This window comes from Lissotriton vulgaris, chromosome 7, assembly GCF_964263255.1.
Source record: "Lissotriton vulgaris chromosome 7, aLisVul1.2, whole genome shotgun sequence".
Taxonomy (NCBI): Eukaryota; Metazoa; Chordata; class Amphibia; order Caudata; family Salamandridae; genus Lissotriton; species Lissotriton vulgaris.
The window spans coordinates 1,010,560,292-1,010,632,380 of NC_141695.1; the positions used below are offsets into that span (position 1 = coordinate 1,010,560,292).

At 45.8% G+C, this 72,089-nt stretch overlaps 1 pseudogene; it reads left to right on the plus strand.

Moving 5' to 3' along the window:
- The first annotated feature begins 29,875 nt into the window (after positions 1-29,875).
- On the plus strand, positions 29,876-57,112 carry LOC147702846 (uncharacterized; annotated as a pseudogene).
- The last annotated feature ends 14,977 nt before the right edge of the window (positions 57,113-72,089 follow it).

Sequence of the window (72,089 nt, forward strand, 5' to 3'; positions counted from 1 at the left end):
TGCACTTACTTTAAAGTAGTGCCTATAATAAATAAATCATTTGACATTTATAAAGCGCTTAGTTAAACCAGCTGGTGTGTCCCCGCGTTAAGGCTGTTAACAGACAAAAACCATGGGTAACGGCGAGCAAAGAGGGTTAAGCGAAACCAGAAATAATGGCCAAGAAATAGCCAAGCTTATAGTTGAAACAGCCAAGTTTTTAGTTTTTTCTGGAAGACGTTCTCTGACTGTTCCGCAAGGAGAGCCAAAGGAAGCGTATTCCAATTTTTACCTGCCAGGAAGCTAAAAGATTGTGCGCCCATCTGGGCATTTCTAATCTTGGGAACTGTAACCAGGTGAGTCCTGGTGGATTTGAGATGTTGGCTGGGGCTATAAGGAGTGAGGAGGTCCTGCAGGAAGAATGTGCCTTGCTTCTGTAGGGTGCGGTGGCAGACACACAGTGCCTTAAAGAGAATCCTCTTAGCTATAGGTAGCCAGTGTAAGGACTCAAGTGATTTCTTAGAGGAATTCTCCTGGGTAGGTTCAGAACTAGGTGTGCTGCTGCATTCTTTATGCACTGCAGCCTATGTAGACATATACTTGTTGCAACTAGGTAAAGCTAATTCCCATAATCCAGTTGAGAAGTCACTAGGGCATGGACCAGGGTTTTCCTAGCGGAATGAGTCAAAATGTTCAAGGTTTTCCTCAGCAGTTTCAGGGTTCCAAAACATTTGCCTGCAACTTTCCTGGTCTGAGTTTCAAAGGAGAGAGTTGGATCCAGCCACACTCCTAAGTTTTTCACTTCTGTTTTAGGGCTGGGTATGGTACTTAGAATTGTTGGCCACTAGGCTGAAGACAAGATCAATGGGGATTTCCCTACTACCAAGATCTCGGTTTTGTTGCTATTCAGTTTCAGGCAATTGCTTGTCATCCAAGACGCCAGGCCTTTTAGGCAGTGTGCAAAATTGTTAGCTGCCTTTGCTGAGTTAGGAGAGAGGGTGACCACTAGTTGCTGCCCTATAGGTAGGAGGTCATCAACTTTAGTGCAGAACCGCCCAGACCTCCTAGTTTGAGACAGTGTAGGAGGATTGTGTAGGACACCATGTAAAACGCTGCACTAAGGTCTAATAAGACCAGTGCAGCCGTCAGGCCTTCATCCGCCCTCATCCATACTGTCTATGTGGCAAAGAGTAAGGCAGACTCTGTCGAGTGGGATGCTCTAAAACCTGACTGTGACGGGTGAAAAAGGTTGTATTGATTGATGTGTGACATCAGTTGTGTGTTAGTCACCTTTTCTGCTATTTTTGAAAAATACGGGAGCAGTGAAACAGATCTCAGGTTCTGCTGTGAGCTCATGTCTGCTGAGGGTTTATTTTTCAGGGGGAGAACAATAGCTTGCTCCCACATGTGGGGTACCTTCCCAGTTTGAAAGGAGGTTTCTAAAAGCTGCTGCACACAGGGAATTATGCTCTCTAACCCTACACTGATGACTTTAGGCGTGGTTGGGTCAGACGGGAGCCTAATTTAATGCTTAGAGCTATCTTTCCCAGATATTCTAGGTAGGGGACGGACTTTAATTGTGAGTGAGGGGGGTGCAAGAGGAAAGTCCTAGTGAGGAGCCACTGGAGGTGGTTTTGAATCTTGGAATGTGGCCCTTAGGTGGTAATATGGCTACTGGAGATCCTTAAACTGTATCGGTCCAAATAAATACCAAGTCCTTGTGGTGAAGGAACCTGGGAAGGTAGATGCTGGCATTAAGGCAATAACAAGTTTTGATGGCAACAGGAGAATCTCCCCTGGGGGGGGGGTGGAGACCCCCCTCAGTGGAAACTTTGTGCCAATTCAAATACATAGCCCACTGAAGGCTTAGCTTTTACTCAAATAATCAGAGCAGAGGCAGAGACATTCCATTCAGTTGGGTCTTTGATCCAGGCCCTTACTTTGGAGATTAGGGGTAGATTTGAAATCTCTGACTTAACTAAAATGAGATTTGTGTAGCATGTGATAACTTAGGAATTAATATAGATGACCTAGCAAATAAAAACTGCCATTTTAGAGGGTATGGTCAAGGATCTAAAATCTATTGTAGAGACTAATAAAGATGAAATCCATTTTCTGGAAGCAAAAGAGGAAGGATGCCAAGAGGAAATAGAGTATGTGGAAAATAATCAGAGGAGAATTAATCTGCAAATTCTAAATGTTCCAGGGGGGCAGAGGGAGATAACCTATAAATATTTGTGGCAAAATTGATTCAAGTAAGGATCCAAATTGAGGACTCAGAACAGGACATCCTTAAGGATATTCAAAGGGCACATTGGGACCCCTTCAGAATGAACCCCAATAGAAGTAAGCCTAGAAATATTCTTGTTAAATTCCGCACTTACATCACAAAAGATTGTATTTTCTAAGTGGCTTGAAAAAGAAGTCTTTGAAAGTTAATGGTAGACCTTTTGAAATAAGATCAGATGTTTCACAGATTAATTCAAATAAACAGTGAGAATTGAAGAAAATGATCAATCCATTAAATGTGAGGGATACAGTCCAGTGAAATTTACTGCCACTCTTAGATTGATGCATAATATTACGATGCTCAACTTCAGGTGCTACAAATAAGTAATTTTTTTATAAAAAGCATTACAAGAGATTGATTCTGGACTTTGGTCAAGTAGCTGGGTGTTCCATCAACAATCTTAAGAAAGAAATCATGGCCTGGAATATGAGGGGGGAAAGTAACTTGGTCAAGAAAGAAATTAGGCATAGAGAGGTACAATTTACACAAGATATCTGGAAACTTCCTGAGGTGAACTTCCTAAGAGTAATGAAAGAGACATTTAACTTGATGACGAGCTGAGTTCATCTACCATTATCCAGATATGAGAGAGTAAATCTGGTCAAAATGTTTATTCTGAGAAAATTCACCTTCTTAGTCGATACAATCCCCTTCCCTCTCAAAACTGAAGGCTAGATAGAGACAAAACAGTTGTATCTGGGCCTCAAAGCAGGCAAGGGCAGCCTTAAAGAAACTACAGAGGCAAAAAGATAAAGGTGTCTTGACTCTCCGGAATTGGTGATATTATGCCAGGGCATTCATGTTAAATAATGGAAGGATGCTGTTAGATAGCCCAGATAGCTCGGAAATAGGTATGATGCTTAAAGCTATGTTGTAGGACACTCTGGGTGGAGATTCCTGTTTTGCATATAAGTTTGGAGACCCCAAGTACTTTAAAAAGGTCAGACTTAAGGTACTACAAGGCATGGCTGAATTATGGTATTGCATTAAGAAGGCTAATAAACTCAGTTCGTATAGTAATTTTGCACCCATTTGGGATTCTCCAGGATCCACTGAGTGACCCAATGTGAAACTGGCACTACCTTTAAAAGAGTCAGGCTTTCAAAGGTGGGGTCATTTGGTTGAGGGGGGTAGGTTTATATCATGAGACACGTCCTGTGAACTAGCGGTTAGTGCAATCTCAAAGTTTAAATACCTCTAACTAAAAACCTGGTTTCAGACGTCAAATGTAGAGATAGGAGGTTCAAATGAGCTGGAGGAGACATTAAATCAGGTGGCACCAAAGGACAGGGAAGTCTCAAGTTGTCACTGGCTGGTGATCAACCTGGCAGACGTTGACTTCATGTTGCCAGAGGAGCTGTGGAAAAACACCTGCTGGAGCTCCAGTTAGATAATTTACGGAGAGTATCTTTGAATCTTATTTAGATCATTGCCAAGGGTGCCAATCTAATGAGGAGCCATCTTTTCTCCCTTCAGAGTGCAAATTGGACCCCACTCAGGCTATCGAAGTTGAGGAAACGATGAGTGGTGAGTTGTGCAAAGTGTGGACTAGAAAAAGCAGACAACATCCCTATGTTTGTGGAATGCCCAGGAGTCCAGAAATTCTGGGAGGATGTGAAATAGGCTTTAACTGACATTCTGGACATAACAGTTCAGGTAAGCCTATCGCTTGTCATTTTTGGTCTACTGGAAAAGCAGGCAAAGTATAAAGATGGAGCAAAACTGCTGTTTTATATGATCCTTCTGGCTCTAAGGTAGATTTGTAGGAAATGGCTAAGCAATCTTCCACCGATGTCCATGTATTTTTTAATGGAAGCTTGTGCTGCAGGCATTTTTCGCCATCTAAGGTCAGGCGGTTCCTTTCCGTAAAAGGGATTTCGTCCACCCGACACTGTAATAAGGCAAACAATAGTATATCTCCAACCATTGTTATGAACAAGTACATAGCAAGAAAGTCCTAATAATATATACTATTAAGAAACCATGTTGGAACAGGTTGTATACTACATGTCCTAGCATTGAGCAAAATATATGAAATACATGAAAAAATGATCAAAATGAATAATTGTTAAATATCCCTGTTACTAAAGAATCAAATAAGCTCATTTTGTCTAGATCCTTAAATATCTTGGCCCTATCTGTTATGTTATGTTATATTATTATCATTTATTTTGCGCACAGATGCTCCAGCTAAGGAGCGTCCTGGCGCAAAATGCATATTTGACTAGACTGCATCCCCTAAGGTAACTATAACTTGTGCCTTCCTCATTTAACAAACCATTAAAGTCACAAAGAAAATAATACAAAACATTACATGAAAAACATAAGAGTGGAGACAATCACCTCATCAAACTTAGGCTACATGAAAATACATCAAGTCCATCCGGGTCAAGTCATTTAAAATGAATTTTCCTTATTCAGATGCAATACAACGATAATCATTCAGTTACATCTAAATACATAGATGTAAAAAATGTACAACATTTATCGAGTGCGAAGCAATACCATAAGAAATAAACAACTTTTTAAAGTGGACAGTACCTTTAGGAGAAGCCAAAAAGATACAAAAAGAAAAAGATAATCGTTCAAATAATTCCAGGATACTGGAATGCAAGACTTAACTAAATAACAAATGTGTTCAGTGGCAACACAGAGCCCTATAAGTGGGATATTCATGAAGTGCATTGTGCCATCTGATACGGCCAAACAGAATTAGATCAAATGGGCTCTATTGTCTTAGTTAAGAAGGAATAAGTTCACTCAAGTATTTCTAAACTTTCTGGAATGCAGGGCTGAATAAATTATCAGCCATGTTTTACAACCTTAGAGGCAAAAAAAAAAAAACATTAAAACCTCAACGGGTTGCAGGTGATCTGTATAGACAAATTAAAAAAGTCACAATCAATACAAAAACTTAAAAAAGAAAGCCATCAGTTCCCAACTAACCTACGTAAATGAATTGCAGCAGAAATAAATCTATATATCATTTCACAAATAAATTATTTTTGAAGTAGCCGATAGTAGTATAGAGCCGGCCTGCATTTTCTAATTTTCAACACCCTCAAAAGTGGTAAAATGAATGCCCCGCGTTGTTTAGCATATAGCTGACAGAAACAGAGAAAATGCAGCATGTTTTGACTTGGTTTACAGCCACAGGGACAGGGATCCAGACGGGCATTGTAATATGTTTTACTGGAATATAGATCTAAATCTTATCAGATAAAAAAAATTAAAATGGATAAAAAGGTACTGAAGATATGGCTCGATTCCTAAAGTGGCAACCAAAGGTAAATAGTCGGCTACATACTTTTTACTAAGCTCCACATGTTCTCTACGCTCCATTAAAATGTTAAAAAATTCTCTTTTTAATTGGAGTTTCGCGACGGAGGTAATAAGGATTTGTAAAACAGTTCTGCCTCCCCATGAGGGTCAATTGGGTTGTAACTTGGCCAAGCCCCTGTATTTTATGTGCATGGTCACACTTTAAACAATCCTGATTTATTGCTTGGTTGTATATATATATATCTATATCATAACACACAAGATTGGCGCAGATTCATCATGTTACATTGTAACATTGATATATACATGGATTTATCCAGCTAGAAATGTTTTGTATTTTTAAATAATTCGACTTTGCAAAAAACGCTATAATTTATAAAATTAATGTATGTGCAATACACGAACATTTAGAAATATTTTATAAATTATTTGAATAGCGACTAAAGTATGTATTGATGTCAGGTACAGAAGAAGTACTAGGCACAATATGAGAACATAGTCTTTTTCAATGCCTTTCAATCTTGTGAATGTCACTGTAATGCAACTCAGGTGTGCACTATCACTAATTGTATATAAAGAAAAAAATGGCGCAGTTTTAGCTGAATGTGATCAAGGGCTGCATAGCCCGAAACGCGCCGTCGTGAGGGGTGACAAATAAAGTACTTCTTGCCTGAAAAAACTTGCTGCTGAGGCCTGAGTTTCCTTCTTCGCCAGGTGCTTGTCTGGAAGTGGTGGGAATATATATATATATATATATATATATATATATATATATATATATATATATATATATATATATATATATATATATATATATATATATATATATATATATATATATATATATATATATATATATATATATATATATATATATATATATATATATATATATATACTTCGAGAACATTGGGCCTGATTATGATGGTGGTCAGACTTTTCATCTGAACACCATCCTGGTGGCCAATGGGGCCGTCTGACTAGCTGTCAGCGGTCCCGCCATAGAAATTATGATATGACTACATTCAAGGGGGACGCAATGTGAATGTTTTGTATTGCAGTGTGTGCTGCGAACTGCAGGCCCACACCGCTGGTCAAAAATTAAAAATGTTGCATATCCCTGCACTATATGATAGGCATCATGATGTGCCTGTCACAAGGTGCAGGAATATGTGCCCCCCAGAACCCAAGGCTTTGGGCAAGGGGGGAAGAAGGGCCCGCTACGGGTACCCAAAGTCCCTTTCCGCCTGCCTTTTCCGAGTTAACCGCCATGCAAGGTTGGTAGAAAGGGACATTGTAATCCCTATGGTGGTGCCTGAGCAGGCACCATCACTGTTGTAGGGGTTCAAGTCCCTCCGATGCACCGAAGGGCTCCTTGAGCCCATCCGATGCGTGACAGTTGGCCTTTCCGACCGCCAACTGTCCGCCTGCCATTGTAATGTAAAAACAACAGTTGATGAACGGAATGTTGCACAATGGCAGAACATTCACCCCCAGTCACAGTTATGTGTTTGATCCATTATTATTTTGCTCACCACACCACCCCAGTTCAGACATGGCCATATGCAAATCAGTCTTGACCCTGTGCCTCATGGGAACAGTCCAGCCCAAATTGCCAAGCCATGTCTTTTCAGGACCGGAATCAAGCATCCAAGGACCAGTTCCTTGCTAGGAATTTCGTTAGGCCTCGGTGCACCATCCTTCCTTCCTTTGGAGATTAGTTTCCTGAGTGTAACAGCATTGATTTCGATTTTAACTAACTTTTTCATATAATTTTATTGTTTGTGGGAGATGGCCCTCCTGGGCAACCTGGGGTGTGTTTCTTACAGCAGCCTGTTGGTTGAAATGAGTGTCTAAGACGGATTCCCGGGAGCTTTTGGTTATCTACGATGTTATTCCACCATGTTTTGGATTTAAAAATGTGTTTAGTGTGGACCAAAATCGGGTGCTGTTGTTTCCCTTAGAGTCATAGTGAAATTTAGCCCAGAAATTGTCTTCATTAGATCTTTTGAGCTCCCATTTAAGTTTTTTGAGGTCCACCCTGTGCTTGCGAAGCTGTTTGAGAAGATCCCTTTCGCCCGGGCTGGTTCTCAATAATCTTAGGGATTTGTTGATTGCTTTTTTGTGGTTTTCTAAGGCTAGTTTCTTGATGCTTGAAATCTTCCCTGTGAACGTGGAGCCAAAAGATGGGATGTGCCGTACTGTTGTTGAATATGTGCTTGCAAATTCGGCCGTAAAGGTTTCCCATACGGTTACTGGATTACCCATAGGATAGTTTAAACTGTTTAATTGTAGTTTTGCTACTTGAAGTACCTCCATCGTGTTTGCGACCGAGGTTTTAATTTTTTAAGATTGTTGGTATGACAAGCATGCGGTCCTGTTGGATTGGGGAGAATTGAGTCCGGAAAGGCAAGAAAAGAGACTTGCTGGGGCGGTGGTCGCTATCTCCCTCGTCTCCTAGGATAAAACCCAGTATATGATAAAAAAGTTGGAGGGAGACTAGTGTGTAGTCTATTATAGAGGTTGCATTGCCACAGTTTGGGAGTCCTCATTGAATCTTCCGTTTAGAACCCTCAGGCCGATGTGCTCCAGGTCTTCCAGCAACTCCTTCGCTGGCTTGGAGGTTTTACCTTGACTGCTAAAGGATTGAATTGGAATATTCCAGTAGTAGGACTGGGCCTGAATGTCATTATTTGAGGATGAGCCTAAAATTTATTGGTTGAAGTCTCCAGAAAGAATTAAATTGGGAGAGTGTGCAAAGTCATTACGTGGTGTAAGTAGTCCATTAGAAGTTTCGACTCTTGTTTCTTCTTTTTTGGATTGATGTAGGTGTTGATCAGCAGCACCTCTTCTTTTTTCCCCCTAAGATTTAATTTAATCCGAACTGTGTTTATGGCAGGAGAGTTGGTGGTAAATTCCTGCGCACTGCCAACGTTTGAGATTTTGATGTAGGCTGCTAAGCCGCCCGCCAGCCGACCGAATTTACTTTTTCTTATGGCTGGGGAGTGATAAGAGGTGTTTGGATATCCATCACATTTGTGACTGAGTGTCCCATCCGCCAAACTAGTAATCAGGACCTTAGTTTGAGTTCATTTTGTTGGTAGAATGGAGTTTCTATAAGAAAGTTTGCACTCATTATCTACCACAGTTGCAGGGGCATAGGCTAGTACAATAATTTTTATTTCAAAGTCAAATTTCTTGTTTGTTGCATATTGTTAGAAATTGGGGTCCCTAGTTGTCAATGGTATACACCTTTGTCCAAATAGGGACCCTTGCTTCTAGTCAGGGAAAGGGGGATACACTCCTGAATAACCCCTGCTCACCCCCCTGGTAGCTTGGCACTAGCTGACAGGTTTATCTCAGAAGCAGTGTGTAAAGCATTTGTGAACAAATACATAATACATACATACAGTGAAAATACTACAAATGGACACCACACCTGTTTAGAAAAATAAGTAATCTTTACTAGACTTAAATCAAGACCAAACACCAAAAATCCACAATACTGTAATAAAAATACGACTTAAAAATGGCAGAAATAGCTTAGTTCAATGTAGATGGTAACAGCAACACGTTGCTCTCAAAGTACCTTGGATGTGTCACGCAAAACAAACAAAAGGGTCACAGGGAAGGTGATGCGTCGGTTCCTTGCTTCGGGGGAGGTGAGGCATTGGTTCCTTACTGCAGCGCAGGGGAGGTGATGCATTGGTTTCTTGCCTGAGAGGAGGTGATGCGTCAGTTTCTTACGGTGATCCGGTGTGATGCGACAAGATGGCGTCTCAATGCGATGCAACGATCTGGTGCGATGCGACAAAATGGCGTCTTTGAATGCGCCAATGTGGATGCCATGCGTGAACGCCCAACGGCCTTGCGGAAAAATCAATGATCGGTGATGCGACATGCTTTGTCTGCGATGCGACAGCAACTGCTGCAGCGGCGACACGCTTTTCCTCGCTGCGTCGCGCTTCCAGCTCCCAGCAACAAACAGTCTCTAGAGGTCCTAAACAGCTGCAGGCACCTCTCTATTGGTTATAATGCCCAGCAAGGAAATTCAGGGGGAGCTGGTGGTGACGACTTTGTGTGCCTGAGACTTCAGGCAGGAGGCAAGCTCAGTTCAAGTCCTCAGAGATCTTCCTCAAGATGACAAAGCAAAGTCTCGTGCAGAGGAATATTTACAGACTTTGGGGCTTTAAAGGCTCGCTATATTCCATGATTGCAGAAACCACTCTGGTTTCATACATTATCGATGTTCCTTTAATGTGATCTCATATTTACAGTATATACTGTTCAAGTACCCACCTAGACATTCTGATGACTATTGTTTATACAAACGGAAAAGACACGCTAGTCCTTGGTGTTCCGTTTTCTTTTATGCCAAGGATATGGTGAAGTATTAACATACCTGGGCATATTTCTTTTGGGCACTGTGTCAGACTATGATTGTAACTTGGCCCACCATTTTCACTTTACGATTGGTTGTTCTTTTTTTTCTTGTTCCCCAGAAGAGAGAGTACACAAAGGGGGTGCAGTTCTCAGTTGTTGTTCATATATGGCCAAAACCTCATGGTGTCATTGGAGGTGTTACATGGGTTTCCTTAGCATGCTTAAATAAGGTATCAATTGATACAGTAATTGTTTACAATGTATGCTTTCTTTTCCCAATAGGTCGAGGAACTTGCAACCACCCTGCTCTCTTCTGGCATTGCTCACTCACTTCTTTAATATTTCAGGTAGGGTGTGTGAGACTTAACAGAATTGGAGTGTGGGAATGTATCTTTTACTACTGTGTAGGAGAATTTGAGTATACTTCCTTATCGTGTTCCTGTGTAATCCTCAGATCTCCCTCCCTGCGGTTCCTACCGTTTCCTTCCCTCGCTTGATGATCCCAACAGTCTGTGGGTATCACATTCCACACTTGGGATTATCAATAGGTGGTCCCCCATAGAACATCAACACCACTCTGAGGATTCTGGAAGGAGGAGCCTGACATTTTCAAACACGGAATGTGAAAATCACCTTCACTCACTGAAGAGACAACTAGAGGGGGGAAGATGGCGGCCAGCTAGGAGCCGGTCGTGGGTGTAGCTTGCACTAACCTTCCCAAGGTGCTGTGCTACAGGTGCTGCGATGCTGCAGGGTGGCGGTGTTGGTCGGCTCTCTTTCATTCACTTCTCCAGGCCTTTTGGTTTGCCACTGACGAGCCCATGTCTCTTCTGACCCCCTCCGAGCTGCTTTTTGTTGCACTCCTGTCCTGCCTGGAAGGCCTGGAAGGCCTTGATGGTGTCTTCGGTGAGCGGGTTGCGGTGACGGTCGGGAGCAGCGGGTAAGTCCCTTTGGGCAGTTTCTGTTCTGTACGCCTTCTGTGCCTGCCGTGTCTGCTGCTGCTCGGGGGCTCTGGTTCATTCCTTTCCTCCGGTTTTGGTCGGATTGGATGTGGAGCTTTCCGGAGGACCCCAGCAGAATCGAGGTCAGGAGCTGGAGGCTGGACACAGGGGGTGAGGAGGTGGCGCGGTGGAGGTTAATTTTTTTTTTCTCGTTGGAATTGGAGGTGCTAATCTGAGACACAAACCAGGAGTGTACCGGAGCAACTGCTGTAGCCAGGACCCTTTTGTTGTAGCCAGGATTTCTTTTTTTTTGCTAAGGGAAAAAAAGGAAGAAACTTAAAGGAACCTGGTATAATCTTGGTATTAATCTGGAATAAATTGGTGTAGGTTAGAGCCCTAGCAGAGCACGGTCATCTGTCACTGTCACCATTACATAGTCATTGTTTGTTGTTACCGTAACACTATTGCCTCTGTTTTGTATCAGAGCAGGGCTGCTTGAAAATTGGAGGCTTGATGCTGGAGGGCGCTGTTACATATATACAGTGCAGTGGTACAGTGCGAGAGAAAGTCGAGCTTAATGTCTAAAGTCTAAGGCTTAAAATTCGCTATTAAGGACTCACAATTCCTTACCTTGATGAATCTGCCCGATAATATCTCCCGGGCACAGATCTTGGTTAACGGTAATCTTTCCGCCGCGGTGTCGATTCAGCGTGGTACAAAACAAGGGTGCCCATTATCACTGATCCTTTTCGATTTATACATTGAGCCTTTGGCTCAGAGTTTAAGACAGAATGACAACATCTTCCCTTTTAAAATCAATGGATTCACCAGGAAGATTGCTCTGTATGCAGATGACCTTATTTTATTTTCCTCCAACGTTAAGCCGACCCTATCTGAGCTAATGGCTGAAGTACAGTCTTTTGGGAAGTGTCAGGTTATCAAGTTAATAGTGACAAAACAGAGATCATGGCTTGGAATACCTCTGCACAGGGGGTTAGGCTTTCTAAAGAACAAAAATATTTGGGAGTGATAGTAACCCAAGATATAGGAAAGATCCTCAAAATAAACTTGGATAAAGTCTCTAAGGAGGTGGAGCTTTTATTGAAGAGATGGCAGATTCTACCGTTATCTTATTATGGGAGAGTAAACTTGATCAAAATGTGTTTGTTCCCCAAATTTGCCTATCTTTTTAATAATATCCCTCTGGAATTTGACAAAACCGCTCTTTTGAGAATACATGGTAAGATCTCCTAGTTTATATGGGCAAGTAAAGGGATCAGATTATCCTGGCAGAAGCTTAGGCGAAAGATGGTTAAGGGAGGCTTGGGTCTGCCAGATCTTCAGTTGTACTGTTGGGCATATCAACTAAAAAAAACAGATAGCTCTTTGATTGGTAATATGTTTAAAGCCATGCTCTCAGAGATGGATAAGGTGGGTTTTATGTACAAATTTGGAGCCCCTAAATACTTTAAAAAGATCAGGCTTAAGACTTTATATATGGTGGCTAAACTTTGAACTGAGAGTCGAGCTGTTCTAGCCCTGCAGTATTATAGTGATTGGGCTCCAGTGTGGGACTCTCCAGGAACCCCGGTATGCCTTATAGACGCTCTATCTCAACCATTAAAAGAGGCCGTAGTCCTATTCTGGAAAGATATAATGGGTGGGAACATTTGTTATCCTTGGGAATTATGGCTGAACCTTACCAGTGGAACCCTTTCTAGATTTAAATATTACCAAATCTCCTCCTGGTGTAGAAGTCTAATCAGGATAATGCCCGAAGATACCTCCATGGAAGAGGAGCTGCAAGACCCTAAGGCTAAAAAAGAGGAAGTAGGCTGTTGGTACCAGCATCTTCTTGTAGCAGCAGATAAGAAAATGGAACGCCTGTATCTGGTCTGGGAGAAGTGCTTGCCGAGTGAAGATCTGGAAATGTTATGGCAAGTATCTTTGTAAACTTTATACCCACTAATTAAATCTGCTGCACTCAGGAAAAATCATTTCTTCACACTGCATAGGATATACTGGTCACCCTTGACGCTTGCGAAAATAAGGGGAGGTGGAGAAGCTAATTGTACGAGATGTGGAGCCCTAAACGCAGATGATGTTCACATCTTCGCGGCTTGCCCCCCGGATCCAAGAGTTTTGGGGCAGCTTTGGTAAGACCTTGTCTGATCTATTGGGCATGGAGGTTGAGGTAAGCCCCTCTCTTATTATTTTTGGCATTATATTGAAGTATGATGGTCTGTTGGGGTTCTTGGGCTTTGAGGGCAAATTGGTATTCTACCTCGACCTGTTGGCAAGAAGGGAGATTTGTAAGCTGTGGCGCCAGGTCCTCCCTCCTACTTGGAGAGCCTGGTGAAATGCGGTATGATATTTCAGAGATTTGGATCAAAAGTTTAACCAGAATAGGGGTAGGGCAGATTTGGGGCTGTTCTGGAACCTATTAGATGGTACTGTCAGGGTTTAATCTACCTGTGTTATCCAATGATTAGACCTCTTGGTCAACTCCCGATGAGTGGTGTGGTTGAGTGCCACTTAAACACCATCAGCTAAGTTCATATTCCTTAGATGAAAATGACAAGGGCGGTATAGGTTGAGAGGTTGTTATATCTATGTAGGTCATATGAGGAAAAAAAAAATAATCACCATCACTAAAAGATGTATTTTAACATTCTGAGTTCAGGCATACTAAAATCGAATTTCTTTCTTGTTCCCCGGGTCAGTTAGGATTATATAATGTTATAATCATTTCCCTTGCTGGGGAAAGATCCAATATTCTTACTCTGGAGTCTCAGTGACCCTCTGAGAGAGTCCACAGTGTCAAGGGAACCACGCACAGCTGAGGCATGAAGCACCCCTCTCCCCTTGTTGGGGAAGGATCCAGTAGGCAAGGCCTTGGAGTCCCAGAGACCCCTCTGAGAGAGTCAACTTCACAAAGGGAGTCTCATGCAGCGGAGATGTGGGAATGATACCACTTCCCCTGGGATCACACCTTATCAGACCTTGGACAAGGTTTTTACCTGTTTAACGGTTTGTGCCCCCTTCACCCTCCCCCTTTTCCATGCTCTCTTTCACCTTCCCCTACCGCTTTCCCTCTTCCATTCTTTGTCTACTTCCTCTGCTCCTAACCCCTCTCCCCTTGGCGGCTACGCCACCTAGCCCCCTGTCCCTTGTGCCCTTTAACTAAGCACTCCTTCTCCCCTTGTTGGGAAAAGATCCAATAACTTATACCCTGGAGTCTCAGTGATCCCTCTGAGAGAGTCCACAGCACCAAGGGAGCCACTCACAATTGAGGTATAGTATGGCGCCCCTTGCCAAAGCTCTTCCTCTCCCCTTTTTGGGGAAGGATCCAATAGGAGTTACAGACTCCTCTGAGAGAGTCCACTGCATAAAGGGAGTCTCTCGCAATGGAGTTGGGGGAATGATACCACTTCCCCTGGGATCCCTGCTTACTGGACTTTGGATGCAGCTATTACTCGTCTACCGGTTTGCACCCCCATCACCCTTCCCCTCTTTGTTCATGCTGTGTCTCTCACCCTCCCCCTCCCCCTCCTCTTTCCCTCCTTCATTCGCTGTCTACTGCCCCTGCTCCTACCCCCTCTCCCCTGAACCTCTCCCCTTGCCTGCTTTTTCCCTTACACATATGTCCTTATTGTTTGTCTCAACCTAACATGTTACTATGTAGCTATGCTCTAATAACTGTGTAACCTTTGTAACGATGTAACCTGCAACTACTATCTGATACTCATTTAAAGCGCTCTGATACCTCCGGGTCTAGCCAGCGTTACATAACAACTTTCATATACATACATACATACATACATACATAAATAAATAAATAAATAAATAAATAAATAAATAAATAAATAAATAAATAAATAAATAAATAAACAAACTGCCTATTCTGGCCTATGGGAACAGGTAGCCTTTCGATAGTGAGAAACAAATGTGGCTCTAATTCACTATCAGGATACGCCACACACATCAGGACATGTCCTGTTATTATTATTAATTTTAATTTATAAGGTGCAACAGCTACCCAAGAAGGGTTTCCCGGCGCTGACCAGGCCAAGGAGCAGAAATTTGCTACCGATTATTGATTAAAAAGCCAGGTGTTTAAGGATTTGCGAAATTAGGTGTACACCTTCACATAGGTGTGGGTAGGGAGTTCCATAAGGAGGGGCCAAAATATGCGAATAATCGGCCGCCCATCCGGGATAGTCAGACCCTAGGCCTAGAAAATATGCCTTGGGTGGACGAGCGAAGACAGCGCGAAGGCGCGTAGGGCTGAAATAAGGACTGCAGATACTGGGGGGCTACACCTGTTTTAATTTTGAACATGTAGCTCAGGGCTTTGAAATACCTTTTACATACAATGCACCCTGCCCATGGGGGTACCTTGGGCCTACCTTAGGGGTGACTAACATGTAGAAAAGGGAAGGTTTAGGGACTGGCAAGTAGGTGGACTTGCCAAGTCGATATGGCAGTCCCAGACTGCACACAGGCTCTGCATTGGCAGGCCTGAGCCATATTTTACAAGCAGCTTCTGTGGGTGGCGCAACCAGTGCTGCAAGCCCACCAGCAACATTTGATTTGCAGGCCCTGGGCACACATGGTGCACTGTACTAGGGTCTGACAAGTAAATCAAATATCCAATCATGGAGTCATTAATCCATTACAACAATTTACAATAGAGATCTGTGACGGGGTGGGACTCTTGTCCGGAAAATGCAGTCCCGATAACCTAAAAGACTGGTGGTCAGCTGTTCCCCTTTCAATTTCTGACAAACAGCCAGACTCAGCCTGGTTGGACGAGTGGACTCGCGCAGGCGCAGGCTGATATAAAAACACCGAGCGCCCTGGTACTACTGGATCTCTCCGCGGCCTTTGATACCGTGTGTCATGAACAACTATTGTCGCGGTTGAGGTCTTTTGGTATCAGGGGTACAGAACATGCATGGCTTACTTCATTCCTGCAGGGCAGGACACAAAGAGTACAGTTGGGAGACTTCCTTTCCACCTCTGCTCCCATCACTTGTGGAGTTCCACAGGGTTCTGCCCTGTCACCCCTACTCTTTAATATTTACTTGCAGCCATTAATTGCACTCCTGAATAGGATGGACTGCCTAGTATACAACTACGCCGATGACACCCAGATAATCATCCGGCTGGATGATGGCCCGGGAGCGTCTACCAGGTTGCAGGACATACTCAAAGCCACGGTTAATTGGATGTCCGAGAACTCCTTAAAAATCAACCCAGACAAGGCGGAAGTGTTGCCTATCTCCATCACGGGCAACCCCTGGAGTGAGAAACTCTGGCCTGTGGAGCTGGGTGTGCCACCGGAACCGGCGGCTGCAGTCAAAAGTCTGGGCCTGTACGTGGATGATAAACTATCCATGAAAAAACAAGTCACCACGGTAGTGGGTACCTGTATAGGCCTGATGCGACAATTGAGGAAGATCTCTGCACTACTCTCATTTTCCACCTTGAGACACGTGGTCTCAGCCACAATCCTGGCTAGGCTGGACTACGGAAACTCCCTGTATATCGGTCTACCCCAGCGGCTGCTGGATAAGCTACAGGGGGTTATGAATGACGCAGCCCGGCTGATTTACAAGAAACCTAGGACTGCCCACTCTTCCCCTCTGATGCAGGAGCTACATTGGCTCCCGATTCGGCAGAGGGTTGTATTCAAAGGATTGTGTATCGTACACAAGGCGCTGTATGGTAAAGCACCAAGATACCTGAAATCCCGCCTATCCCCATATACACCGAGCAAGACTTTGCGCTCGTCGGACGCTACCCTCTTGTCCCAATCCCGTTTTAAACTGGCCACAGTGGGGGGACGTGCTTTCTCCAACACACTCCCAGCTTTGTGGAACAAACTGGCCCCAGAACTAAGGAAGGAATGCAATCTGTTATCTTTTAGAAAAAAGTTAAAAACTGTACTGTTCAAGCAAGCATGGAGCAGCCTCTAGGCGTTGGGTTAAGATCAAGTAAATACCGAACCCCACTACGTAATCTGGACAAACAGCGCTTAGAGACCCCAGTGGTTATAACGCGCTATACAAATTAAATAAATAAATAAATAAATAAATAAATAAATAAATAAATAAATAAATAAATAAACCTGGGGACACGAAGCTGGAATCGAATACGGCCCCTTTAACTCTACCAACGAAGCTCCACCCACCTGCGACATCACACGCTCAAAAGAAGGCAGAATCGTAGAAGCGGCGGACAGCGTTCTCCCAGGAGAAGACGGACGAGGCTGGAGACGAAGTACGAAACCGGAGCCCTGCAGAGAAGAAGCTGTGACGAGCCCAGCAGTGGACAACAAGCTAGGAGGCCAACGTTCCTGCGAATCGCCCCGCCACACTCCCGCGGGAGGAGTGTGGCTTGCTAAGGTACGGGGCAAAGTGGCGGGCTGGGTGAATCGTAGTAGTATAGTAAACGAGTGAAAACTGCTAAAAGCGTAGCCTCATTGTCCCTCTCCCTTCACGAGCACTAATAGGCACTAGAGCTTATGTTTACTTGCACTCCTTCACTCGGTGTCCCCCACCCCCTGGTCCCCTATAATCCTGCGAGGACGTCAGCCTGATTCCTTGTTGTTTCTTTTCTTCCGTTGCATGGTTGGAGTTGAGGACCTTGGCCCCGACGTCCCCTAATCACTTCCGGTCTGGAGAACTATCGGCACCTGCGTGGAAGAAACACCCTAGAACTCTCAACGTTTCCTAAAGGAGTCAGGACGGATCCCGACGAGTTTGCTCATGTTAAAAAAACTAGTAGAAGGAGAAGAGCATACTTAAAAATAAAACCCTCTTTGAAAACTTTATTCAACGTGTCAGAGTCGCTCCCTTTCACCTCTCCTGCTCCCGATCCCATACAAGTGGTGTCAGAAGTGGGATCTTCATCACAGTCCGTCTGCAACCCCGAGATGGACGCCCTCATCCAACATCTAGTGAAGGGACAGGAGAAATTAGAATGGGCGGTAGAACAGCAAATAACTTCAGCTCAAGCGGACCGAGACTTGTTCAGAAACACTATATCTGCCCAGTTGGACAGTCTTCCGAAAAACATCGTAACACCCACAAGTACAGTGGCGGTAGAAATCCGAGTACATGTACCCAACCCGTCAGTAATAGCCCTACAAAAATATGTACACTGGGAAGATCCTGACGCTTTTCTCATGAACTTTGAACGCGCCGCAAGAGCACTTGGATGGCCGGAAGAGAAGTGGCCATTTTTTCTTGCCCCCTTGCTAACAGGTGAGGCCCAGTTTGCGTATCAGGTGGCCAACCCTGTAGGCAATGCCCCATATCCTCTGATCAAAAATGTGATATTAGACCACTTGGGGTTAGACTCTGAGGTGTATAGACTGCGTTTCAGAAAAGAAAAAGGGATACCTGGTGAAAACCCAAAGACTCTTTTCTTTCGATTGAAAATGATGGCAGATAAATGGTTGAACCCTGAAAATAGTACTAAGGAAGATATTCTTGCTAAGATATATCTTGAACGAATGTCTGACAAAATATCGACAGACAGAATATCTACATACAAAAATATCGACACAAAAATATCGAAATCAAAAATATCGGAGTCATATCTTCATAAAGGTAAGTACAAAAATATCGAAAAATTAATATCGTAGTACAAAAATATCGAAATTAAAAATATCGTTTTTTAAAATGTATTAATAATAATGTAAAAATAATTTTAAAATAGATATAATTTTACAAATATTAAATAAAAATATTAAAACATAATTAAAAAATTAAAACTAATACATATACATTTAAAATAAATTAAAAACTTAATTTAATGTAATTTTATTTTTTTTAATTTCATTTAATTGATTTAATTTAAAATTATTTTATTTTTACCCTGTACGACTGTACCCCAAAAACCCAAAACTGACCCTGAACCCTAAAAATACCCCTTTACCCAAAAACCCCAAACTGACCCTGAACCCTAAAAATACCCCTTTACCCAAAAACTGAAAACTGACCCTGAACCCTAAAAATACCCCTTTACCCAAAAACCCAAAACTGACCCTGAACCCTAAAAATACCCCTTTACCCAAAAACTGAAAACTGACCCTGAACCCTAAAAATACCCCTTTACCCAAAAACTGAAAACTGACCCTGAACCCAAAAAATACCCCTTTACCCAAAAACTGAAAACTGACCCTGAACCCTAAAAATACCCCTTTACCCAAAAACTGAAAACTGACCCTGAACCCTAAAAATACCCCTTTACCCAAAAACTGAAAACTGACCCTGAACCCTAAAAATACTCCTTTACCCAAAATTAATTAATATTATTTAATTACCAATTAATTATTAATTAACAACAATAAAGTAAATATATTAGCACATTAGCTGTAATTAATTAAATTTAATAATTAATATTATTTTTTCCCAATAAATTAATTAACAATAACAAAAAATTATATATATATATATAAAAAATTACTCTAATTAATATAATTAACTAATTAATATTAATTAATTACCAATTAATTATTAATTAAAAATATGTACAAAATTATATTAATTAATTAATTAAGTAATTAATATTAATTAATTACCAATTAATTATTAATTAAACATATTTACAAACATATATTAATTAATTAATTATTATTAAATTACTTCCCACCCTATTCCCCTATAAACCCACAACCCGCTCTGATACTAAAACGCAAAATGTAAACAAATTTACAAATTTTCAAACATACATTACAAAACATATTTAACAAACATGTAAACAACATAATAAAATACATAACACTAAAAAAAATGTCGATATTAGTAAAATTCGATATTAGTAACATACATACCTTAAAAAAACGATATTCTGTCTGTCGATATTTTGGACATCGATATTCTGTACTGTCGAAATTAAAACATCGATATTATTGTATATCGATATTTTAATTTCGATATTTTGTCTGCCTACCATCTTGAACAATTTATGGACGCTCTTCCGTATGGAACGCAAAGATGGTTGAGACAGCACTCAAGTCTTACTGTGGAACAAGCCATCGAGATGGCAGCCAATTATGCAAGAGAACAACCCAGAGGAACAGTATGGGAACCGGAGAAGTATCAAAAGAGTCAACCCTCGGGAAAACCAGACAAAAAGCGGAAACAGACAACGGAACCTGTAAAACCCAGACCTCTTCTAATGGAATCACCCATGACCCGTGGTCCCCAATGCTTTGAGTGTGGTGAATGGGGCCACATTGCTCGCCTGTGTCCACGAAAACACCCGCCAGAAGAACCAATGGAAGTGGGCTATATCCCCAAAACCATCCTCTATTCTGCAGAAACAGGAACTTCCTTTCATGTGAGTATAAGGATAAACGAACAAACAGTGAAAGCCCTTCTTGATTCAGGCTGTAGACAGTCAGTGGTTCAAAAACATCTGGTCCTACCTAGTCAATACCTCCCTGACTCTCTAGTACATGTAAGATGTGTTCATGGGGATGTTAAGCCCTATCCTATAGCTGTAATTACTGTACAACCCGTAGGCAAAGCGCCAGCTGTAGTGAGGGTAGGAGTGGTGGATTCCCTTCCTGAGAAAATGATTCTGGGGGTAGATAATCCCGACTTTCTTGCTCTGTTTAGAGAGACAGTCTTTGATCGCCTCCTGACGAACGATGGTTCTAAAGCAGCATACATTACCCCTGATCCATGGGTGGTGGATCGCAGTTTTCGTTTTGCACAAGCTGAGGACAGAACTCTTTTTAATGCATGGGAAAGCGCACATGCTGCCCAGGATTCCTCCGCTCCTTCGATTCCTAGGTTCGTTATACGTATAGAGAAGCCGACATAGGAAAGAGTCCTCAATTGCTGGTCCCTTTAGCTTTCCGTGAACAGGTCTTGTTCTTTGCTCATGCTCACCTAATGGCCGGTCATGCGGGCAAAGAGAAAACGACGGATAGCATTCTACGTCATTTCTATTGGCCTGGGGTGTACAAAGACGTACAAGACTATTGCAGGAAGTGTGAAATCTGTCAGCGAAAGAATACTCACAGACCACCTGCTGCGCCCCTACAACCAATGCCGATTGTCGGCACTCCATTCGAACGAGTAGGGATGGATTTAATAGGTCCACTGCCCAAGACAGCTAGAGGGCACCAATATGCTCTCATCATTGTGGATTATGCTACAAGGTTTATCAAAGCCTTTCCCCTAAGAGCACCAACCACAGCCAATGTGGCCGAGAAGTTTGTGGAATTCTTTGCCCGAGTCGGTTTTCCTAAAGAGGTTCTAACCGACCAGGGGACCCCCTTCACTTCCCGTATGATGAAAGAAGTCTGCAAGTCACTGAATATCCATTACCTAAAGACTTCGGTCTATTACCCCCAAACCGACGGGCTCGTCGAAAGATATAATCAAACACTGAAAACCACATTAAAGAAGATGTTGTCCTCAGAAGGCCAGGCATGGGATCGCCTGCTGCCTATAGCTTTATATGTGCTAAGAGCTCAAAAGCAAAGCAGTCTAGGCTGTTCATCATTTGAATTGCTTTACGGACGAGTCCCAAGGTCATTCCTAGAAATCACGATAGACACCTGGGAGTCACAAGAAGCACAGGAACAGAAGTCTCTGTTGGACTATACACTACAGCTACGTTCTAAGCTAGGGAAACTAAGAGACCTCGCTCACACAAACCTGGAACAACAAATGCATAAACAGAAAATGAATTACGACAAGGGACAAAATTAAGAACTCTCAAGGTAGGAGACTGGGCCCTGCTTCTTTTGCCGTATGTCACACACAAAAATGAGTGGTTAGGACCCTATGAGGTACTTGAGACTATTGGGAACACCACTTATAAGCTCTGTCTGTCGGCCAACAAGACCCAGACCTACCATATCAATCTGTTGAAGAAATGGATCGGTCCTCTCCCAAAGAGCAACAATCTGTACTCCCTACCCTGTCAGAAAAAACCTCAACCCTAGACCAACTTGTCGTAAATGAAGAACTGCCTGAAGAGATGAAAAAAGACCTTCAAGGAATATTACAACCCTTGTCCAACATCTTCTCTGATCTCCTGGGTAAAACGACTCTTGTAGAGCATTGCATTGAAACTCCAGCTGGGAAAATTGAGAAGCAAAGGCCTTATAGGATCCCCGCTTCTAGACGGGAAGATGTCAGAAAAGAGGTACTTGATATGTTGAAACTTGGTGTCATAAGACCCTCTAAAAGTAATTGGGCTTCTCCAATCGTCATGGTCCCGAAACCGGATGGTTCAAAGAGATTCTGCATGGTTTTCAGGGCCCTGAATGCTATCTCCACTTTCGATGCCTACCCTATTCCTAGGGACGACGAGCTAGTGGAAAAGCTTGGGGACGCCGTGTTTATCACCACCCTTGATCTAACCAAAGGGTATTGGCAGGTGCCTCTCCGTGAGGAAGACAAAAGAAAGACAGCCTTCATCACAGATGAAGGGTTATACAAATTCACTGTTCTTCCATTCGGCCTACATGGCGCACCTGCCACTTTCCAGCGTCTTATGAATCAAGTGCTGAAACCCTATACATCATTCAGTTCGGCCTTCTTGGACGACATTGTTATATATAGTAAAACCTGGGAGGACCATCTACAGCACCTACATACCATCCTGACTGCCTTACAACAAGCTGGTTTACACGTAAATGCAAAGAAGTCTTGAGTCGCCTTCAATACCGTCAAGTATCTTGGATACATACTGGGGAAAGGCACTATCCCACCACAAGCAGGGAAGGTTAAAGCTATCCAGAACACCCCCTCTCCCACCAGCAAGAGAGACCTGCGAGCCTTCTTAGGCTTAATCGGCTACTACAGACGGTTTGTTCCCAAATTTGCAGAGGTCGCAGCCCCTCTTACTGATCTCTTGCGTAAAGAGACCAGACTTCAGGAGATACAGACTCCCTCAAAAGAAGCCAGAGAAGCTTTTGAGACATTGAAAACCATCATAACAAATTCTCCAGTCCTTGAATCGCCTAATTTCAAGAAAACTTTTATACTGGCCACTGATGCGTCCGACATAGGAATAGGGGCTGTACTTTCTCAGGTGGGGGACGATGGAATAGAACATCCCATACTATTTATCAGCCGCAAGTTGTTCCCCAGGTAGTGCAGATATTCTACCGTAGAAAGAGAGTGCTTGGCTATCAAGTGGGCTATTGACAAACTGCACTACTATTTGGAAGGGAAGACCTTCCTTCTACAGACAGATCATGCTCCCTTAAAATGGATGTATCAAAACAGAACAGTGAATGCAAGAGTGCTCCGCTGGTTTCTTTCTCTGCAACCATATTCCTTTTCTGTGCAACATAAAAAGGGCACGGCAAATGGGAATGCTGACTTTCTTTCAAGGGTCTTTCCTCTCCCCGATCGGGAGAATCCAGGGGGGGGGGTGTGACGGGGTGGGACTTGTGTCTGGAAAATGCAGTCCCGATAACCTAAAAGACTGGTGATCAGCTGTTCCCCTTTCTGTTTCTGACAAACAGCCGGACTCAGCCTGGTTGGACGAGTGGACTCGCGCAGGCGCAGAGGCAACCTGGGGACACGAAGCTGGAATCGAATACGGCCCCTTTAACTCTTCCAACGAAGCTCCACCCACCTGCGACGTCACACGCTCAAAAGAAGGCGGAATCGTAGAAGCGGCGGACAGCGTTCTCCCAGGAGAAGACGGACGAGGCCGGAGACGAAGTACGGAACCGGAGCCCTGCAGAGAAGAAGCCGTGATGAGCCCAGCAGTGGACAACAAGCCAGGAGGCCAACGTTCCTGCGAATCGCCCCGCCACACTCCCGCGGGAGGAGTGTGGCTTGCTAAGGTACGGGGCAAAGTGGCGGGCTGGGTGAATCGTAGTAGTATAGTAAACGAGTGAAAACTGCTAAAAGCGTAGCCTCATTCTCCCTCTCCCTTCACGAGCACTAATAGGCACTAGAGCTTACGTTTACTTGCACTCCTTCACTCAGTGTCCCTCACCCCCTGGTCCCCTATAATCCTGCGAGGACATCAGCCTGATTCCTTGTTGTTTCTTTTCTTCCGTTGCATGATTGGAGTTGAGGACCTTGGCCCCGACGACCCCTAATCACTTCCGGTCTGGAGAACTATCGGCACCTGCGTGGAAGAAACGCCCTAGAACTCTCAACGTTTCCTAAAGGAGTCAGGACGGATCCCGACGAGTTTGCTCATGTTAAACAAACTGGTAGAAGGAGAAGAGCATACTTAAAAATAAAACCCTCTTTGAAAACTTTATTCAACGTGTCAGAGTCGCTCCCTTCCGCCTCTCCTGCTCCCGATCCCGTACAAGATCATATTAACTTTAGCACTGATCAGCTGTGGTAAAGTGCCCAGAGTCATAAAACCACCAACAGGTCAGATAAAATACAGGAGGAAGGCAAAAATTTCTGGGATGACCCTGCAAAAAGGGCCAAGCCCAACACATATTCTACACTTAGTGAACATTTTGAGAGGTTACTCCGAATGCTTTGGTTAAAATGGTAGTAACAGCCTTGTATGGCTGTGCGTGGGTATGGGTTAAAGACTCTTGGGTAATGACTTGTTCAAAATCGATTATTTTATGTGAGGAGTAGTTTATTTTTATTTGTATTTGGTTTAATAGCTCACAGTAAGCACTACTTTGTTTATTACATAGTAAAGTGTATATGAATTGAATATTAGTGTTTTGATATTCACCATGTATGGTGGATATCTGAGTGAATGGTTTGAGGCACATTTTGAATGTCAATGTTTTACATTGGCTTTGTTTCAATAAGTTATCTACCGTAGCAAAGCTTATTATGTATTTATCATTGTTAAGGTTGTCATGTAAAAGGAAGGGTTCTTCATTATGTGTGGTGCTTAAGTGTTCAGCAATATTGGATATCTTGATATTTTATAAGGGCAGGAGAAGTATCAGTGGTGGCTTTTTAAGTTTGTTCTATTACGTTTTTCAATGTGGGTTGCTGGTAGCTAGCCTGTGATGTGTTTAGGCACTTGAGGGAGTACATCCTCTACTATTTTAGTTGTGGGCTCTTGGGAACTAGTGTTGGTCTAAACCTTGCAGAACATGTCTTACATCGACTTCAGTGCCATTTGGGGGTGGTTGTGTTATCTTACATGAATAATATTATCTTTGTAGTGGCACACCCATAGCAAGCATTAGATTAATACTTTGTACATTTCCAATTGATTGTTTCCATGATAGTACTTTCTTGACTGTAAGTGTAGCCCATGTGAGAGAGTAATTGTTCCCCTTTCTGTGATCTGATCTGTCTTGTTCCATATTTCATTATGTCTGAAAATAGTGTAATAGTAAAATTAATTGTTAAGCATTAACATTTATAACCTAAACACAAAGTTAAGGTAATTGTTTTCTAACCTACACTTACCTATGTGTTTTTGCTGGTAATTGCAGTCTTTATTTTCTGGTTTTCCAATGAGGGTGTTGTAAGGTGGGTTAGGTGGTTTATTTTCTGTTAGGATAAAAAGTGGCTTTCGTTTTAATTCAAATGATTGTTGGTAGTTAGTAGGGGCTGAGGGATTTTGGATTTATTTTTTAGCATTTAATGGTGGCCAGTTATTTAGAAATGTTTTAAATCACTTTTTCCAGGTTTGTGGTTGTTGTTGTTTCTTGCCAGCATAGTTGTTTCTTGATGGTGTAGTAATTTGTCTGTAGTTTCTAAAGTTTAAGACACAAAGGTAATAGCATGTTTGGTTCGTTATTTGTTATCTGAAATGTTCTAAATAAGTTATTTATCAATTAGTTTAATTAACTGTATTAATTACTTTGGGTGGTTGTATGTATTTTCCCTCTTCTGTGTTCAGATTATCTGTGGCAAATGGGGCAGAATATTGACGTCTTGCAGCATTCGTAGTTTTTGTTGTAGTAAGAAATGATATTTTATGTTCCTTTTATATTATTAGTTTCAGTGATAATATAATTGTATTGGTTACTTTGCTTTGCGAGTTGAATTTATTTGTTAGTGTTGATTTACTTTGATTTTCTTTTTCAATCATTGCTTTTTATGGTGAACGCAAACATTTTATGTTTAGCAAAATACCATTTTTTGGGGATTGTTCTAAGTTTATATTAGTTATACAAAATTGTCATAAAGTTGTTAGATAATTTATAAATGCTTTTTAAGTTAATTTCTATTTTTTGGTTAATGTAAAATATAGTTATTTTAAAGTTTTGAAATGTAATGACAGTAGTTTTGAAATTAATACAAGTAAAAATAGATATTTTTCACCGCACTATTTTGGTGGTCAATATTTGTGTTTTTATTAGTTAGGTAAAGGAAGGTCTTAGTTTTTAGAACACTATTTATTTATTTTCCAATATTTTTGTGAATCACTATAGCTGTTATAGATATTATGCCATGGATCCCTCTTCAGTTCTAGATCCTAAGCTGCCCTGGACTCTACGGTATAGGTACGGCTCAACATGAGCACAAAAATGTGTTAGTACTGATAACTTGAACAATTTGCATGTACCAAATCCGTTTGTTAATTAGATTAATTATTTAGTTGCTGGATCATTTCAGCATGCCTCCAGGCTAGGGTAAATTGATACTTCGTTGCCAACAGCTAACATTGTATTATTTCATAGTACATTAAATTGGGGCTAATGTTATCACATGAGCTAGAAATAAAATCAGGCTAACTGTCCTGTAAAAGTCTATTGTAAAACACTTTGCATTATGTTGCCGACAGCAGTAAAATGACATGTCTTCCTTATTTTATTTTAAATAATTAAGGAAATGCTAGCTTCACTGCAAGTGGATTCATTTTAAAGTTCTAGTGATCAGCGTGCAGTACTTTTACAATTTGCAGCTTCCAGGTTTTATAGCTCACTTTAATAGCACACCAGTTGGAATAACAGTTTCTATAAGGTCTAGTTATAAACTCCAAGCTTGGCAGTACAGTGCATAAAATGCCAGAGCTTGCCAACATGCATTTCACAATACATGTAATTGATAAAAACATAGCCACATCAATAATGGTATACCACTTTTTATCAAGGTGACCCTACCATAGTTTCACCTACACATAGGAAAACGACATGAATGCTATTGGAATTGGCCTTTTCTACAGGGGCATCCCCAGAATTTTGCCTTCACCCTCCTGTTTTATGAACTTGTTTTTGTTGGCATTTAGGACTCTGGCTACTTTACTACTGCTAACCAGTGTTAAAGTGCTTGTGCTCTCTTCTTTATACATGGAAAAATCAGGTCACACCCAATTGGCACATTTCATTTACTTGTAAGTTCCTAGTCACGTGGTACTATGTGTGCTCAGGATCTGTAAGAAATGTTACTAGTGGGCCAGCAGCACTGATTGTGCCACCCAGTCTAGTAACCTTTTAAACATGTCTTAAAGCCTTACATTGCAGCTTGTGTGCAGTTTAAACTGCAGTTTCCCCATTTGAAAATAAATCTTTTGCTAGGCCTAAACATTCCTTTTAAATGCATTTCCATCACCCCTAAGGTAGCCCTAAACAGTCCATAGGGCAGGGTGCATTGTATTTAAATAGTTGGCAATGTACTTTTACAGTTTTAGATGTCCTAGTAGTAAAAACATTCAACACAACAAAGGGGAGAGGGCCGTTACTGTTTAAACTCCACTAGCCCAGGCCCCTAAACAAATTCAAATGTTCACACAAGAGGGGTGTGTAGAGTACACACTAAACATAACCAAGGAAAATTTCTCAGTTGAGAAAAACTGCCCTCACTCACATACCGAAGTATGTGACATGCTTCATCATAGGGCCTGCTACAAATGCCCTGGTGTAGCCACATCCAGGGCGGAGCATTAGGGAGGGGGAAAAATAATAAATTCCACGCTACAAGACGTACAACCAAATAATATAAACACATACAACGAGTAACACAAAATGAGGTGAAAAGCATGTGCAAAACACCCTGTGACTGGGACTGATAGTACAACAAAAAAGTGCTGTATAAGAAAGTGATTAAAACTGATTAAGGGTGCCAATAGAAAGAATTGCTTTATTCAATACAATTTGGTACCCATACCAGGATTAAAAATAAGAAAAGGATGGGAGATGTCTTATTGAGAAAGTGAAGTTCCTCAAGACTTCCCTCCTACCACTGCTGAAGTCAACATGTTTCGACCGCTGAACATACTGACCTTGCCGTGAGGTGAACGGCTGCACCGGTGTGTGTACCGCGAACGCCATGAGGGGAACGGCCGGACCACAGTTCCCAGGTGCCCGGGCGGCGCACACCTGACGCCAGGGATAGCGCGCCCGGAGGTGCTTGAAAAGCAAGGAGCGCCTCCCGCAACTGCGGGACGCCCGCGGGCGGCGCCGGGCTAAGCCCGGGCAAAGGGCGGGCCCTCTGTGGCCCTCAGAGGCCAGAGGAGGCTGGGCTGGGCTGGGCCACGGACTCTGTACTTTGAACCTTGGACCTGTCATATGCATCTAAACATTGAGTGAGTCAAACCTTGTTTGTCACTAGAAGTTAGTATTTTGAGCTCTGTTTTCTGGTAATTTGTGTTGTTTTGAGGACTATTGCCAAGCCTGACAATGGCTAAGGTTAAGCCCAATAAACCCGTTATTGGGGCAGGGTCTATGGATAACTATCTTGTACAAAAGGTTAATCAAATTAACAATACCCGCAGAGCGTCTCTGGGGAAAGGTAATGATCCTGTCTTATTAGTAGAGTTTTCTCCCCCTCCTGCGAATCCAGCTGTTACAGATAGACAGGAAGGGGGTAATAGGGCCATCACAATTACAGAGGCGCAGATACATGTAGATCATTCTGAAGACCATCTAGAAACAGTACCTGACACGTCGGAGGAAGAGCCATCACCCCCATTACCCCCCGTTAGGCCAGTAAGATTGTGCAGGAAGGTACAACCCAAACGTGGGGGGAGGATCTGTAAATCTAGAACAGGAAAGTGTAATTCCGCCCCAAGTAGTGTGGCAGCCCTAAAGGAAGCAGAGGATGGTAGTGGTATGGGTGGCACCAGTATTAATATAGATATGGAGCCATTTGCTCTCCTAATTCATTCTCTAAAAGAAAAGATAGAGGTAAAAATTACTGAGTTGATGCAACCACTGTTATCTAAACTAGAAATAATGAGCCTGGAAGTGGAAAGATTAGGTGGGCTGTTATCATCACATTTGGCCTTTTCTAATGTAGAGAGTAATAAACCAATTGTCGAAGGCTCGGAAGTAGGCAGAAGCAATATAACAAATACTAGGTAGTCTATATCTGCCACTGAGCCTGTCCCATCTGATCCAATCCCACCAATTATGCAGAATTTAGGGACTATAAGAGTTCCTGATGGCTTGCAAGTCCATAGTCAAGTAAAGAACACTTGTTATGTTAATCTGCCACCAGATTGTGCACCTTATGTGGCTGTACTTACTAATGTTCCTCCTATTGAGTGTCACGCATATCGGGCCCAAGAGGAATCTCATGAATCTTTAAAGAATAGAACGGTCTCTTGGCTCAACAAAAACTGTGGGTTTCCGGCCAAATTTGCTGATCAGATAATAACAACAAGAAGGGTGAATTGGATTGGCCCATCTAGTAAGTCATCGAATGTAGATTGTATCATTGTCAACTTCAGGCACCCCCAACATGTTGCCACAGTTTTATTAAGAGCAGCATCAATGGTCCACACTCGTAATAGTATCTGTGTACGACCTCTGGGGTATTTCTATTCTCATCTGATCAAGAATCCACCGATCCCTGGGCCCCTTAGATCATGTATATCTTTACAGCCATTGACCCCTAATGGAGCCTATTTGTATAATATTGATAGCCAGAGCTGGAATGGACCCAAAATTGCAACATATAATAGATTTGAAGCTCTGTCGGGATTAGAGTCATGTGACTGACATGAGGCATCTGTTGGACAGGTAAATCATACAGAGGACTTGGGATGTTTGAAGAGTACCTTAGCAGCAACAAACTCAAATAACGTAATCTCCTGGAATATTGCAGGTTTAGGTACAAAAATGATGGACTGTAATTGGATCGGGTACATCAAGAAGTACCAAATTATCTGTCTGCAGGAAACCTGGTCAATTGACTGCAATCACTTTCTGGAAGGGTATAAGGCTTATTATGTCCCTGCAGTTGCAACTACTAGGGGCAGACCCAAAGGGGGAATGGTTGTGTTTATCTCTATAGTACTCTGCTGTAATGTGTGGAGGATCACAACAAACCACACTGGTATTGTTGGGTTAGTTTTAACAGGGGGTAACTGTAGGGCCGGCTTGGTCAATTTCTATAATGCTATTATTTAACTACTACTTCCAGTCAGATAGTAATACTGAACACCTTTATAAGTAACTCTATGAAGGACTGCATTCACAACCTCATGGTGATGGGGGATTTTAATGTGCATCCCTGTGGAGATCCCCTTTCTAAAACTATTACAGAGCTTAACTGTTCACGCTGTAAGGACTTTCACTTTGAGCATACAACTGAGGGGGAAAACTTAAATGACATGCTCAATGAGCTGGACCTAACATCTACGATGGCTCTGATGGACCCTACCAAGTGTTTTGATACCCCGACCTTTAAGGGGAATGGGAAGGGAACTTTTATAGATTTTGTACTGTTATCATCATCAATGCAGTCTTTTGTGGGTTCCTTTTCCATCGAAGATAATGAATTCAGTGACCACAATCCACTTACTGCTTTCATGAGGGGTCCGTTGACAGCTAAAGAAAGAGAAGATCCCACTATTGGTAGGGTGATTACCACAGACAGCAGACGTCGCCTGAGATGGTCCATGGTTAACCCTGATCTGCTGTTCAATGAGATTAAAGTCTCATGTGCAGATGAAATAATGGTCTGTACGCAAGAGGATGCACTTCCAAATACTGTTTTAAATGCTTTCCAATGTCTTGCGGATAAGGCTTCCCAACTATTATGAGCTCCCGTTAAGAAGTCGGATTTTAAAGGTCCTAGGTGGTTTAATCACGAGTGCTCAAAAGCTGCCAGAAATCTAAGAGCAGCACTAGGGACAAAACCCAGGATCAAAGCTGACGTCCAGCTGTGTAGAAAGACTTATAAAAATATTATTGCTAATCACAAGGAATCCCTTAGGGAAGCTGCATGGTCAGAGATTTTAGCACCTGCCACCCTTCAGAGTAGCTCCAGATTTTGGGCCTTGATGAGGAAACCATTCCTGGCTCAGGAGCCAGGTGATGGTCTAGAAAGCCATATATCCAAGGAGGATTGGGAAGCGCATTTTAAGAAGTTATACTGTTGCACTTTGAAGGTGACTACAATATCTGCCTGTAATGATATTGGTGAACACATTGTCTTTAATAGAGGTGAAATTCTTGAGGGGATCTTGGGGCTAACAGCTGGTAAGGTCCCTGGGCCTGACGGGATCCCCCCTGACCTATTCAAGTCTGAACCAAATTTTTGTGCGCCCATCCTAGAGTCTGTCTTTGATGCTGCTGTCAAAGAAGGATGTCCACAATCGTGGGGTGTTTCGACAATCGTCCCGGTTTTTAAAAAGGGGGATAAGGGCAGCCCACACCGTTATCGACCCATCGCCCTGATAGACTCTATGATTAAGATTGCAGGAAGAATTGTACTGCAACGACTTATGGATTGGGCTAAGGAAAAGAATATTATGTCCCTCTCGCAATATGGTTTCTGTAAAGGTCGTTCCACAATAACCCAATGCCTCAATCTCTTTTTGATATTAAGTAAATACACTGTAATACAAAAAGGGACCATCCATCTCGCCTTCATGGACCTGTCCTCCGCTTTTGACTGTGTAAACAGGGGAAAGCTGTGGCAGTCCATGAGGGCGAAGGGGGTAGATAGCGGCCTGGTTGACTTTCTGGTTGACTTACATTGTAATACCAGAGCCAACGTGAGATACTCCAAAGACTTGAGAGTAACATATAATTATTCGAAAGGGTGTCCGGCAGGGCTGTATTTTGGCCCCCTTTCTTTTTAACTTTTATATTAACGAGTTAGATGGTGTGCTACAGGATGTCTGTGCTTACTGTCCAAGAGTAGGCAGGCATGGAATTCCAATACTTCTTTATGCAGATGATGCAGTTTTAATCTCAAGAACAGAGAAGGGGCTTCAATCCCTGTTAAATGCTTTTAACTTGTTTATGACTGACAGAGACCTTCTGGTTAATAACACAAAATCTTTTGTTCTACAAGTTGGTCACCAACCAAAAGGCCCTTCTCATTTAAGATTGGTGAAGATGCAATTCCCTTATCTAAATCTTTCTCCTATTTAGGAGTTCTTTTCGATACAAAGCTAAATTGGGAACCTCATCTTGTAAAAAAGAAAGGTGAAATGGTGAGAGTTAATGCATCTATTTTCAACTTTGCTGCCAAATTGGGGAAAAAACCCACCTGTGCTATGCTGAAACTGTATAATACTAAGTCTGTGGCAACTGCATCCTATGGCAGTGAAATTTGGGGGTACGTTGGTGGGGAGCAATTACAATTTGTGGAAAATTCTTTCCTGAAGCGCTTATTGTGTGTCCCCACTGGTACGTCTAACTTTGTTGTACATGAGGAGTTGGGGACGCAATATCTATGTGATCTGTTCTCTCTACATCCCCTGACCTGTTGGCTTAAATTATGCTTAAATGAAGACATACCCCTAACACATCTAATTGTGAAGGACTTTTTGGGTTTGGATAAGGCAATGTGTTCCCCTTGGCTAAAATATCTGAAATCAAACTTTGTAAAACTTGGACGACCTGAACTTTATGACAATCCATGCCAAATTTTAAAGGAAGATTTGGAGCTCGTCAAACAGGCCTTCCTGACGGATAGGAAGACCCTGAGAGAAGAAGCTGAACTTCAGAAACATAGGGGCTCATTAGGATGGCGGACGGAAGTGCCTCCGCAGACCCAGAGTATGCGGAACATGCCTATTTTCCGTGCGCCCGTCGCGGACACTCCGTCCGCCAAATCAGGATACGAAATACGTGCCAAAATCCGTCAGCGGCGGTAGAACACGGTCCGCCGCAACACCACACCCAACCACGCGGCGGACGTAACCTATCCAGAGACTCCGCCGTACGGACTGACGTCTAGGACAGTCCTCCAAATCAAGATGGCGGAAAACACACATAAAAGCGCGGCGGAAAAACACCCTGCCTGAACACGGTGGATGCTCCACAGCGACCATACCCACCACGAGCCGCTCGCCGACATGGACCCTGCACTACAGGCTTATCCGATACTCTACGCGATCCACTACGTCCTCGTCCTGGCCCACCATCGACGACGACACAGGTAGGCTACAAACCATTCGCTGACTGGAGAGGAGTACCTGCAAGGTCCGTGACGTAGGGAGGGGGGAGTGACATGTCCCGAAATGGACATATTCCTGTGTACGGCAACGCCTCCAAGAGTCGTGACCCAGGTAGGGGAGAGTGACATGTATCTGAACCCACCGCCCTCAAGAAAATACAAATCCACACCAGCAACACACACGCAAGAATGACTCCGACAAACCACGACACATGAATCACAATTTTATTTACGCAGAATCGGAGTAACATCACAGTCTAGGATGGAGCATGGGCAGTGTGGACACCAGAGCAGGTACATCAGATGCAGTACATCAGTATGAGGATAGCAACAGGGCAGCAACAGGGCAGTGTGGACACCAGAGCAGGTACATCAGAGGCAGCACATGAGAGGGCACAATGCAGTATCAGAACAGCAACAGGGCAGTGTGGACACCAGAGCAGGTACATCAGAGGCAGTACATCAGAATGAGGATAGCAACAGGGCTGCAACAGGGCAGTGTGGACACCAGAGCAGGTACATCAGAGGCAGCACATGAGAGGGGCTAAGTGCAGCAACAGTCCATGGCAAGGCACAGGTCCATCAGAGGCAGTACAGGAGAGGGGCTAAGTGCACCAACAGTCCATGGCAAAACACAGGTCCATCAGAGGCAGCACATGAGAGGGGCTAAGTGCACCAACAGTCCATGGCAAAACACAGGTCCATCAGAGGCAGCACATGAGAGGGGCTAAGTGCACCAACAGTCCATGGCAAAACACAGGTCCATCAGAGGCAGCACATGAGAGGGGCTAAGTGCACCAACAGTCCATGGCAAAACACAGGTCCATCAGAAGCAGCACATGAGAGGGGCTAAGTGCACCAACAGTCCATGGCAAAACACAGGTCCATCAGAGGCAGCATATGAGAGGGGCTAAGTGCACCAACAGTCCATGGCAAGGCACAGGTCCATAAGAGGCAGCACATGAGAGGGCACAATGCAGTATCAGAACAGCAACAGGGCAGTGTGGACACCAGAGCAGGTACATCAGAGGCAGTACATCAGTTTGAGGATAGCAACAGGGCAGCAACAGGGCAGTGTGGACACCAGAGCAGGTACATCAGAGGCAGTACATCAGTTTGAGGATAGCAACAGGGCATTGTGGACACCAGAGCAGGTACATCAGAGGCAGTACATGAGAGGGCACAATGCAGTATCAGAACAGCAACAGGGCAGTGTTTACACCAGAGCAGGTACATCAGAGGCAGTACATCAGTTTGAGGATAGCAACAGGGCAGCAACAGGGCAGTGTGGACACCAGAGCAGGTACATCAGAGGCAGTACATCAGTTTGAGGATAGCAACAGGGCAGCAACAGGGCAGTGTGGACACCAGAGCAGGTACATCAGAGGCAGTACATCAGTTTGAGGATAGCAACAGGGCATTGTGGACACCAGAGCAGGTACATCAGAGGCAGTACATGAGAGGGCACAATGCAGTATCAGAACAGCAACAGGGCAGTGTGGACACCAGAGCAGGTACATCAGAGGCAGTACATCAGTTTGAGGATAGCAACAGGGCAGCAACAGGGCAGTGTGGACACCAGAGCAGGTGCATCAGATGCAGTACATCAGTATGAGGATAGCAACAGGGAATTGTGGACACCAGAGCAGGTACATCAGAGGCAGTACATGAGAGGGCACAATGCAGTATCAGAACAGCAACAGGGCAGTGTGGACACCAGAGCAGGTACATCAGAGGCAGTACATCAGTTTGAGGATAGCAACAGGGCAGCAACAGGGCAGTGTGGACACCAGAGCAGGTTCATCAGATGCAGTACATCAGATTGAGGATAGCAACAGGGCATTGTGGACACCAGAGCAGGTACATCAGATGCAGTACATCAGTATGAGGATAGCAACAGGGCATTGTGGACACCAGAGCAGGTACATCAGAGGCAGTACATGAGAGGGCACAATGCAGTATCAGAACAGCAACAGGGCAGTGCGGACACCAGAGCAGGTACATCAGAGGCAGTACATCAGTTTGAGGATAGCAACAGGGCAGCAACAGGGCAGTGTGGACACCAGAGCAGGTACATCAGATGCAGTACATCAGTATGAGGATAGCAACAGGGCATTGTGGACACCAGAGCAGGTACATCAGATGCAGTACATCAGTATGAGGATAGCAACAGGGCATTGTGGACACCAGAGCAGGTACATCAGAGGCAGTACATCAGTTTGAGGATAGCAACAGGGCAGCAACAGGGCAGTGTGGACACCAGAGCAGGTACATCAGAGGCAGTACATCAGTTTGAGGATAGCAACAGGGCAGCAACAGGGCAGTGTGGACACCAGAGCAGGTACATCAGATGCAGTACATCAGTATGAGGATAGCAACAGGGCATTGTGGACACCAGAGCAGGTACATCAGATGCAGTACATCAGTATGAGGATAGCAACAGGGCATTGTGGACACCAGAGCAGGTACATCAGATGCAGTACATCAGTATGAGGATAGCAACAGGGCATTGTGGACACCAGAGCAGGTACATCAGAGGCAGTACCTCTGAGGGCACACCACAGCAACTTACAGCACACTATCAGGTGGATTGCGTGAAGTGCACGCATCGGACAGACTGCCAGCACCAGAAACCGGAGTGTGACACACAGCCACAGATGTAGTGACTGACACGTGAGCCACAGACCCAGATACACTGCCAGCACCTGATACATGAGTGTGAGACACAGCCACAGCCCGAGTGACTGATACATGGCCCATAGACCCAGATACACTGCCAGCACCTGATACAGGAGTGTGAGACACAGCCACAGACCGAGTGACTGACACATGGCCCATAGACCCAGATACACTGCCAGCACCTGATACAGGAGTGTGAGACACAGCCACAGACCGAGTGACTGACACATGGCCCATAGACCCAGATACACTGCCAGCACCTGATACAGGAGTGTGAGACACAGCCACAGACCGAGTGACTGACACATGGCCCATAGACCCAGATACACTGCCAGCACCTGATACAGGATATGTCTCAACTGATACCCTGCCACTAACAGACACATGCGAGTCAACTGCACCAGTGCCACTGGGACCACTGAAATGATGAGCCACAGGGCTGTATGGTCCAGGAGGCAGGGTGGCTCTGGGAGCGGGAGATAGTTGCAATTGTGCGACATCGGATTGTGCATGTGTCAATGCTGTGTGTCTACTTTTCTTTTGGACATGTGCCTGCACCCTGGACAGGACAGGACTTACAACTGGACCGGACTGAGAAGAAATTTCACCCACCATGGGAGTGGCATCTGCTGGGGGGGGAATGCTCTCTGGGGACGTGCTGGAGCCTGCTTGTCATTTGCTGTGTGGCTTCCTTGTGGGCTCTGCAACATGTGTCATGGGGGATGCTACTACAGGGTCCACCTGCATCCGTCCCTGACGGGCCCTGATGGGAGTGGAGGTAAGGGGTGACTCCACTGCGGAGACATCTGTATTCTGTTTCCCAGAAAACAGCTGCCTCAGTGCAACAATGGGTGATGTATGCCTGTCCCTGACAGCGCCACTGTCCATGGCAGATGCCTTGGGTGTTCAATTTTCGTAGGAGTACTGTTGTCTGCGGACTTTCCCTGTTCCCTGGATGGTGCCCTGTTCCAGGCAGCAGACTTGTCGTGTGTGGTGTACATGTCCCCAGGACACACCTTCTGCCCGTGTGTGTCCCTGCCCCTGGGAGTGTCCGTGCTCCTCTTAGGTGCGTTCGTCTTGTGACTGTCCTTGTCCCTGCCCTTGGGAGTGGCTCCTTCCTTCCTAGGTTCCGTGCCCTTGGGAGTGGCTCCTTCCTTCCTAGTGTCCCTGCCCTTGGGAGTGGCTCCTTCCTTCCTAGTGTCCCTGCCCTTGGGAGTGGCTCCTTCCTGCCTAGTGTCCCTGCCCTTGGGAGTGGCTCCTTCCTGCCTAGTGTCCCTGCCCTTGGGAGTGGCTCCTTTCTTCCTGGTATCCCTGCTTTTGGGAGTGGCTCCTTCCTGCCTAGTGTCCCTGCCCTTGGGAGTGGCTCCTTCCTGCCTAGTGTCCCTGCCCTTGGGAGTGGCTCCTTCCTTCCTGGTATCCCTGCTTTTGGGAGTGGCTCCTTCCTTCCTGGTATCCCTGCCCTTGGGAGTGGCTCCTTCCTTTCTGGTGTCCCTGGCACTGGGAGTATGCGAGCCCTCAAGGGATTCATTCGTCTTCTCAATGTCCCCGTACAAGGTAGTGTCACTGGAAGTGGGAGTGAGTCTTGGCTTGGTAGTACCTTGTGTGTGGGATGGCTGTGCAGCATGTGTGGCCATTACACCCAACCCCTCTTTAGCTTCACGTGTGTGTACTCCACTATATCTGACGTTGTCCTTTTGAACAGATTTACCTGACCTAGGGGATGGGGTCTGAGGCCTCCGTGCCTTGACGTGCTGGCTGACGCTGCTTCTAGTGCAATAACCTGTATTAGAGTCCTGGTCAGAAAATTCACTCCCACCTGACACATCCAGAGTTGTAGATGGTGGAACAGAAGTACCACCCAGTCCATGCGACTGTACAATGGAAGACGACACACTGTTAGACAATGACTGCAGTGTCCTGTGTACACCAGCCAGATCACCATGCATACCTTCCATGAATGCCACCACCTGCCCCAACTTCCTATCGTGGTCTTGGAAAGCATTAATCATATTGGTCTGCCCCACACACAGTTGTCGCAGCAGATCAACCGCCTCTGCACAAAGAGCATTTTGGCTCACCGGGGCTGGGGCAGCGGTGCCGACACCGAACGCCACTCTGCTCCCCCTACTCCTGCGTGCACGAACAGTACATGCTGCAGTTGGCGGCAGGGTGGGCCCTGTGTGCTGTGTCCCGACCGAAGGTGTTGATTGCCCACTCCCAGTCTGTGAGAACAGTGCTGACTCACCAACACTGTCGGAAGATGATGACGATGTTGTCTCCACATGCGAGTCCTCCTGGACGGTCCTGTCCCCCTCTCCGGCGCTGGCCCCTTCGGTGTCAGTCTGCGTGTGCGCGACGTCTGATCCGGATGCATTGCCTTCTGTCATCTCCGCCGTCTGTGGCTGAGTGCCCTCTGCCAAAGCTGAAATGCACAGAAAATTGGTGTAAGTCATGGGCACACTCACGTACAGTACTGCTACGGAATCCCTAAAGCCAATGATGACAATGTCCATCGATCCCCCAACCTGCACACGGCCCACCCCAACCAGTCATCCTCACAGGAATTTAGTGGCGTTGGCCGTAATACATGTACAGCATGCACACTGGGCATGGGGAATTACATCTGCACACAAGTGTTGCCAAGGGGAGACGGAGCACTACAGCATGTGCATGTAAAAAGTACAGCTTAGCGGGTGGCGTGTCAACATGCCGCATCGGACAGTGAAATGTAACTGCGGCAATGTCACCAACATGCCATTGGAACGAGCCCCACGATCGACGGAAGTCCATAATGTGTGTAGTCAACCTTACATGCATGGCACTCACAAGCAACATGCACTGACAGTATGCTTACCGCCACGTTGCTGTTCATCCACACGCAACCGCTCGGACAGGTCAGGATGTGTCACAGCTATGATACGGTGCATGAGAGGGGTCATTGAGCGTCGGGCCAGACGTGCCGTCCTTGGAATCATCCCTAGTGTCACTTCCGCTACATTCTTGCTCAGTCTGGAAATGTCGTCCCAGCGTTTGTGGCAGTGTGTATGTCGTCTATTGGACACCCCCGCTGCTCGTACTTCACGTGCAATGCTCCTCCACACGTCCTTGCGAAGGTGCAGCTTCACCTACCATGATGGGAGACAAAAGGGTGGAAGTCAGTGGACAGTTGGCCAGTCACACAGATAGGAGCAACACATTTCTCTCTGCAGCCATGCACATATCGATTCTTTAGTTGGTCACACATCACACCGCCAAGTTTCCAGAGCCCAGGTGTCATATGACACCTCATGCACAACAACTTATCCCCCACTGCACTTACCGCCTGTCCGGGTGCGCCGTACAGGCGTCCGTAGTTGCGGAGCACAGCGTCCACGAGGACATCCAGCTCCGCGGCGGTGAAGGGACGAGACCGGACCTCTTTGACTCTCGACATGGCTAGGTCACGGAGTATGGCACTAGAGCGGCAGTCGGTGGTCAGCTCCGCAGCAGCAGGTGGAGGTGATGGTCACAGGCAGCAGTCGGTGGTCAGCTCCGCAGCAGCAGGTGGAGGTGATGGTCACAGGCAGCAGTCGGTGGTCAGCTCCGCAGCAGCAGGTGGAGGTGATGGTCACAGGCAGCAGTCGGTGGTCAGCTCCGCAGCAGCAGGTGAAGGTGATGGTCACAGGCAGCAGTCGGTGGTCAGCTCCGCAGCAGCAGGTGGAGGTGATGGTCACAGGCAGCAGTCGGTGGTCATCGTAGAAGGTATGCTTTTGCACATCACACATATATAGGGCCCGGTGGCCATGTCAGTGGCATACGGCGCCAGCCATTGGTCCGCCGTGAGAGCGTGTTTGGAATTGGGCAAATGATTGGCCCTGGCGTTGCGGTGAACAGCATACGGTACTTGCTATTGGCCAACCGTGGCCCATGTCCACACCTCCCATTGGCTGCACGTGCACAGACCGTCACGCTCACACACCGGCAAGTGCATGTGCTAGACACCGGGACGGAAGCATCATTTGCAACAAAGTTGTAACAGTGGCGCCACCATGGCGGGACACGTATTCGGCGGGGGAGGTGGAGGCCAAAACATCCATAAGCTGATGTCCATGCACATGGCCGTTCATGACCCCCCTTACAGTGACATTGCATCAGCCAGCCTACACCGGCCGGCCCAGCCCAGCCCATGACCGCGGTTCCGGCCATGCCAACTACCGCCGCTTCAGGCCCCCTCCACTACCGCCGTGCCAGGGCCAGCCCATGACCGCCGTTCCGGCCATGCCAACTACCGCCGCTTCAGGCCCCCTTCACTACCGCCGTGCCAGGGCCAGCCCATGACCGCCGTTCCGGCCATGTCAACTACCGCCGCTTCAGGCCCCCTCCACTACCGCCATGCCCTGGCGGCCCTGGCACGGCGGTCATGGGCTGGGCCTGGCACGGCGGTAGTGGAGGGGGCCTGAAGCGGCGGTAGTTGGCATGGCGGGAACGGCGGTCATGGGCTGGGCTGGGCCGGCTGGTGTAGGCTGGCTGATGCAATGTCACTGTAAGGGGGGTCATGAACGGCCATGTGCATGGACATCAGCTTATGGATGTTTTGGCCTCCACCTCCCCCGCCGAATACGTGTCCCGCCATAGTGGCGCCACTGTTACAACTTTGTTGCAAATGATGCTTCCGTCCCGGTGTCTAGCACATGCACTTGCCGGTGTGTGAGCGTGACGGTCTGTGCACGAGCAGACAATGGGAATGTTGAACGCGGGCCGCGTATGGCCAGACGTAAACAGCGGAAGCAGTGCACCGCCATGGCGGCGTCAATGATTGATTGCATGTCAGATGACGTTGCACCTTGTTTAATTGTTTGCAGCTGCATGATGACAGTTGTGTGCGTGATTGCGTGACTCCACACTTCATGTTCTATCCCATGTTTTTCCATACCATGACCATCAGTGTGCCACTAATGTCCGTCACTTTTGGGTCATGTCACATGTCTTGTTGGCAGTGATGTAGAGGTGAGACAGAGTGCATTGCACATGTTGCAAACCATCATGTAGCTGGTGGGTGCACATTGCTACGTCAATCCATGTTGTTGTGACAATCAGAGATGTCACACATATGCCAATTGAACACTGCCTATTACATGTTGGATAGAGTGCAGTGACATGTGAGTGAGTTGCACAGACATGCGTTGTATGTGCATTGACTTCCATTCCATTTACTCCCACACAGGAGGGCTCAAAATGTCCATTGCCCATACACTGTGCTGGAGGATATGGTGGACGAGGAGGTGATCAAGAAATTCAGTCTTGATCGACGTCGATTGCTGGAGCTTGTGAACAAGTTGTCTCCTCACCTGCAGCCGCAGAGAACCTATCCAGGCTCAATTTCACCCACCCAAAAGGTGATGGCGGCACTCCATTGTTTTGCAACAGGCACATTCCAGTACACTATTGGACATGCCGGGGGAATGTCACAGGCCATGTTCAGCACGGTACTAAGGGATGTACTGACAGCCATGATGCTGTACAAGAATGACTACATACATTTTCCACAGGCGGCAGAGTTGGCAGCGGTCAAAGCAGACTTTTATGCACTGGGTCGCATACCACACGTTGTGGGTTCAATTGATGGCACGCATATTGCGATCATTCCACCACGGGCACGTGAGCAGGTGTTTCGGAATCGGAAACACTTCCACTCCCTTAACGTGCAGGTGGTGTGCCAGGCCGACAACATTATCTCACATGTGTGTGCAAGATTTCCTGGCTCTGCACATGACGCCCACATCATGCGGAGCAGCATTGTCCCCCAGCTGATGGCAAATCTGCGTCCGGCACAAGCCTGGCTTGTTGGTGAGTATGCTGTGGTGACAGGAGTGATATCTGGGTGGCTTGGTGTGGCCACATGTTCAGGTAGTGATGTTTCTCTCTCTCTAATTTCCACATACACAGGCGACTCAGCTTACCCAAACAGGCCTTGGCTTCTAAGTCCAATTCGCAATCCCACCACAGCAGGAGAAATGCGATACAACGATGCCCATGGTAGGACACGTCGAGTGGTGGAACGAACATTTGGCCTGCTTAATTCTAGGTTTCTGTGCCTGGATAAGACTGGAGGGGCCCTGCCTTACGCACCAGGCAAAGTATGCAAGATTGTGATTGCCTGCTGCATGCTCCACAACCTGGCTGTGCGAAATAACATTGAACTGATCTTGGACCCAGATGAACAGCAAGTTCCTCGCCCTCCAGACCCACCCATGTCGACTGATGAGGATAGTGGTGAGAAGGAAGGTGTGGACCAGAGGCGCCAGCTCATTGAACGCTACTTCCCTTGATTGTGAGTGTGCCCCTCTTGTGCTGCTTGTGTATGCCCTGTGTAGGTTTGCTGCTCTTGTGTCATTGTGTTGGGCATCATCTATGTGTTTTGTTATGTGATGTATGCATGTGTGTGTGTGTCTTCATTTATGAGTACATGCACTTCTCCATGATGTGTGTAGTGTCATCCATTCGTGTAGTAATGTGTGTGGTTTGTTGTAAGTTGCACTGCATTGAGTTGGGATGAGTGTGATGGTGTTTCCTAACGTCTGTTTGCGATTACTATGTTTCCCTAGGGCACTCCCTTGCGGCATGATTCTGTACCAGTTGGATCCCTGAACCTGGTTACGTCTGTTTCTGATGCAATCATGTGAATAAACATGGAGGCAACACATCATTGAGTGAGTAAGTGTCATTTATTTACAGATTGTGCATAGGTGTAGGTGCATATTTACAAATGAGTGAAGGGGTGGGGGAGTGAGAGTCCAAGGTAATGGCAGATGAGATGTCCGTGCAGACACCACATAGGGTGTTGTCTGCCTAGTGCAGCAGGCCTGTGCCAGGTGGGACCGGATAGTTGGCAGGGTGGATGGCAGGCTCAGGTACTCAAATGAGTCATTGTCGGCTCCTCTTGGAGCGTGTGGCAGGAGCTCCGACACTGCTCTCGCCCACTTCCTGCCTCGGACGGCCCCTCCGTCTTTGTGTCGGGACGGAGTCAGCTGGGGGCGCTGGCTGATCAGGTGGCACATCCGCCGCCAGGGGCGCAGGTGGCGGTGGCGGTGTTGTGGGCGCTGCCGTTGTTTGAGGGGGGGTGTGGTGGGTGGTGTTGGCGGATGTCCTCGTGCTAAAAATTTCCACGAGTTGGCCAAGCTGCCTCTTGATGGCCCCCAACATCGCTGTGTTGTCCACAAAGTCCTGGTGGGCCCGGTCTGCATGTGCCTGGCTACGTGCATAGCCCGCCTCCACCCGGACTAGTGCTTCAAGACACTGTTGCACGGCATTGGGTGTAGTGTCATCAAGCCTTCTTTCCGCCGTGCTCCTGCCTGCAGGATCTGCCCTTGCATTGGTGGTTTGCCTCACTCTCTCCCTGCGTGGCTGGGATGGCGCTGCCCCAGCGTTGGCCGGTGGGTTGGGCAGGGTGGCAGGGGCAGAAGTGGTGGTAGTAGTGGTGGTGAAGGTGGTGCTGGAGGTAGCTGTGCAGGTCACAGTAGCCGGTGTTGTGGTGATGCCAGAGCCCGTTGTTGTTGTTGGTGCAGGTGTGACCTGCGAGCCAGTGGTCCCTGGCTGGCTGCTTGATCCGGCACCATCCTCTGCCTCGGAGGTGGCTGGACAATCGTCCCCTGAAAGTTCCGAGTGTGGGGATGCTGGAGGCCTGGTGTTAATTGCAGCAGTCAGATTAGGATCCCCTGCAAAAAAAATGTGAGGATGAGTCATGTTGCCTAAACGTGTACATTTATTAATGTTTGACATTCAGTCGGCATTGGCACACACCCCACCCAACACCACCACCCCCTCTATGGACATGGGGGCCTGTTGGGAGTAGGACTAGTGACCTGTAGCACACCCCACCCACCACCACCACCACCCTCTCTATGGACATGGGGGCCTGTTGGGAGTAGGACTAGTGACCCCTCACACACCCCACCCACCACCACCACCCTCTCTATGGACATGGGGGCCTGTTGGGAGTAGGACTAGTGACCCCTCACACACCGCACCCACCACCACCACCCTCTCTATGGACATGGGGGCCTGTTGGGAGTAGGACTAGTGACCCCTCACACACCCCACCCACCACCACCACCCTCTCTATGGACATGGGGGCCTGTTGGGAGTAGGACTAGTGACCCCTCACACACCCCACCCACCACCACCACCCTCTCTATGGACATGGGGGCCTGTTGGGAGTTGTAGTTCCGTCCCCTCACACACCCCACCCACCACCACCACCACCCTCTCTATGGACAAGGGGGCCTGTTGGGAGTTGTAGTTCCGTCCCCTCACACACCCCACCCACCACCACCACCCTCTCTATGGACATGGGGGCCTGTTGGGAGTAGGACTAGTGACCCCTCACACACCCCACCCACCACCACCACCCTCTCTATGGACATGGGGGCCTGTTGGAAGTAGGACTAGTGACCCCTCACACACCCCACCCACCACCACCACCCTCTCTATGGACATGGGGGCCTGTTGGGAATCGGACTAGTGACCCCTCACACACCCCACCCACCACCACCACCCTCTCTTTGGACATGGGGGCCTGTTGGGAGTTGTAGTTCCGTCCCCTCACACACCCCACCCACCACCACCACCACCCTCTCTATGGACATGGGGGCCTGTTGGGAGTTGTAGTTCCGTCCCCTCACACACCCCACCCACCACCACCACCCTCTCTATGGACATGGGGGCCTGTTGGGAGTAGGACTAGTGACCCCTCACACACCCCACCCACCACCACCCTCTCTATGGACATGGGGGCCTGTTGGGAGTAGGACTAGTGACCCCTCACACACCCCACCCACCACCACCACCCTCTCTATGGACATGGGGGCCTGTTGGGAGTTGTAGTTCCGTCCCCTCACACACCCCACTCACCACCACCACCCTCTCTATGGACATGGGGGCCTGTTGGGAGTTGAAGTTCCGTCCCCTCACACACCCCACCCACCACCACCACCCTCTCTATGGACATGGGGGCCTATTGGGAGTTGTAGTTCCGTCCCCTCACACACCCCACCCACCACCACCACCCTCCCTATGGACATGGGGGCCTGTTGGGAGTAGGACTAGTGACCCCTCACACACCCCACCCACCACCACCACCCTCTCTATGGACATGGGGGCCTGTTGGGAGTAGGACTAGTGACCCCTCACACACCCCACCCACCACCACCACCCTCTCTATGGACATGGGGGCCTGTTGGGAGTTGTAGTTCCGTCCCCTCACACACCCCACCCACCACCACTACCCTCTCTATGGACATGGGGGCCTGTTGGGAGTTGTAGTTCCGTCCCCTCACACACCCCACACATCACCACCACCCTCTCTATGGACATGGGGGCCTGTTGGGAGTTGTAGTTCCGTCCCCTCACACACCCCACCCACCACCACCACCCTCTCTATGGACATGGGGGCCTGTTGGGAGTTGTAGTTCTGTCCCCTCACACACCCCACCCACCACCACCACCCTCTCTATGGACATGGGGGCCTGTTGGGAGTAGGACTAGTGACCCCTCACACACCCCACCCACCACCACCACCCTCTCTATGGACATGGGGGCCTGTTGGGAGTTGTAGTTCCGTCCCCTCACACACCCCACCCACCACCACCACCCTCTCTATGGACATGGGGGCCTGTTGGGAGTTGTAGTTCTGTCCCCTCACACACCCCACTCACCACCACCACCCTCTCTATGGACATGGGGGCCTGTTGGGAGTTGTAGTTCCGTCCCCTCACACACCCCACCCACCACCACCACCCTCTCTATGGACATGGGGCCTGTTGGGAGTAGGACTAGTGACCCCTCACACACCCCACCCACCACCACCACCCTCTCTATGGACATGGGGGCCTGTTGGGAGTAGGACTAGTGACCCCTCACACACCCCACCCACCACCACCACCCTCTCTATGGACATGGGGGCCTGTTGGGAGTTGTAGTTCTGTCCCCTCACACACCCCACCCACCACCACCACCCTCTCTATGGACATGGGGGCCTGTTGGGAGTTGTAGTTCCGTCCCCTCACACACCCCACCCACAACCACCACCCTCTCTATGGACATGGGGGCCTGTTGGGAGTTGTAGTTCCGTCCCCTCACACACCCCACCCACCACCACCACCCTCTCTATGGACATGGGGGCCTGTAGGAGTGGTTTAGAGGTTGGTGAGTATGTGGACTGCATGCAAGGCTGGGGTATGTGAGATGTGTCTTCAGAGTTGTGTGAGGCACACCGTGTTGTTGTGTTTGTGGTGCTTGGTTGGTACTTACCAGCCTCTTCTCCATCATCAAGTCCATCGAGGGTCTCAGGGAGCAGGATGGTCAGCACCTTCTCCTCCCACTCGGTGTACGGTAGGGGCTCCGGGGGGGTTCCACCAGCCTGTGTGGTTGGCCCGGACGAATTTCCTGGCTCTGATGGACTTCACCCGGGTCTTGAGGTCGTGCCACCGCCTCTGGATTTCATGCTTGGTCCTCGGGACGGTCCCGGAGGCATTGACCCTGGTGACGATCCGGTCCCACAGGCTGTTGTTCCGAGCTATGCTCGTCTGCTGCACTAGGGATCCAAAGATGTGGGGTTCAACACGAATGATCTCATCGACCATTACCCATAGCTCGGTGTCGGTGAATTTCGGATTCTTCTTGGGTGCCATGGTGCTCGGGGTGTGTGTTTGTGTGGATTTCGGAGGTGCTGGTGTGTGGGGTTTGGGTATGGTGTGGTGGGTGTTTGTGTGCAGGGTGTGTTTGGGTGTGGGTTATGTGTATGAATTAAATCTTTTGCTGTTGGCCAAGTGTTGTCTCCTGCTAGCAGCTATGCTGTGATGCAGAGGATTTCTGGAGTGGGTGGGAGTTAATTTATAGTCTGTGTGTTGGCCCTGTGTGAATGTTGATTGGCAGTCAGGTGATAGGTGGGTGTGTTGTCAGGTGTGGTTTATGCAGTTCTTGGGGGTGGGTCATTGTGTCTTGTGTTTGGTTTAGATGTGTCAGGTGGGTGTTCGTCCATTTTCCAGTGTTTGGTGATGAATTATGTCGGCATGTATGCCATTGGTTTGACTGTAGGGATGTTGGACTTCCGCTGTGGTCCACCGTTTCTCCTAGCATTGCTACCGCCGCGGACATGGATCGCGGTGGCTACCGGGGTACTTGCGGAGTTATCCTAATTGCGGACACGGACAGTACGCAGGTATCGCGGGGGAGGTTGTTGTTCTCCTGGTCATGTGCGTACGCGGCGGTCGGTGTTTTGTAGGTTCCGTCCGCATGCCGCGGCCTCAGGTGTACTTCGACCGCCGCGGACGGAGATTGTTGTGCTCCGTCCGCCGCGGTCGGCGTTTCGGTCACAATTGATCCTAATCGCTATTGCGGTTTTTCCGCGGGCAGGTCCGGAGTATCTTGCCACCTTCCTCGGCGGACGGAACACGTTTCCGTCCGCGATCCTAATCGACCCCATAGTGTGAGGAACTTTGTTATGCTAAAGACCAATGAGACCCTTGAACCATACCTGGCAGGTTCATTGACCACACATGAAAAATATTTATTGACCAGATTCAGGCTTAATCTGTTCCATCACCTGCTAATTACACCTAAGACTGATATTTTTAATAAAACAGCAGCGCCTTGCGGCTGCGATGGAAAGTCTCCACAGGATATGCTGCGTTTTATATTTTTATGTAAATTTTATGAATTTCCACGCAAGCGATACTTAGTAATTCTTTTAAAAAAAACTTGGTTTTAAACAAATCAGGCCGGCACTCCTGTACTTGCAGCTTTTGCACAGTGATTGTATCCTTCAAATTAAAGAATTTTTAAAATTATCTGTCAGATTGAGAAACTGTCTGGATCAGTAATGTTTAATTTGTGAAATTTTGTACTCCCATGTGCCTATCTCATCAAAGTATTTCTTCCTTGCATTTGCACTTTTGTGAAAGGAATGTTTCCTTCGTGACAATGTACTGTATATTGTATATGCACTTTTATGGTTTGTAAAAGAACTGAAATAAAGTATTTAATTGATTGATTGATTGACATGCTTCATCATAGGGCCTGCTACAAACGCCCTGGTGTAGCCACATCCAGGGCGGAGCATTAGGGAGGGGGAAAAATAATAAATTCCACGCTACAAGTCATACAACCAAATAATATCAACACATACAACGAGTAACACAAAATGAGGTGAAAAGCATGTGCAAAACACCCTGTGACTGGGACTGATAGTACGACAAAAAAGTGCAGTATAAGAAAGTGATTAAAACTGATTAAGGGTGCCAATAGGAAGAATTACTTTATTCAATACAATTTGGTACCCATACCAGGATTAAAAATAGGAAAAGGATGGGAGATGTCTTATTGAGAAAGTGAAGTTCCTCAAGACTTCCCTCCTACCACTGCTGAAGTCAACATGTTTCGACTGCTAGAATTGTGCCTAGAAAGGTCACCCCGGTCTTCGTCAGGACTGTCGCGATCAGTGCCACTGTTGGCCCTTCCGTGATTCGGTCAAAGGACCCTCAGAAGAAAGTAGGTCATCAGGATCCGTACTCTTCCAAGTCTTCTAACTTATAAGTGGAGGCTGATCCCAATAGTGCGGGAAAACATTCACGAGTTTATGAATTTCACAAACCCGAACAGGTGTCCACCAGGAGGGTCTCCCTAAGAACACAATCGTTCTGTGGACTAGCCCTGTCAAGTCTGCCTGTACACCGAGACACAGCGTAGAAAAACACCTCTATTTGTTTTTCACTACTCCAAGGCCTACCTCTCCAACAGGATAACATTGGGTTACCTTATTACACTGAGTATGTGATAACTTTCATTGGGATGGGGTAGGAATATTGAGTTTGGTTTCTAAAGAATTGTAATTTGAAACCCTCTTTAATGGTAACGCTGGATTTTAAGAACCAATCCTGAAAATGGCACTATAAGAAAGTTGACATTTTCTTGTCCCAACCATTTGGTGCCTGCAGCCTGTATCCAGGGTTACATGACTATGTGTAGCTGGCAGTTGGCCTTTGTGTATTGCTCCCAAACAGTGAAAAAAAGGGGGAATAGGTGTTGGAAGGAGTGGCAATATCTAACCTGATGAGGGGGAGGACCTCTCACCTACCACACTTGCACATTACAAAGTCTCTGCCTGAGCACACTCACAAAGGTTTTGACACTAGTATTTTGTGCCCCCAAACAAGATGTGGCCAGGGCAGTGAGGCAGGGAATTTCAAATACAGTGTGATTCATCTCCTCACAGCCTTACTTTGGAACCACTGCTGTGTGATGCATCCCTAATGGAGGACCTTGCAACCCAGCCCATAGTCCTTAGAACCGTCGCTGTGTGACGCATCCCCAACGCAGGATTCCCCATCGCAAGCATCCGTCCATGGCATTCTCGATGATGACAGACAGAGGGCCTCTCATCACAAAGCTCGTCAATAAATTCATGGGCAGTGCCACTGTGTGATGCATCCTCTATGCGGGATCGCCCAACGCTCTACAATTAGGATTTTAAGTACTTTTTTGACCAGGCCTAACATGGTCCCTACATCTGGCCTGCAATCCATTGTGGACGGTGTTAGCTTGTAATTTTCTCCTGGTACAGAGCAACCATATGAAGCATTTGTTGCTATATGCCTCTAGGCAATATTGCCCCGTAAATCTTAAAAATTGCATATCTCCGGTTGTACTGATTGGATATTTGTCATTTTGTCCTCAAATAATGTATTAAATGATATTCTATTTTTGTAAAGAGGTGGGGATTGTTTTTGAGTTTTCACTTCATTACTCTTTTGTAGTGCTGCATAAATATTTTGCACATTGCCTCCAAGTTAAGCCTGACTCCTTTTGTGCCGATCCACCAGAGGGTTAAGCGCATGTTAATTTGGGGGTTGTATATGTTTCACCTCGACAATCATTGTGTTTGCTGCTTGAGCAGGGTTTCACCACCACCCCCCCCCCCCCTTCCCCAGGCAATACCCTAATTTCCTTCAAGCGCGTAAGACAGACTATGGATTTATAAACAGATTCAGGGCAGGGCAGCGATTTTCATCCTTCTATCAATAAGCGAGAGCATGTTTGACCTAACAAGACACATTGGATGTGGTCCAAGCTCTTTGTAGACAACGACATTGTAAATGATTCATGTCCTACCTATGTCTATTGCAATACAAGTGAGGTCCTTGAAGATCAAAATTACTAAAAAGCACATTGTGAAGGCTCTGTGACTAAAGAAAAGTTAATTCAGGGACAACTTTGAGATGGGATTTTACAGCTTTACTGTTGGCACTGGAGGATAAGCATACCCTGTTACTCTAATTAAAACTTGCAAGCTCCAAATATGGATTTGAGGCCTATTAATGACATCAAAAGAATCTGCTTCTACATGAGAGGAGTCAATATTAACTGTTTAAGTAGATTACACTCACAGTTCAAGAATATTTCATTACCACAGTCTCTACTGGGTATAGGAGATTCTAGTCAACCATCAGGACTGTATCACTTCATATGTGCTTCTTGTACTTTTTGGTTCCTGGTATTTGTATTTTTGTGGAAAGTGAAGGGTTCTTCCATGAATTAAATGTTTACGTCAGCACTGCTAGCCTGTGATTTCCACAGTGATGAATCTAAAAAATATGATCTTAGTGTTTGAAAATATAGGTACTCATTAAGAGTTTGATTATGATTCTGGCCCCGCTGCAGCCGCCAGGGAACCGCCATTACCTGGCGGTGTTGCAGCGGTCAGGAGGCAGCAATATGCTTTGGGGGACATGCTCCATTGCATTCCCATTGTAGTGGCCATTTTCTGGCACCACCATGGGAACGTAAAAAAGCCCGCTAGACAGGAGGAACTCTTATTCAACCAGGTGGCCTGACCATGGGTCTGGCTGTGCAGTGGCTAGGCGAACCTGGCACTGCACCGTCAAACTCGGGATCAGGCCCTTAGGGTTTAGCTGAGTCGGAGACCTGCTGTAAATCAACGGTTCCTTTTCAGTGCATCCATCACAGTCTCCAACACCTCAAAACCAGGGATGGAGCCTACTAGAACAGAATTTATGATAATAAAGTTGCTTCTTGTACTTCTACTTTTCACAAGTAGATAAGGTCTCGAATACCGCGGTGGAAATGTAAAAATGATTTTAAAATACCAATAGAAAAAATTACACATGTTTCCATTCCTAATTAATCAATATTCAACTTTGCAAGGGTAAAGTTTTCTATCTCCATTCCAATTTTAGCAACTGTAGGGAAAATGTAGGATTTTGGAAAGGTCAGATTTACTATTTCTACTCCAAATTAAGCAGCAGTAGGGAAATTATTGTACCTCAGAGGGGACAGATTTACTATTCCCAGTGGTAGCAGCCCTACCTTAAGGGCGAAGTGGCCCCATCCCCATCCCCTACGTTTTGGCAAACATAAAGAGTGTCTGTCAGGCTGAGCAAAGGTCAGCCTGATGCACACTCTATCTTAAAGGTCGGCAGCCAGACTCTAAGCATGCTCTAAATGTGCAGGTAAATGGCTTATTGAGCTGAAGTTTGCCAGACCAAAGATATCACTGAACTGTTTCTGCAAAGCACTTGTTGATCATACCCCCTCATGGCGACATGGAGAATCACTGATTGTCTCGGACCTGGCACTTCAATTTTAAGCCCTGAAATGCTGAGTGTCGATCAGTGACACCAGATCACAGAGTTGGGTGGCATGAGGGCATGCCAAACAGTCATTGCACACCTTAAAGAGTGCCCACCACTCCTTCCCCCTGCTCTGAGATCAGAGCAGGCCCTCCCTGCCTGCAAATTTGCCGAGCAGCAGGAACATATAAAATGATAGCACTGCTAAAAGCAGTGTGGCGTTGTTCCTCCACCTTAGTGGAAGAGCCGCCACTGGATATTCTGTGGGTGTAAAATATACATCCACGCAATGGTTTTAGAGACTGGCCCATGAAAGCTACTAAAGCGACTTCTGTAACACAGATTCTCTCAAGACATAAAAAGCAGGTGTAAACAGTAATTGTGACCCTGGCAAACCAATTTACAATTTGGGGCATTCCGTGGATTGAATGGCCCTATAAACTGTGTCCAAAGTGCAAAGACAATTTGACTTTGAGGGATACCGGAACGATGGTGGGATGTCACAGCACTAGGTAAGCAGAGGCCTCACAACTTCTGCACTGGGGTTATTATCTTTTTGTACGTTAATCATTCTTTTTGAAAGATAGAAACACCAATATTTTATGTAAATGTTCCATAGCTCCCGACATGAATTCATAAGTTGCACGTGCGAAAAACACGACTTGTACGACTTGAACATTTTGTCATAAGGTTATTTTGTGGCGAAAAGTGTCATTTTTATTCAAGTGATCATGGGGCATATTATTAAGGACAGCATTAAAATTATCGCCAGTTTAGCAGCAGAAAACTGACGCTAAAGCGGCGATAATGGGCTTGATAATATGCTCTGGAGAATTCCAATAGAAGCCCATGTTCACACAAGAACATGGGCTTCTATGGGAATTCACAAGGGCATATTATCAAGCCCATTATCGCCGCTTTAGCGGCAGTTTTCTGCCGCTAAACCGGTGATAATTTTTAACGCCGTTCTTGATAGTATGACCCCTTGTGTTTTTAAACACCTGAACAGCTGTGCTAATTTGCTCCTCCGATAATTATTCTTGCTACAACCAAATAGCATGTCAACAGGACAAGTATTCTCATTTAATTTGAATGCTCTTCCTTGTTAGTAAGGCCATCTGTCAATACAGGGCATGGCTTGATGGATGTATTTGAAAGTGAATTCAATACACAAATAATAAAACTTAGCAAATAAAAGAAGAATTCTTTTTTATCATTATGTGTCACCTGTGCCTGGGCGAAAAAGTAATTGTGTTTATTTTGTTATAAACTGGTGATCACAGGGGGGTGCACCAGACCAACAACATAGTGTTTCTGCTGCTTCTAATGATAAACCCACCATTTCCCAGGGTAACAGAAAATAGGTGAATGTGACCTGCTGCAGATGCTAAAAGCATCAGCTCTAATGAGGCTGCAGTTGAGACACTTAACGTCACCTGTTGCTTGCATTGGTTTCTTCATTTAGAAGAGTAAAAAATTATGCAGAAGGAATTATTGCAAAGCCCCTGTTCGAATTGGGATTTCTGGTTGGCTACGGCTTGTGCCTAAGCCAGGCAGAAACCACCACTCTAGTCAGGGCAAGGAAGTTGCATGCTGAAGATAACCCCTGCTCACCCCCTTCGTAGCTTGGCATGAGCAGTCAGGTTTATCCCAGAGGCAATGTGTAAAGCGTTTACTCAACACACACACAGCAGCAACATACTAGGCACGCCACAAAAGGAACTTCACAAACGGTTATATACATATAATAACCTTTGTATCATCATAAACACATTAAAATAGTAATCACACAATATACACTGAGCCAACTTGCACTAGGCAATATTTACAGGGGATTATGTACACATGACAGGGATGATTGGGCCACTGTCAGAACCATCACAAGCAAAAATAGTAAATGTAGAATACAACCAGTAGCTACTGGTCAAACTCTGTTCTCAGCATTATATCCTGCAGCATAAATCATATGCAATCGGAATCCCATCAGGTGCAAAAAACCTTATGCGCCAATCTCATAAGCAGAAATCACATTCAGCAATAACCTCACAAGCCTGACCCTCAGATTAGGGAATAACCTCCTAAACATAAAACACAGTATGCAAATAACCTCATCATCATAAATCACATTGGAGGCATAAATCAGGGTGCATAAATCACATTTCCTGGGCACCACATAAACCACTGACTCCCTGGCCAAATGGCCTTCTCCGAGGGCTCAAATACCCTATGTCCAAAATGTCAGGGTGTGCTGCTAATGCAGCAGAATCTAAAAGTGCGCAATTGCACTGGCCTAAATGTTGCTGCTGCCACTAATTGCTGTGCAGCTGTGAAAATATGGGCGCTGGCAATCACTGTGCCCCCTGGGCCCCTCTCGGTCCCCCACTGGGACTCCTATAACAAAATGCTGCCAAACGTTGCAGCTGCCCACTCTGGTGCGGCAAAGCTGTGAATAAAGTAAAGGGGCCCTGGCACGACTCTGCTCTTGGGGCCCCCACTGGACTCTCTAAATCAAGTCTGCCCCCAACACCGGAGCGGGCCGCTCTCCTGCGGGTTCGCTTAAGCACCAACACTACTCTGCGCGGGCCCTCTTGTGTGATTGACACCCAGCACAAGGCAAAAGGGGCAGCCCCACTCACCGGGCTCTTCTCCCACTGCTGATCATGGTGCCATACTGCTGGATGGCAGCCCCACTCAACGGGGCTCCTCTGGTGATGTTAAGCCTTCCTCAGCCTCTGGATGGGTCCGGAGCAAGTCCTCACCAGCACTGCTCTTCTCTACATCATCCATGGGGATCCCAACTGCTCACGGGAGCCCCACTCAGGCCTACGCTGGCTCCCGGTCGGCTCTGCTGCCTCTTCTGCTCCTGTGAACTGTATAAACATTATTCACATTTATTAAAGCAATAGTAATAAGACAATCAACACACTGTAAATTAATCACAATGAGTAAATAATACAATTTATAAATTTTGGTAACAGTGCCCTAAAGGAAAAGAAGTGAAATAGCGTGATGCTGTGAAAAAGGAAAGGAAGATTGAGAAATGATAATAGTCGTGACAAATAAGTATATCCAATTTCTTGAGATTTAAACACTATGATCGGCTTTAGGTCCCTGAGCCAAAGAAAGGGTTCATAACATATCCCATTATTTATAAAAATTGTCTATATTGACACTGGTATGTAAATATCCATAGAAATGCGGGCAGTGTCAACTGAGGAAAAAAGGGAGGTAGCCGTCGACGTTTCGACCCCTCGCTACAGCAGTAGTCGTACTTGTGGCCTTACATCGGGGTCTTCATCAGGACAAGGGTGTAAACGGGGTGCACTACAATTTCTGAAGAAATGTAAATAATATAATATAAGTGAGAGATCCCATTTGAATTTAGGGAAAAGCGATAATAAATATCAAAGACCGTAGTGAACGGTAGAGTAACTGATTCAGAAATTACCATGGTGCGTAGAGGTATTTTCATACGGTAATCAATTGAAGGAATCCACTTTTCATTCATCAAAATCTAGAAAATGAACAATCATTTGCTAAGTGCTGTTATACCATATGATAGTTAAGAAAATGCGATTATATAGCATCTGTCTATCAGTAAATGATACATGATAGCTCTTACCAACATTAAAAAACACACACACACACTCCTGCGTGGACCAGGAGAAACCAAATTTCTATCTTAGCTAATACTTATGGTCATGAATGTCATATTTAGGGCATAATGAGTAGGAAGAATTATATAGCGTGCAATGCACCAAACTATGATGAGTGCGCCTTTCCGAAGGTGTTACTCGGCAAATGACTCTATACTGGATGGTGCTCAAACCAGGAAATACATCGGACCCTGTTGGTTAAAAAACAATCGGAACCTCCTGTCTCTAATCATCGTGGACGTATATCATAATACATCAAGAACCAATAAGACTCTCATGTGGCATTCGTCATGAATCAAGATCTAATAGAGCTCTCATGTGGCATTCGTCAGATAATCAGAAGACATACCTGCAGGTAAAGCACAAGAGGCGTCAAATAATCTCAGCGTATTGCCAAACAATGATGGAGAAACGAAAAACCCAAACCTGCGGAAATTGAGAACAAGGGGTGTGTCGCTCGGGTCTTATCATCTAAAAACATTAAACATTACCATCATTTTGGCACGCTATATAACCACGTACCTAATCGGGTCACTTGGAATGCATTGTGTTTCAATCAAATTGCTCGCATCAGCGGTATCTGCAAACAGGAAAATGGCTATCAGTGCTAAGGGACACAGGCCTTAGTAAAATGATATAGTATTCTAAAACGTTTCTCACCTAATACCGGCGTGAAATTCCTACAATACGGGAAGGGTAGCCTCTCTGTGCTTGCGTTCAAAGCCGAGTGAGCATGCTGCCGATATAGAGAAGGGACTACCCGTAGGATGCTTCCGGCTCCTTTCCAAGGGCAACGGTGAAAGCCGCATTGGCAATCAACGATATAGCTGATATAAAGAGGGGACTACCCGCAGGATGCTTCCAGGTCGTTTCCAAGGGCAACGGTGAAAGCCGCATTGGCAATCAACGCAGACTATCATTGTATCTATAGCCCTGGTTCCGAGTTGTTTATAGAAGCATTGGTGAGGTCCGTTTGAGCAGATAGAGCGGACTTATTAACACAACAACGTGGCCACTTACAAAATAACACGAACGATCAAGGGATCAAAGGTTTGCCCTCAAAGTAGATTAATACAATCTAAATGAAATCTAACCAGTGTGTCGTGTTATGTATGGTTTCTTAATATTTTAGAGAGCAGCGTTCAACAGATAATTTTGATATTGGTGATCATGATTAACAGACATTCACAGGGGGAGGTCGCCACGCACCTCTCACACAGGAGGGTGAGGTAGCAGTACACGTCATGTTAAAAGGATTTTTAAAAAACAATCATTTGCAAAACAAACCCAGAGACGCCCAATTGTGTCTGGATGCGGATCCATGCTGGAACCTCTTTGCCAGTATATTGATTTCTTTCTAAAACCCCTCACCATTAAAACCAGGGCATACCTCTGCGATACCAATCAAGTCATTAATCTGATTGACCAAAGACCATTTAATCCTAATACCCAGCTATTAGTAACATGTGACATTGTGTCACTGTATACTAGCATCCCTCAAATGGACGCTATTACGGGAATGGAAAATGCCTTAGACACCAGGACTGCACCAGTTCCAGTTCCGACCTACTTCATCTTAGAACTTTTGAAAATTGCGATGATGAGTAATTTCTTCATGTTCCAACAAGATTTTTTCCTTCAAACGAAAGGAGTAGCGATGTGGGCCACTATTGCCCCCAATCTGGCAGTGCTATACATGGATAATTATGAGAACAAATTCATCTTCAATGATGCCAATCCATTCGGACACCACATGGCTATGTGGGTCAGCTACATAGATGACGTGCTGTGCATTTGGGATGGCACTAAAGAAGACCTTACATTGTTCCACACTTGGCTCAACACCAACAGCACAGACATTCAGTTCACGCTGGAAGCCAGTAATGATAGGATCCCCTTTTTGGATATCACGATCTATGTCAATCCCGAGACTAACCTGTTGGAAACAACCTTATTTCGTAAACCATCAGAACGTAACTCTTAATAGAGTACAACAGCCATCATCCGAGGGGATTGCGCGACAACCTCCCTGTTGGCCAATTCTTCAGAATCCGCCACAATTGCTCCTGTAAAGAGAATTATATGACTGAGTCACAAGATCTCTCGAGTCGCCTATTAGCACATGGGTATCCAGCACGTTTAGTCAAACGTGCTCGGAAAAGGGCTTGGTATAGCCCCCGAGAAAGTCTCTTGAATCCTGAACCTAAAGAGGACTCAGCCATGGAACGCATTATATGTGTAACCACATTCTCTACTCGCAGTAATGACATCTAGAAAATTATCAATCATCACTGGAATTTAGTGGCAGATGACATTGGACAGAATGCCTTACCATTGCACTCTTTTAAAAGAGCACGCAATATTAGAGATCAAGTGGTACAATCATTCCTACCCATACCAAAGAACCCTACAATTCAATCATTATGGCACCTTCCACCAATTGTGGGTCACACTAGGTGTGGCTCTTGTGCAGCATGCGACACAACGATCCAGACAAAAGATTTGACATATAGAGGCAGGACCTACACACTCAAATCCCATACTAACTGCAATACGTCTAACGTAATTTATTGGATCAAATGCCCATGTGATTTGGCATATGTAGGCCAAACTCAACAAAATGTTAAGGCCCGCATATTACAACATGGCAGCCGGATTAGATGTGGAGTACAGGGGGCCCCCTTAGTAGATCATTGCACTTGGAAAGGCCACACTCCAGATACTTTGCAATGGTTAGTCCTAGAGAAGATTAACCTGGGACCCAGAGGGGGTGATATCACACACATCCTCACTTTGAGAGAATCAAAATGGATGACCACTTTGGATACCATCCGTAATGGAATAAATGAGGCAGAAAGTAGTCATGCACAGTTGGCCAGATTTGGCCGTTGAAAATCTAACTGTAAGATCTTCACCCTCATGTTCGAGAGGTGCATCTTTAATAATTGGATTACTGTATTGTTGATTTTGGCAAACTTAGACCTAATCATCGATCAATCAACTTTAGGCAATGTGTCCTTGGTTACACTGAATATTTCTTCTTTTAATAGAAATTGTTCTATTGAGTACTTTCTGATACGTCTATAATGAGTGATTTCACGATTCTCTAGGAAATTTTTATTAACATGATGTGTACTGCTACCTCACCGTTATGTGCAAGACTCAGATTTAACCTTCGATAATACAACTTTAGGTAATGTGTTCCGTGTTACACTGACCATTTCCTCTCCTAATAGAAATTATCTTTTTGAATAATTTCTGATAAGTCTGTAAAGAGTAATTTCACAATTCTCTAGGTTTGTTTTGCAAATGATTGTTATTTAAAAATTCTTTTAACATGACGTGTACTGCTACCTCACCCTCCTGTGTGAGAGGTGCGTGGCGACCTCCCCCTGTGAATGTCTGTAAATCATGATCACCAATATCAAAATTATCTGTTGAACGCTGCTCTCTAAAATATTAAGAAAACATACATAACACGACACACTGGTTAGATTTCATTTAGATCGTATTAATCTACTTTGAGGGCAAACCTTTGATCCCTTGATCGTTCGTGTTATTTTGTAAGAGGCCACGTTGTTGTGTTAATAAGTCCGCTCTATCTGCTCAAACGGACCTCACCAATGCTTCTATAAACAACTCGGAACCAGGGCTTTAGATACAATGATAGTCCGCGTTGATTGCCAATGCGGCTTTCACCGTTGCCCTTGGAAATGACCTGGAAGCGTCCTGCGGGTAGTCCCTTCTTTATATCGGCTATATTGTTGATTGCCAATGCGGCTTTCACCGTTGCCCTTGGAAACGACCCGGAAGCATCCTACAGGTAGTCCCTTCTCTATATCGGCAGCATGCTCACTCGGCTTTGAACGCAAGCACGGAGAGGCTACCCTTCCCGTATCGTAGGAATTTCACACCGGTATTAGGTGAGAAACGTTTTAGAATACTATATCATTTTACTAAGGCCTGTGTCCCTTAGCACTGATAGCCATTTTCCTGTTTGCAGATACCGCTGATGCGAGCAATTTAATTGAAATACGATGCATTCCAAGTGCCCCGATTAGGTACGTGGTTATATAGCGTGCCAAAATGATGGTAATGTTTAATGTTTTTAGATGATAAGACCCGAGCGACACACCCCTTGTTCTCAATTTCCGCAGGTCGGGGTTTTTCGTTTCTCCATCATTGTTTGGCAATACGCTGAGATTATTAGACGCCTCTTGTGCTTTACCTGCAGGTATGTCTTCTGAGTATCTGACGAATGCCACATGAGAGCTCTATTAGATCTTGATTCATGACGAATGCCTCATGAGAGTCTTATTAGTTCTTGATTTATTGCGATATACGTCCACGATGATTAGAGACAGGAGGTTCCGATTGTTTTTTAACCAACAGGGTCCGATGTATTTCCTGGTTTGAGCACCATCCAGTATAGAGTCATTTGCCGAGTAACACCTTCGGAAAGGCGTACTCATCATAGTTTGGTGCATTGCACGCTATATAATTCTTCCTACTCATTATGCCCTAAAGTATTGGCTAAGATAGAAATTTGGTTTCTCCTGGTCACCGCAGGAGTGTGTGTGTGTGTTTTTTAATGTTGGTAAGAGCTATCATGTATCATTTACTGATAGAGAGATGCTATATAATCGCATTTTCTTAACTATGATATGGTATAACAGCACTTAGCAAATGAGTGTTCATTTTCTAGATTTTGATGAATGAAAAGTGGATTCCTTCAATTGATTACCGTATGAAAATACCTCTACGTACCATGGTAATTTCTGAATCAGTTACTCTACCGTTCACTACGGTCTTTGATATTTATTATCGCTTTTCCCAAAATTCAAATGGGATCTCTCACTTATATTATATTATTTACATTTCTACAGAAATTGTAGTGCACCCTGTTTACACCCTTGTCCTGATGAAGACCCCGATGTAAGGCCACAATTACGCCTACTGCTGTAGCGTGGGGTCAAAACGTCGACGGCTACCTCCCTTTTTTCCTCAGTTGACACCGCCCGCATTTCTTTGGATATTTACATACCAGTGTCAATATAGAATTTTTTTAATAAATAATGGGATATGTTATGAACCCTTTCTTTGGCTCAGGGACCTGAAGCCGATTATTGTGTTTAAATCTCAAGAAATTGGATATACTTATTTGTCACGACTATTATCATTTCTCAATCTTCCTTTCCTATTTCACAGCATCACGCTATTTCACTTCTTTTCCTTTGGGGCACTGTTACCAAAATTTATAAATTGTATTATTTACTCATTGTGATTAATTTACAGTGTGTTGATTGTCTTATTACTATTGCTTTAATAAATGTGAATAATGTTTATACAGTTCACAGGGACCCTCCTTTTGTACACTACATAGCACCCAGGTCCCTTGTGGATTTTCTTGGGTAAACCCCCCCCCTTTTACTTATAAAATAGCTTCTTCTGCTCCAAACACACTGCAATTGGCAGCCCCGGTAGCTTCGCCTCGCCCACAACCAGGCAAGGCCCCCTGGTTTCCGGGTTGCTACTTGAGCAGCGGCTCTTTCAGCAATTTCAAAGTGCTTGGTGGGCTGCCGACAAGCACACAATGCAGGGTGGGCACCCGCCTAAAAATAAAGCACAATGCGGGGTGGGCACCCGGGAAAGGCACCACAATGCGGGAAGGGCACCTGCCTGGTAAAAATAACTCATAAAGCAGGGTGGGAACCCGCTCGGCTTGCCAAAGACGGAGTGGGCTTCCGCTGATAAAAGAAACAAATGTGGGGGAATCCTCACGCCGAGATTCCCTCTCAAAGAACGGCAGCTCTGGGCTGCGAAGCCCACATTCTCCTTAGGCAGGAAGAAAAGTAGAGCACCCTCAAGGCTCTATAGTCCTGAAAAGAAAGTCCTTAGATGGGAAGGGGGAAAGCTGGACCCTGGCAGGCCAGCACACAGTGCCCTCCAGCAGGGAGGCAGTCCCTCATGGCGGTTCCTCCAGAGGCCCAGCAGCTGCAAATGAAAATCAGACTCTAAATTCTGAAGATATGGTGGGTTAAGTGGGCGGAGTTTCAGAGTGCCCTTTAGGGGGCAGTTTCAGATTGACAAACATTTTGGATCTGGAAACACTGGTGTTTCACCAAAATATAAACTCTCCAAAAATCTTGGTGTTATCTGCGACATTGTCTCTGCTCCTCACAGCCTCCTTTACCTCAAACTGGCCTCTTTGTGCCGGACTTTGAGAAGGTAACTTTTTCAGCTGGACTAACCTGGTACCTGTATCCAGCATGTGCTCCATCACGGTTAGCCTAAACTTGTTACTTTCACATGGTTTCACATGACCAAATAACCAGTAGAGTCGCTTTGTGCTTTTAGGAGATATATTGACCTTAAACCTTTGAAATTGCGTATATCCAGTTCTACTTACTGAATTTATGTCGTTTTGGTGTCAAATGATTACATTTTACTTTATTTTTCTAAATTGTTGTTGGGGTTTTACTTTATTGCTGGTTGTATGCTGCATAAATATTTTACACATTGCCTCTAAGTTAGGACTGACTGTTTTTGTTTCAAGCTACCAGAGGGCTAACCACTGGTTAATTTAGTGATGTTGTCGTTCACCCTGAGAAGGATTGTGGTTGTTTTTCACAGTTGGTTACAAATATTGTGGCCGGAATATGATAATATCACAACTATTATGGGAATTAATAGTGAAGGTATGAATACCATTTTTATGTATTTGATATATTTATTTAATATATTTATATGTAATATATTTGTATTATTATAGTTGAACAAAAAATTGTTTTGTAATTAGAAAAATATTGTTTCATTACTATGATAATATTTCTGTTGACTTTGTTCTAATATAGCTTGCAGGTTTTTATAAAGAATTTAATTTCGCTTTTAATGTAATTAGAAATTGATAATTTAGTAGTGGTTTGTTGGGTTTGTAGGGGGTTAATATAGGGAAGTTTCTTAAAAAGGAAATTATTTTTAATGTATAATTATAGTTTCTATAAATTATATTGTTTACTTCATAATTACTAATATATCTTAATTGATAAAATAATATTTACTTACATTGGGGAATTGTAATTGATAGTTAATTGGTTGATCAGTTTAGTTATTAGATTATGTAAATTAATTTTATATTTATTTGTTTATTTCTTTAGTTGAGTAATATAATATGTTTCATTATTATAATATTATTTTCTCTTATACATTTCAATTGTTGGTGTTCATATTCTAGAGAGGTAGGCAGGAAAATGTTTTAATTAAAAAAAAAATCTATTTTTTTATTTTTTATTAAATTAACTATTTTAAAAAATGTACTGTTTTAAAAAATATATATAATGAATAAATGCATGATTTTAAATTAATTGAATTATTTTGGTTTATATTTAAACATTTTTGTTTAATCTCCAATACTGTCCTTACTGTTCTTAAGCTTGGAGTGGAAATAGTTAATATAGACCCTCCAAAGTCAAACACTTTACCTACTTTTGTTTACGTTGGAGTGGGAATAGTAAATCTAAGCCCTCCAAAGTCCAGCACTTTTGGAGTGGGAATAAATAATTTATCCCCTCGAGTGTCTAACACGTTCCGTAATTTTGTTTAAATTGGACTGGGAATTAGTGGCGGCCAGTAATTCATGCGGGGGCAGGCAGGCCACAAAACTACTCACATACACTCAATGATCTCCATGCACACTCACACCACCATGCAATGCAATGACAGGCATCCACACATAGACCCAACATATTCAGGCGTACATACATGCGAACACCCATTCAATGCATGCACAAATACACATACATTCATAAAAACACAAATGCACGCACACATCAAAAATTTTAAAAACAACTTACTGGCTGCAGCGGTGATCTCGTGTGGCAAGCCTCAGAGATTCCTGGAAGATTAGGAATGCCGCCTCTTCTCATTGGCTGACCTTAGTGCCTTCTCTCATTAACTGACCTTAGCTGGGCCAATAAGATGAGGTGGCAGTCCCTTACTCGTCACAGTGTGGGATGGAGTCACCCCACCAGACTGGGTGAAGATCATGCCCAGGCCGTCAGTCTCTGGCTGACCATCGAACCGCAGCACTCAGACCAATCACAATGCTGCATTGCAGCATTGTGATTGGCTATGGGGAGCTTGGGAGTCCGTGAGCTTCCTGCCTGCACAGATGCAAGACAGAGGAGTGATGGCGGCTTTAAGTTCATTATTTTTTTAAACCTCCCTTCCCTTCCCTTCTTCTCCCACTCCCTGCCCCACAGGGGTGTAACAAAGGCCCACGCAAGCCCCTGCAGTGTGGGGGGCCCCCCAGTCTTACCCACACTGGAGGGGTCCCCCTCAGCCCCTAGTGGTGTTAGTGTGAGGGGCTCCTTCAGCACATCGCGCAGTGGGGCCCTCTGTCGAAGTTGCCTCATGGCGAGTTATTTTTCACATCTCAACCACTGTGTAGCAGGAAGGCATGTCATATGTCAAGAAATACGTTCATATCCTTCATTTTAGCTAAAACTACTATTTTACAATGGCAAACCTCAAACGAGACGCTAATGCACTCTCTCTCTACTGGCCGACAGAATAGTTGTTCTTTAATCTGGTAATTTTTCTTTTTTTCTGGAATTGCGATTTGGAATTTCTTAAGTAAGACAATTTTCCTTTCTGAAATGCGCACTTTAAAAAAAAAATGAGGTTGGAATAGAGGAAGATAAAACAACAGTTTGATACAAGGATCATAAACGTCTCTTGCATACAGCGGTGGTGCGCAGATCACATGCAGTTAGTTACAAGCTACCAGCTGTCGAGTGAGTGAACCGATGGTCCTAAGGGTAGGCACCGGTCCCTGAGCTCGACAACCTACTCGGGATAATAGCACCATCCTCATAAGAGCCAGGTGCACCTGCAAGCTATATGTGGTTAGGAACCCTAAGGTTCTTTTCGATTTAAAGCTGCAGTGGCACCTGGTGGGCCGGGGCTGCAGCAGGACACCAGTGGCGGCAGGCATCTACCAGGAGGAGGGGGAGCGGGGCACGCACAGAGACAATATTATATAAAAATAAAACATATCTGACGTGACATCCTCACTCAGTACCTCATCTTTACTGGAACCGAATGCTGGCACTCCCTTGCCCAATCCTGATGTTGATCACATGCAGCATGTAAGTAGCGCCAGGAGTGGTGGGAGCAGCCTCACTCGACGCTCCACAGCACTTCAAAGGATTTGGCTTCCCCATGAATGCTCCCCTGGCATGATGTCATGCTGTAACTCAGGGCTTTAAGTGGGCCGGGTCTCACCGGGTCTGAGCAACAGCAGTTTTTTAAAGGGGGCCTCGAAACAGGTCCCTACTGGGCTCTATTTTGTGCTCTAGCACAGGCGGTCCGTTTTTTTCCAGACTGAGTTGACAACAGGCACATCAATGTCTCTGCTCACACTGCTCCCTTCTCACTAGTGGAGAAGTTATGGCACAACGCCATGCCCGGTGAGCGTTGTAGTGGAAGGGAAATCCTTTAAAGAGAGTCATTTTCTCCCTGGATTTCCCTTCTCTTTTTGAAACTCAGGGGCAGCAACATTGTCATGGTGTCACCACGGCTTTAAGTGAAAGCTTTTTTAATATTATATACAACGAGTCATAGTTGCTGCTTATTTATCTTAAGCAACTAACAAACATTGACAAAGGCAATTGTCCTGACTTGTTGTAGGTATGATGTTACTTGTTCTATCATATATCTGGATGCAATGAGAGAGACAGAAAAATAAAAGTCGGGCGAAACACTATGGTAAGAAAAGTTTAGCATACGTGTTTTTAAGCCATGCCTGTTATTACATTGCCCTCACCCCATTGAGAGACCCCCCCAAGTTTTTTCATCCCACTTAAAGCCCTGCCGTAACTTCTCCACTAGTGAGAAGTGAGCAGTGTGAGCACGCACACATAGATGTGCCTGCTGTCACTGCAGCCCGCCTGCACCAGGGCACAAAACAGAGCCCGACAGAGACCCATTTTGAGGCTTTCTTTAAAAAACTGCTGGGTGCTCAGCACCGGCGAGACCCGGCCGACTAAAAGCCCTGAATGTACCTGTCTGAGCACCAAGTGAAGTTTTAGCCCATGTGAGTGCAGAGTGGGTCCCAAAACCAGATGCCTCCAAACCGAGCCTTCGCAATGCCATGCGCAACACCGCTAACAACTGGCCAGCCGTCACTCGTACCCCGATGCATGACAGAAAATCTCACCTTGCGTCACACGTGCAGCACCCCAGAACCCCCGCCATTCGGCCACCGGGCACACATCCCCGCCATCCGCCTCATTCAACCACACCCACTTACCCCTACCCAGCTGATCTGTCTTGAAGTATCCCAACCAAATCCCCAAGCGCCCCCCATCCACACAAATCTCCTCAAAAAACCTACCGGCCCGCGTCCTTGTGTCCAACAATTCAGAAACCCGAAAAGCACCAAAAAACATCCACACAATTCATAACCGAAAAATCCTCACTTCAAAAAGATCATAGAAACATTCCGGCAACACCTCAACCAGCCGAACCAACAGCTCAAACGTAACCGCCTCCCGCAGACTTCCCTCCCCCATCCTACGCTCCCTACCCCAACCTCGGAGCATCCTGTTCACAATCACATCTTTTGTAGGATCAAACCCCAGAAACAAAGTACAATAAAAGTAGATCCCTGCCAGTTTCCCAGATATCGTAGCCGCTTAAAAAAAAACGCTTAACGCCCTGTTCTACCGGTCACACAAACTTGACTCCTGACTCCACCCCATGAATGCACCAAACTCTGACCATGCCAACCGATATGTCTTCTTCGTGGTATCAGCAACTGAACGCTCCACCAGGCCAATCATACCCACTTCCCCAAGGCCCAGATGCCGTCCGGCAGCTTGGTCTTGCACATATCCGCTCCCGGTGCCAGGTGCCGGAACCGCTGCCACTGCGAACAAGACAAAGCATCCACAATGTCATTATTCGCCCCAGGGACATGCTTAGCCCTAAACACCACATTCAGACTGAGGCAAGCTAGCATGAATCTCCGCAACAAATGCAACACTTTCAGGTCTCTGGCCCTCTGGCGGTTCACCAGCTCCACCACCGTCATGTTGTCGACTTGGAAAAGCACAGATCTATTCTGAAACTCACTCCCCCAAACCTCCAGCGCCACCAGAAGAGGAAAGAATTCCAGAAAAGCAATGCTCCTCCCTTGTTTCAACCAGTGCTCAGGCCAACTCTCCGCACACCACCTCCCATCCCAGAAAATGCCAAACCCCGCTGACCCAGCTGCATCAGAAAAAATTTGACATTGCCAAACCACCCTTTCCTCGTCAAAGTCCAGGGAAACACCGTTGAAGTCCGTCAAGAATGATATCCAGGTCCTCAGGTCTGCCCGCAACCCCATGGAAATCCTGACTCTGTGGTGGGGAAGCACCGCCCCGACATGGCCATGCCGAGCCGCCTAGAGAATGTCCGTCCTGCTCTGACCAACCTACACGCAAAGTTCAAGAAACCCAACAGCTTCTGTACCACTCTCAAGACTATCCGCTTCGCCTCGATCGCCCACCGCAGACACAACAGTATTTCAGTCACCTTGGCACCCGGAAGGTCAGCCCGTCACTGCACAGGGTCCAACTCAATTCCCCGGAATGTCAAACAACAGCTGGGGCCAGTATTTTTTTGGGCACCAAAGGAACACTGAAGTGGAAAGCCATCTCCTGAAACCGCGACAGGGCCTTGCCGCAGTCTCCCGAGCCCGCCTTTCCCAGGAAAAGGAAATCATCCAAATAGTGTGTGACCTCATGGTAACCACTAAGCCTCACCACCGCCCACTGCAGGAAAGTACTAAAGAGTTCAAACAGGGCACATGAGATGGCGCACCCCATGGGCAAAACCTTGTCCACGTAGATGGCTCCCCCAAACTGCATCCCCAGGAGCGAAAAATCTGCCGGATGGATGGGCAGCAGACGGAAGGCCGACTTGATGTCACACTTCGCCAATTCGGCCCCCAGCGTACACACTCTCACCAAACGGATCGCATCATCCACGGACGCATAAAGCACCCTGGAGTCCTCCTCTGCAATAAAGTCATTAACTGACTGGCCCTCCGGCCATGAGAGGTGGTGAATCATCCGAAACTCTCCCTCCTCTTTCTTAGGCACCACCCCAGGGGAGAAATGATCAGGTCCTCAAAAGACCAGTCTGTAAACGGGCCGGCTATCCTTCCTTCCTCAACCTCCTTCAGCAACTTAGCAGACACCACCCCAGGCAATTCCTTAGTAGACCGTAAATTGTCAGCCCACCGCCGCACCCTGGGACCCTGATAGCCTAACTGAAAGCCCTCCATGAAACCCCAGAAAAGCTGCGACGACGCCTCCTGGTCTGGGTAACACGAGAGCCACGGGGCCATCGCCTCCACCCTAACCGGTGTAGGCGCCCTTCTGCCCAGGGTGGCCCGACCCTTGGCGTTCCGCCACTGCTCCGAGGGGGTGAAAAGTGTAAGGCATTGGGTGATGGCAAGCTTCCCGCCACACTTGGAGCACTCGTGTTTAAACTTACAGGGGTATCTGGAGCAGTACCCCTTGTTGTAGCTCCAACAGGCCCTGGTCGTGTATCCCCCTGGCTTACTGGGCTGACCAGCTGTAATAGTACGGGGCACCGTACCTCCCCCCGCCCCACCGTGGGCAGGACGTGGCGGAAAAGACCGATATGCCACCAGCAAACCGCTGACCGTATGTGTCGATGCGGTAGAGTGCGTGGACGCCATCCATTGCACCCAGAGCTCCTGGTCCACTTCCCCCCAATTCTTCTCAGGGTTCGGACTGACTCTGGCCCTGAATTCTTCGTCGTAGCTCAACCATGCAAACCTCCCAAACTGCATTTGAGCCTTGCGAATGATGTCCGTATACTTCAACAAAGCGATAGCCCTATATAAGTACTTCTCACAATAAATACTGACATATATCAAGAATGCTGAAGTCCAGTTCTCCATCATCACCGGGACCCTGGGCCGCCTAGTCAGCTCCCATTCCTCCTCCTTCGAGCCCTCCTTGGCCTGGACCTCCCTATGCATGAGCTTAAAGACATCTACAAACTCGTGCTTCCAAATCCTCGTCCTTACTTTCCCAGATAAATGCGACCCCAAAGGCATCGCCAGAACCATGTAGGGGAGCTTCCTCAGCAGTTTCACCCCTTATCGTCCCTATCGCCCCTTTTTCCGTCTGCACCCCGGTCGTAGCCACCGACTTACCATCCACCTTCTTACCATCCACAGGTGGCTCGCCCGGTGGCGTCTCAGGCTCCCGGATCGACCCTTCCCCCATTCCCACCGACCTGCACGTCTTCTTCCTACCCCCCTTTTGACCGTCATCCCAGGCCGACCACCAAGACCACTCACCTGTGACTGCGGGCTGCAGCTCCCGGGGCCGTCTTGCAGGCGTCGACACCTTAGCCGCCACTGCCTTGTCCTTTCCTTTCGTCGTCGTCGGGGCCTGTAAAACACCAAACTCGCTGTTGTCCACCCTGCCAGCTACGTCATCCCGCACCCTCCCCCTCCTCAAGCTCATCACTCTCATCACCATAGCCCAACTCCAGCACTGTGTAGTTACGGGCCAGCCCATAATTTTGGTTCCCATGGACATATGTGCACTAAGTTTGGGACTCAGCATATGCAGCTAAGATTAGGCATGCCAGCTGTTTTACACACACTGACCTATTCTATTGTAGTTCTTCCAGTCTGGAAAAGCTTAATAATTATAAATTTATCCCAATATGTAATTTTCTTAGACATGTTTCGCTCTTTGTGAGCTATTCAATTGAGCATAACATGTACTGGGTGAAAGGACTGCAACGGTGTGTAGATTTGCCACATCGACCAGATTGCAGAATGGTGCTAATCTGTGCAACCCGCCACCCTCAAAACAGAATTGGCATCCATCACCTCCTTTTGTTTGCTTTGTTCGCATTAGGTTGGCAGGGTATGCCCAGACGCAGATCCCTTGCTCACTTTGCCACTGGATTCAAGATAGCCTGGCTGATGAGGGCTTTTAGCCCAAAACCGGTCCAAGGATGCTTGTTTCTGGTCCAGGGAATACATACCTTGTCAGTTCAGGCTGGACTGTTCACATGAGGCACAGGGTCAAGGCTGATTTGCATATAGCTGTGTCTGAACTGGGGTGGCAAAGTGAGCTAAAGAACGATGATGGATTCAACCCAGATCTGTGAATGGGGGTGAGTGTCTGAAATGTTTCAGCGCTCTGTCCATCAACTCCTTGTGTTTGCTTTATTCACCGTAAGTTGGCAGGGTATGCCCAGACGTAGGTCCCTTGCTCACTTTGCCACTGGATTCAAGAGGGAGACATTGTTTACAACGCATCCATTTCAAAGTGGTACTTTTACATCGTGCTTTTCACTACGCAAGTCGTTACACCAACTTGCACTGAGGGCGCTGTTGACTAAGGAATAGTGTAAATTACTGTTTCTAACACCTTTCCTACTGTATGTAGACCAGAATTGGAAAAGTAATTCCCACTTTACCTAAATCCAGCGCCCCTCCAGCGCAAGTTGATGTAACGTCTTGCAATGTGAAAACCGCGATCTAACAGACCGCTTTGAAATGGCCCTCGTTGTATCGTCATACATCCATCCTTCAAGATAGCCTGGCTGATGAGGGCTATTAGCCGGAACTGGTCCCAGGAAGCTTGTTTCCGGTCCAGGGAAGACATGGCTTGGCAGTTTGGGCAGGACTGTTCCCATGAGGCACAGGGTCAAGAATGATTTGCATATAGCTGTGTCTGTACTGGGGTGGCGAAGTGAGCTAAAGAACAATGATGGATTCAACCCAGATCTGTGATTGGGGGTGAGTGTCTGAAAGGTTTCAACGCTCTGTCCATCATCTCCTTGTGTTTGCTTTGTTCACCCTAAGTTGGCAGGGTATGCCCGGACATGGGTCCCTTGCTCACTATGCCACTAGATTCAAGGTAGCCTGGCTAATTAGAGCTGTCAGCCCGAAACCGGTCCCAGGATGCTTGTTTCCGGTCCAAGAAGTCATGGCTTGGCAGTTTGGGCTGGACTGTTCCCATGAGGCGCACGGTCAAGACTGATTTGCACGTAGCTGTGTCTGAACTGGGATGGGGAAGTGAGTTAAAGAACAGGTGATGGATTCAACCCAGATCTGTGACTGGGGGTGAGTGTCTAAAAAGTCCATCATCTCCTTGTGTCTGCTTCACCAATGACCATCAGCTGTGGGCTGCAGTTGGAACACAACTCTGTTGTCCTCCCAGTCAATTCTAGTCAAGATTGTTCTCGTGTGTTCTGAGGTTATCAGCGCACACTGTAAAACTTGTCATGACTCTGTTTGCGATTCATGAACTAGAAATGCGGGGCTTGCAAATGTTAATAATTCACAAACTCAAGATAGAAGCGCACGTACTCGTATTTTCTTACTAATTTACTCTGCCTTCTATAACTGCTATTTTCAAACGCGCACTACTGTATTCGCAGCAAAAAAGTGCTAGTAGGCCACTTAACAGAAATGTTGATCAAATGCTTGTTTCCACCATCTTTCTGCTTGCATTATAAGAGGTAGATTAAAGTGATTTTTTTTCAGTCGCTGTCGCACTCTACATATTTGATGTAGGTCCGATATATCTTTAGCAAAGAAAAAATGGACCCATGAACAATTTTAGACAATTTTCTGCCTTCATCTTTAAAATGGAGATAACTGTAATTCTTCAGTTCCTTATTACGTAACCATTCAAAAATTAAAACAAATTTAATTAGCTCCATTTTTATCCTGTGGTAAAGAATGTATGTCATATGAATTGAGGCAAACTCGTCAGTTCTTGTCACATTATAGCAGGGCTTAGGTTTCTCCTAGAATTAATGAGAAATAAAATGATCTCTGAAGAGAGAGCGAACTCCAAATACTGCAAGCTCCAACTCTCTCACTCTTCCGTCTGTACTTGATCATTTAAAAATCTAATGGGCTTTGAAGTCTGTATTTGTTCGCCTGACCTCTTAGGTGTCCGGCAGTCGCTGTAATCTTTCTGCTGCCTGCCAGCGGGCTCGGTAGCTGTGCTCAGAGGGGAATACATGCAGCATTTACAGCAAAAAAGGAACTGTAATCAATCATCATAAGACGAGTGTTAAAGGTGATATTACCTTTTCAGAATGGAATTTCCACCACTCAAAAGGTGGCCATTGGGAGTTTTTCCTGATATACACAGAGCTGCGCTATCACGGGTTTATCGGAATTCAATACCCAACAATGGAAAGCCTTCAGGCAGCAGAACAGCGTGCTGGCATCACGGTGCAAAGATAAACTCCCTGATAAAGTAAGCACAGAGCTAATGCCTCGAATCTCATGGTGCAGTGTTGCAGTGTTCTACTGGAATCCAACTGTTCAAGAACAAGGTCAACATCGCGTCTATGACACCAGCAAGTTGCATGAAGCCACAGCACCACAAATGGCTGTACTATTCAAACTAATGTTATCAACTATAGCAGAAGGAAAGGCAGCAACAAGAATACCAACTATTCTACTATGCCTCCTCTAAGATGCAAATACACAACAGCAGCAAGTGCATTCATCATCTGAGATGCCTTTGCAGATAAAACAGGATGGGAGATGGAATGCTCTTCAACATTTGGTAACCTAAAGGGGCAGGGGCGGCTCCTCCACTAGGGCGGAGGAGCGTCGCCCCACTGCTTTCTCGCAGTAAAAAAAGCAGAAACATAAAATGGTAATAACTACCATTTTATGTTTCTGCTTCTCGCACTGCGAGAAAGCAGAAGGGTTTGATTGGGGGCAGTTGGGCTGGGCAGGGGAGGAGTGGTGTCCCCACTCCTGAGTGCGCATGACTGGTTTCGCCGGCCCTCTGGGGCACATTCTGCTGTTCTTCACATATGCTGCAATGCAGCCTACATGGAGAACATGGCCGGGCCACAAGCCTCTGGTTGGGTGGCATCCCGAC